Source organism: Phalangium opilio, unplaced genomic scaffold (genome assembly GCF_054372755.1).
Source record: "Phalangium opilio isolate 3A_F unplaced genomic scaffold, DU_Popi_V2 ptg000002l_1, whole genome shotgun sequence".
In the NCBI taxonomy this organism is placed as follows: domain Eukaryota; kingdom Metazoa; phylum Arthropoda; class Arachnida; order Opiliones; family Phalangiidae; genus Phalangium; species Phalangium opilio.
Genome location: NW_028324144.1, coordinates 14,017,188 through 14,089,276, shown reverse-complemented (window position 1 = coordinate 14,089,276; position 72,089 = coordinate 14,017,188). Strand labels below are relative to the sequence as shown.

At 37.7% G+C, this 72,089-nt stretch overlaps 1 protein-coding gene and 2 long non-coding RNA genes across 3 annotated transcripts; 1 reads left to right on the top strand and 2 right to left on the bottom strand.

Moving 5' to 3' along the window:
* Positions 1-4,559: 4,559 nt before the first annotated feature.
* On the bottom strand, positions 4,560-5,440 carry LOC149720103 (uncharacterized). The gene is made up of 3 exons (XR_016381410.1): positions 5,374-5,440; positions 5,027-5,297; positions 4,560-4,952 (listed from the first exon to the last, which is right to left on the bottom strand). It is a non-coding gene; the product is annotated as an uncharacterized LOC149720103 (long non-coding RNA).
* Positions 5,441-42,102: 36,662 nt separating this feature from the next.
* LOC149720102 (uncharacterized) lies at positions 42,103-42,850 on the top strand. The gene is made up of 3 exons (XR_016381408.1): positions 42,103-42,235; positions 42,295-42,595; positions 42,692-42,850. It is a non-coding gene; the product is annotated as an uncharacterized LOC149720102 (long non-coding RNA).
* Positions 42,851-49,643: 6,793 nt separating this feature from the next.
* On the bottom strand, positions 49,644-53,313 carry LOC149720101 (uncharacterized). Its single transcript, XM_089864235.1, has 6 exons — positions 52,589-53,313; positions 52,105-52,339; positions 51,808-52,014; positions 50,531-51,663; positions 50,152-50,455; positions 49,644-49,661 (listed from the first exon to the last, which is right to left on the bottom strand). Exons 1-6 carry the CDS (start codon positions 53,311-53,313, stop codon positions 49,644-49,646), a joined length of 2,622 nt encoding a protein of 873 aa, XP_089720361.1.
* Positions 53,314-72,089: the final 18,776 nt, after the last annotated feature.

Genomic DNA, 72,089 nt, shown 5'->3' with positions numbered 1-72,089 from the left:
GCGAAGAATTCGCTCCACCGTAATAGAGGAGACCCGCGAGGGTTCCACAGTGTGTGAATCAAAATATTCTAGTCTAAGCGAGGCGAAGCAGTCGCACTCGCAAAGTACGTGAGCGGATGTTTCTTCCTTCTCCCGACACGACCTGCAGAGAGGGTCGTCGGCAAAACCCATCAGATGGAGGTGCCTATTTAGCCGGCAGTGTCCGGTCAGAAGACCGGTGGCCAGCTTAATATCCTATCTGCTGAGCTAAATTAGGTCTCTAGCACGAGACCTGCAGGGGCCATTGACTAACTGTTTTGTCTGTTTCTGGCCTTCCATGTTATGCCTGAGCTGGTTCTGTATGACAGTCAGCCTGTCATGCAGACTCCGTTTGACATACCCGTAGGGGATGGGGACGGCCGGCTTTAAGAGCTTGGCCTCCGCGCCCCTTTTCGCAAATCTATCGGCTTGCTCATTGCCATAATATCCGCTATGCCCTGGCACCCAGTACAACAGAACCCTGTTGCAGGATGCCAGTCGCGCTAGCAGATCAAGGCAGCTGCGCACCAGTGGAGAGGTAATCTGACACAGGTTCAGCGCATTCAAGGCGGACTGACTGTCAGAGTAAATTCTCACAGTCCGTCCGGTATACCCTTTGTTAATGCAGTAATCTGCGCAATAACAGATCGCGGCAATTTCCGCCTGGAACACACAAGCAAAGGTGCCCAGGCAAGCAGAAAAACCGACCCTTGTGGTTTGGCAGTAATAGCCGGCGCCAGCGCCGGAATCAGTCTTGGAACCATCGGTGAACCAAATACTTTCACCCCCAGTGCCAAGAGGCAGCAGGTTAGTCCACTCGGCCCGACTGGGAAAGTGGATGCTGAATGGCTTAGTGAAGTCAAAACTGGTAACGGTTTTGTCAGCGCACATCGTTAACAACGGCTCAAGTGCGGCGTACTCCCGAAAGAGCTTCGTATGGCTGTAATCCCAAAGTCTTGGAATCCAGCAGCCATTAATGTGGAGCCTGTAGGCCCCATTCATCAATGAAGAGATGAAGAGGAAGCATGTCAAGGAGCACCTCCAGGGAAGCAGTTGGGGTCGGTCTCATGGCCCCCGTAACACCAATGCGGGCAAGCCTTTGAAGCTTGCGCAGGGCAGCCTGCACCGTCTTGAGCCCGACCCTTGTCCACCAGACAAGTGCCCCATAGGATAGTATGGGTCTGATGATCCCAGTATAGAGCCAGTAATCAGCCTTGGGGTTGAGGCCCCAAGTCTGGCCGACAGAGCTCCTGGTCCTCCAGAAAAGCATCTTGGCCATCTTGATGCACCGATCAAGATGCGGCTTCCATGTGAGTCTGTAATCAAAGGTCACCCCCAGGTATTTCACCTCGGAGGACTTTGTCAGGACCTGGCCAAAGAAGGAGATATCATTGAACAGATCCTTAGTATTCTTCCTCGTAAAAAAAACAAGGACAGTTTTATCAGTTTTTAGTTAAGTTATTCAAAGTTTATTTTCAAAGGACAAGACTTTTGGTTTATTTTGACTACTCAAGTTTTGCCCATCTTGCTTGCGCAGCGAAGAGCAGAGAAGTGATCAATGGTTCCTCTCTTTACACGCATTTCTTTAGAAACCCAGGCCATGACGTCAATAGATTTCATGGCGCCTTTCGGAAACATGGAAAGTTTTTTGGGGTGCATGATCTTTACCACACACGCCCCATGTTTCACGAGAGGTAACCTGGCTTTCTCTACAAAAAGTTTTAATCCCTTTTTTTGGGGGGTTTTATATTTTTCTTTCAAATTTAAAGTTTTACACCGAATAAATGAAATTTACAAGAATGTTTTAAAGTTTTTGAAATTTAAGTTATACAATTTTTTGTTTTTGCATTTAATTTAATTTACTTAGTTTTGAAATTGAGATTAAAAGAATTTTTATTAAATTAAAGCATGCACATTTTTAACAAGTAGCGTACCGATTCCTTTATCGCGCTCAGAGTGACCGAAAGAAGAAAGTTTGAATAAAACTGCTGCTGCTAAAGGCTGCAGACTAAAAATATTCAGACCAACATCTGTCTCATAAGTAACTGAAGAAGGTGCACGGCAGTACAGAACATTTTCTACGAAAAGACATGCAAGTCCAGTAGTGTAGGCTCTATTAATACTCTTTGTACTGAAGCGTGAAGTTCCAAGAAAAGAAAGTATTTCGGGTGTGGTGAAGGTCATGGGCAACTTGAAAAGGCATCTCTGCTAGTTTTCCAATAAAGTCTAACACTATGAAGCGCTTTCTAGTGCCAGGTATAGGAGAAATAATCCTCGCTATACACTCAGTGTCCGTTCAAGATGACATGAATCATGAATCATCCCTGTAAAAACTGGTCTTTTTATTAGGATCCTTATGGCAGTGCAGAATTGTATCTCAGCTATAAAGTACATTGAACGCTAAAAGATCGTACGGGATAAATCAAAGCAAGAGCATCACGACCGGCTTTTCACTGATTCGAAGAGAGTTTAGTTGCTTTATTAGGATATGTATATTTTCATAAGCATATCAAACCACCCGTAAGCGTGAATTCACAATAAGACCACGGGTAATCACCATTGTACAAGGGCGCCAGAGAGAAATTTGAGGTTCTACGCCACCTAGAGGGAAAACGAAGCAATTCTCTCCTTCCCGATTCCCCCTACCACCTTGTAACCCGGAAATCTAAGCAGTCGTCTGCTTCAGCAATAAATGGCAGCGGAAATCGGTTTTCTACGGGCTTTTAAGACTTAAGTTGTTTGTTTAAGATTAGGAACAGCAAATTATCTCGAATTTTTAAAGAAAATGGGAAAAACTCTTAGTGATAAGTGTACACAGTACAACTGGTTTCTTATGAATAGGATAAGTACAAAAGATAAAAGTGTAGGTTGCCGCATGCCTTTATTACGCGAACTTCAAAATCCACGTTTAGCTCCACTAGCAGACGACAATGTTTGTTATGATTACAAGTATTAATAGAGGTAGAGCTTATAATAGGTAAGAATAAGATATATATTAATCCTTGTATTTATTCCCAAGCTTCCGGTAGCATCCCTTGCGCGATTTGAATAAAGTTTCCCTTTTGTGCCACCAGGAAGACTTGTCTCCCGAGTTTTACCTAGGCAATGCCTGTGGCTAATTTCCCGCCGACTCACGCTTACGGGTGGTTTGATATGCTTATGCTTGAACCTTGCCGAGCAGCAGTCATGTTCTTCAATCTCTTTTTCGCGGCACTTTTCACATTCTGACCTTGCATTACGTCACCAAGAATCTTCTGTCCCGTACTAATGGCTCTAGTTGCCAAATACTTTGCACCTCTAATTAATAAGGGGCGTGCCCGTCTAAATAACCCTTTCAGGGCGCTTCCAATCCCGTGCCCTTTTTGGTGGGGGGGGGGGGGGTCCCAACGAATACTTTTGACAACCCACCATCCCCTACCTGATCTAAATAATACCTCCTATACTCGCAACGAGACTCTAATGTTTGGGGTTTTGGCATGGTCTAAAGTGTAGTTTACAGGTCGACGTTCCAAACTCGAATGACGAGGCTTGGCCTAAACTATTCCTTAATCTTATATCATCGTCTATAGTATCAAAGTAACGTTTAGCAACTTTAACGTAATGGGGAGAGTTAAATGATTTACTTATAGTCGAACCGTGAGGTTTTTCGCTGTCTACGCCTACTATACGAAGTAGCGGGGCTACCGTATCGCCTATAAATTCATTAGCTACTATATCGGAATAAATAAACAATTGGTCGGGAATATAATAATTTAAATTAGCGGGAGCAGAGCTTCTATACGATTGACTGGTTTTATCTGAAGGGCAAGAGAAAGACGTACTTTGGCCTTTTGGGGTTTTAAATCCAAATATCCTTTTCAAAGTGGGGGAAAGAGTCAAGATACCGTTAGTTTGAATAGTTAAAGAAATGTAATCAGAGAGAGGATCCGAATCAAATTTAAACTTTGAACCGTATTGAAAGCCGCTTAATCCGAAAGCTATCTGTTTAAGGAGGGCTTCTAATGATTTGTAATATCCCCCGGGAACTATACAGGCCTCGGCTTTAACCACAGGCTGTGATTTACCGTCCCTACCTTTTTTATTTTCATGCGGGACCACCTGCACGTGACCTTCCTCACTGGGTATGTTAGAAAAGGACATTGGGTACAAAACTTCTACAAGAGCAACCTCCCAGTCATCCCCGATCAGCTCTATAGCCTGGGGCAACTTGGTAGTGTACGAAGAGGTCTTGTTGTTGTCATAAATTTTCATGCTAGCGTTACTGGGGAGCGTTAGGTAAAAGGGATACTGCATCTTTAGCCGGAATCCAACAATTCATAGAAGTTGGGTACCCTAACCACTTCACAAAGAGCTCCTTTTGTCCTCTCTTATAGTCCGCTTAAGAATTACTTTCTCGATCTTGTACGTCTCCGGTCTAACTACCGACTGAAGTCCCATCCCGTAAAACACCCCCTTTATTGGTTCCCCGTTTAAACCTTTGTTATATCGTAGGTTAATTTAATACAAACTAAATTTAATTAATCAAAATAACATTACAAGAATTGTGCCATTACAAGCTCGAAGGAATCCCGAAGTTTAACTGCCTGTACATAGTATTGGGGGGAAATATTATCGTGTATTTTTATATTTTAAGGTGGCTCCGCCTGGCTAAGGAATGTGTGATATACAAGTATTTATATAGGAACTTGGGAATACTGGAATGGATAATAAATGCTGAGGATATACAAGAAGTTCAACACAGCGACATCACCGAACATCTTCCCCTCGCGGTCGCCAAAGGCAAAGGTCCAAGTCTCTGTGGCCGCCGTTGGATATTCTCTTCGCTCAAACTTCTAGAATCTAGAACACTTAGTTCACTACGCGGATGCCCCAGAGCCATCCATGGAAATGATTCCAGATAAACACAAAGAAGCCATTTCACCTGGTTTGGGTCACTTGAAGGGGGTACAAGTAAACCTCTACAGAAAACCGGAGATTCAACCGCGTTTCTTTAAAGCACGAACCTTACCATATAGCCTCAGAGACAAGGTCCAGACGGAACTAGACAGGCTAGAAGCTCTTGGCATTTAGTTCCTATACCATATTCCGACTTCGCCGCGCCCATCGTCCCTGTATTAAAACCAGGAGGAGCTGTGAGGCTCTGTGGTGATTATAAACTTACTGCCAACCGCGCCATTGACGCCGAAAAAAACCCACTTCCTCGGGCCAATGACATTTTCGCTGCTATGAGTGGTTGTACGATCTTCACTCGCCACGATCTCCGGGAGGCGTACAGCCAACTTGAATTAGATGAATCCTCTCAGGACTTAGTCACCATCAACACGTCAAAAGGTCTATATAAATACACATGCTTACCATATGGAGTTTCCTCCGCATCAGCCGTATTTCAACGCGCTATGGAGACACTCTTTCGCAACAGAGCTCGCACATATCCCTTCCAGGATGACCTGTTGCTCGGAAGCGTTAACACAAAGGAAAACTTAAGGGAAGTGGATGAGGTTCTGACGATCCTAGAAACAGCGGGTCTCAAACTTAATTTGGCAAAATGCGAATTTATGAAAACGTCAATCAGCTTTCTGGGCTACGTATTGGATGCCGAAGGCATTCACCCTCAAATGGACAAGCTTCGGGCCATCTCCGATGCCCCGGAACCCTCGAATGTTGAACAGTTGCGAGCCTTCTTAGGTCTCATAAATTATTACGCCAAATTTGTACCACAAAACGCGACACGTCTCGCTCCCCTCTATGATCTCCTTCATAAGGACCAGCCATGGCTATGGACGAACCAACACGTCAATGCTTTTAGATCCGCCAAAGCCATGCTCACCTCCAACAAATTACATATCCACTATGAGCCGCACTTCCACTCTATCTAGCCTGTGACGCTTCACCCGTAGGCATATGAGCGGTACTCTCCCACATCAAAGACGCAGGGGAAAAGCCAATCGCCTACGCATTTCGCACTCTCACAGATACAGAGAGAAAATATCCCCAGATAGAGAAGGAGGCCCTAGCCCTCATCTTCGGAGTAATAAAGTTCAGAGACTACCTCTTGGGCCGCCACTTCAACTTGGTGACAGATCATCAGCCTTTGGCCGCCATATTTTCTGAATCTAGGCCAGTCCCAGCAACCGCTGCAGCTCGACTGCAACGTTGGGCCCTCTTCCTAGCCTCGTACGATTACACCATCATCTACAAAAAAGGCAGCCACAATGGTAATGCCGATGCACTCAGAAGGCTTCCATTACCACTTCATGCTGGCGAACCACGCCTGCCCCAAGAATACGTCTATTTACTAGATCAAATGGATCACGGCCCCATCAAAGTCAAAACCATGGCCCAAGCAACTGCGCAGGATCCGATCCTGTCACAAGTCATCGCCTTCTGTAGGGCTGGTTGGCCTAAGATCATACCAGAGACGTGCAAAGCCTTTGCATCGTGCCAAATGGACCTATCAATTCTTAAGGGAATTTTACTCATTAGCATCAAAGTAGTCGTACCGCACGATTTGCGTCAAGCCATTTTACACGAGCTGCACAGTTCGCATCAGGGCATGTCCCACATGAAACAGCTCGCACGCACCAAGGTCTGGTGGCCTTCGCTGGACAAAGACATCGAACAAACAGTTCGCAACTGCGCCCCATGTCAAAGCACAGCCGCCGCACCTAAACGAAAGTACGTCCCGTGGCCGACTGTCACAATACCCTGGAAAAGAGTCCACGCCGACTTTGCAGGACCGCTAGACGGCAAATATTTGTTAATCGTGGTAGACTCAGGGTCCAAATGGATCGAAATCGAGATCACCAACACTACCTCATCGGCAGTCGTCATCAAATTCCTTAGCGAACTCATGGCTCGCTTCGGAATCATCAAAAACCTCGTAACGGACAATGCTTCATGGAAGTTGACTACGTTATCCGACCGGATCCTTAGAAACACGTTTGGCAAAGTTTCTATTCAACTATCGACGCACACCTTTACACAACGGCAAGTCACCAGCTGAAATCATGTTGGGACGCAAATTGTACACGGCACTCGATTTATTCTATCCGGGAAACGAAGCCAACATGCACGAAACGACTCACAGATGTATCGAAGAGTACACCGAGAGAGTGACAAACTATGGTAGAGGACCACCATGGATAAAGGGAACAATCATACGTAGAGTAGGCAATACAGTCTTCGAGATACAAACGTCCGACGGACACGTACAAAGACATTCCAATCAGATGCGAAGAGACGAATCAACACTCCCAACACAAAACCAGGACAACAGCACACCAATGTCGCCACCTTCGGACACTTCGCATCCGCCACAGGAACCTAATAGTCCACCATACTTACCGGCATCTCCCACCTATGCTGCAGAACCCAGAAGCAGCACGGCGCAACCACTAGTTACCATACCGCAACAGCCTCAAGCAACAAGCACCAAGCCAACGCCACCTACAACCGCATCACAATCGAACGCGACGCCACAAACATCTATGCCGATACAACCAAACGGAAGCACTCCAGTACTCACATCAACGCAACCTTCTACCACTACTGTCACGCGCGCCCCGACAAGGCACGCATCCGACGTCCACCGAACAGACTTGGTTTTGAAGATCGCGCGCACTGACGGAACCACATTCCAAAATGTCAAACATTTTTTTCTTTAAGAAGAGGGTATTGTTGTATATCCTCAGCATTTGTTATCCATTCCAGTATTCCCAAGTTCCTATATCCCATCTCCGTCGCCATTTGTTATATCGTAGGTTAATTGAGCAATCGAAGGTTTAATACAAACTAAATTTAATTAATCAAAAATAACATTACAAGAATTGTACCATTACAAGCTCGAAGGAATCCCGAAGTTTAACTGCCTGTAGCCTGTACATAGTATTGGGGGAAATATTATCGTGTATTTTTACATTGTAAGGTGGCTCCGTCTGGCTAAGGAATGTGCGATATACAAGTATTTATATAGGAACTTGGGAATACTGGAATGGATAACAAATGCTGAGGATATACAACAACCTTCTAGTTTGAATACCGGAGGGCGTCTGCCTATTTTTCCCACTATTTTAAAAACCTCTATTGTGAAAGTTCGCTCGTATCCTTTTTCAAAAATCCTCTTATTCCTACTTACTCGGACGTATCCTCGCACCTTTAATTTTTTCCCGTAAACTTTCTTTTCGCTAAAGTTCTTTCCGTATACATTTTTAAAAACCTGAAGGACATTGGTTCCAGTAACTTCCAAAGGAGTCATTTTTATTGCGGAATGCGCAGAGTTATTGTAAGCCTTAACCAGGTCATCTAGAACATCTATATATCTATTGGTATTCTTTTCTGTAAAATACCTGTACATGCGTGACTTTAAAGTTTGATTTAATCTTTCTACCATACACGCTTTTATATCGTCACTCTCAGTTGTAAAAAATATAACCCCTTTCTCCTTCAAGTATCCTTGTAAATAGGAATTTCTAAATTCGGTACCATTAACCGTCTGTAGTCTCCTAGGAACCCTTTCTCTAAAGACAGACTTAAAAGCCTCAACCGTTTCAACACCGCTTTTTGATTTTAAAGGTACGGCCCAAGCTCTTCTGTCAAATCCGCCTGATATTGATCTCCTATGTTAGTTACAACCACCTTGTTTCTTTTAAACTTTCTAAAAACTCTCTTATGTAAAGTGTACGCGTATTTTCCCTTTAACCAATCTAGTACTTCTTTCTTACTAATCCCCTTTAATTTCACTGCTAAATATAATTTTTCAGCACCCCCGAAACTGTCGGGGTGGGAATGTTTAAATTAGTTACCTTCTAAAATTTTGGATATTTTACGTACGCTGCCCATTTCGGAGACTCAGTTTTAAGTTTTTTAGCTGCTGCCTTGACACTAACTTTGGGAACTCTAGTTCTTTTGATTTTAATTTGTTTGGGTATTGTATACGAGGCTAGAGGGGAAAAACTAAAAAGTAGGTTTGAAAATGCGTAAAAACCTCTAGGTTTTGGGGCTTTGTTAGATGAAGGCTTGACAAATGCTAACGCAATATCTCCAATATTCGAGCCGGGTATTATTGCATAATAACTATAACTTCCCCACTATCTGTCCACCTAAGCTTTTCAGGGTTAGTTGAAATCTGATCAACGATACTATGTACATGCCCTATATATTTAAGGGGAATATCGTCTAACCAAGCCAAGTTAAAATAGTCGGATGTTGGTTGGGGGACCGTGGGTATAGGTTGCCTAGCGATATTATGTAAATTATTATATCTTTGTAGAGTCTGTTCGTATAAGCGCCATTTTGAAGCTTCGTCTAAATCTTTACGAGCTAAAATAACATTCATTTCATTGTCCAATTCCGAAACTACTTGTTGTTGGGGGTGTGGGAACGGGTCGCTTTTAAAGGTAGAGCTAGGGACAAGGACCATTTTCTGAGCGTACTGCATTTTTACTGACTACCTCCTGTTATGGCGCCGATAATAGAGGAAACGAGAGGGAAAAAGGAAGAAAAGAAACTACCACCCTCCTGAACTAATATATCACGTTTCGTTTTCCAAGGTATTCTCTTATTAGCAATTTTTCTAAGTTTTACGGAATGCCTAGCTAGTCTAGCATTTTGACTTTTTTATTTAATTTAACGTTACCGTGTAAAGTATTTTCAACACAATCTGAGTTTGCGTCAATTAACGGTTTCTTCAAAATGAAACTGAGATTTATAGCTACAACACTACTAAGGGCTTCGAAATTACGAGAAATTATTTCAATATATTCATTTGATATTATGAAGAATAGAAAATATTAAGATTTCGTAGGATTTCTTTACATATCAACACAATGCGAAATGCAAATGCAGTGCACTAGTGTAACAATGGATGGACACACACAGACAAACACACCCACCCACCCACACACACACACAGACATGTTTGTCGATTTTAGAACCTCTCCGTGACATACGTCACTCGGAGAGGTAAAAACGACCAATACATTATCAGATTCGGTCGTGAATAGTCGCATGCATATTAGCTCCTGTTTCCGCGCCTTGCTTAAGCCTAGGCTTTACGTGATTCTAGGTTTTAGGAAGTTTTTACTTAAATCTAATTTTAGACTAACAGTGTCGAATAATTAACGATCTTCTTTAATGACTAAAGAACTAATAAAACTAAATAACTATTAACGAAACTAATCTGTGGAAATTTGAAAGCTACAATGGACGAAAGTTCGCTACCCCAAAGGATTCCGAACACTGCAGGCTGCAAATATAATAGACAAGTTGGGAAAACCAAAATATTACCTTTCCGAGTCAAGAGGTCTACTACTACAAACTTATTTACCTAGATATTTATTTCTCTTTTTTGAAGTAAAATTTACGAAATATTGAAGCAGTATTCCAAGCATAGCGAATATACAGTAAAGCAGACGACATTTTAAATCCAATACACATGGAAATCAGTCAATGGGGTAAAGAACAGGAAATGAAGTCTACGCTTCAGCTGTTTACCGTATATTCTGATAGCTACATTCACAACTGGTTTGCAGTGTAAACACTATCGTCTCGTCCTACCTCAACGATATTCTTAGTTTGCCAACATGAATGTTAACGTTAAATATGGAAAAAGGGATCATTAAGGTTCTGTAAGATTTCTTAACACATCAACACAAGAATAACTGCTAACGCGACGCACTATTGTAACAATGGACGGACACACACAGACAAAAACATAGACTGCTATTTAACTCTTTCCGTATTAATTTTAAGTTGAGAAACAAGATTACCTTAAATATTAAAATAAATATAAATAATATTAAATATTTTCTTCGTTAGTTGTTCGCCTTATTGTGCGTTACATCGTTTTGATAAAGAACAATTAAACATTCTTGAGAGACTTGACTAATATTGGCGTTTGAAATGAAGCATACGCCGGTTGCTTCGCCCTACTCAAATAGGTAGTATATAAGGGTGTCGAACTACAGCTAAAGTAAGAACAACCGCAATTGCGAAAACCTTTGGTGGACAACCCCCCTTAGGGAGGCTAGACGTTTCTCGTAACCCTAGCTGATCGCCGCGAATGTCTTAAACCAAACGATGACGATGGAGTTAGAAGCCAATGAGACAGATTGGTGTCTATGTGGAATGGACGGAAGACCAGTAGATGGTGGTGTTTAGAAGACAGTATGTACAGACTGGTGTCCAAGTGGGATGGACAAAGACCAGAAGATGGTGGTGATTAGAAGCCAGTATGTACAGACTGGTGTCCAAGAGAAATGGACGAAGACCAGAAGATGGTGGTGATTAGAAGCCAGTATGTACAGACTGGTGTCCATGTGGGATGGACGAAGACCAAAAGATGGTGGTGATTAGAAGCCAGTAAGTACAGACTGGGGACCGTCCATAAACTACGTCACACTCTTATGGGGGGGAGGGGGTTTCTAAATTTGTGACGGTCCGTGACAAGGGGGAGGGAGGGGTTCTTCGATGCGTGACGTCACATTTAGCATTGATTTTGTTACGAAGTCAGTAAGAGGCCGATTGGCTCTCTTATGTTATAGAAGAAGAAAGACAACATTCCACAGACCACCGTTACAATAATTTACCAAAATTGTTATTCCATCATCGCTTAAATAGTAGAAAATTTAAGCAATTATCTACTATTTACACCTTTATATAGCCAATTTAAATAGCGCATTTAAAATAAACAGCGTAAACTCTCTTATGTCTCTGTTTATTCGCCCCTATTATTTGTGAGGATGAATCAAATCCCCCTGCCGATTGAAATGGTTTCGTTTCTTTGGCAAATTTTCTAAATCTCAAGCTCGATTAGTCTGTTTTCGGTGACAGTGTCGAAACCTAAAAAGTGTGCCCCTTTAACTAAACTTTATGGAACTTTTTTGAATCTTATATAAAGCACATCCAGATATTAAAATTCTAAAGGTCAATCAGAGGGAAGAGAACTTGAATTTTTAGCCGAGCAAAATATTTCTGAGAGGGCGGCATATCACTCAAAAAATTAGTCAAATTAAATTTGTAAATTAAGACAAATCATAGTGCGGAGGGGGGGGGGGTTAAAGAAATGTGACGTGGTTTTTAGGGGAGGGGTCTGAGAAAAGCGTGACGAAGCGTGATCTGGGGGGACGGGGGGGTCAAAAAATGCTTTTTTTCGCGTGACGTAGTTTATGGACGGTCCCCTGCTGTCCGTGTGGGATGGACAAAGTCCAGAAGATGGTGGTATGAGAACTCAAGTAGAGGAGCCATTTCCGTGACTGTGAAAGCAGTTCGGAAATGGCGAATACGTTTGCTCCGATTTGGAATCTGCGAACGCAGTCACGTGGGTGTAACAACAGACAGACAGACACACACGATCGTTACAGAACCTCTCCGTGACATACGTAACTCGGAGAGGTAAAAAGATGAAAAGATGAGTAAAATTACCATGGTGACATGTGATATCTGCCTTACGTACTATCATTTAACATGTGTCAACATTAAAATCACTGAAGCAAAACGATTTTTTTGCTGTAGGGAATGTAGAGACAGACTTACTAAGCCTTGTCAATGCAAGAGCAAAATTCCGATTAAACCTATAAAAAAACGTTATTATTGAACTTAGAAAACAAATAGCGAGCATAAAATTAACAGTTACTAAACATTACACGGATCTCACGGACGAAATAGAACAAGATGGCCCCGGCCAGATTACACTTTTGCGCGCCCTCTAGTGACTAGAATTAGTATTACTATATTCATTGACCCCGACAAATTTAAAATTTTCAGGTTTTTCCCATTGTTTTTAAAATAGCATTCCGATTATGAATAAAACCAATCTAGTAAGAATTTGGTTTACAATTTATATTTAGAAAATTACGCATGTTATACACAATCATCGTAGTATAATACCATCATTCCCTTCTGACAATACCTTCATTACTAATAATAGTTACAATACCTATACTGAAATATATTTCACTACAATATTTAAAATTCTACTGAAATATGTTATTCTACTAAATTATATCTAGTTTAACCAAAGTACGTAATTTAAATAAAATATATAATTTAAATAAAATATATAATTTAACTAAAATATATTAATGTAAACAATAATTATAGTGAACTATTTCACACTTAAATCTTAATATGTGTATTTAATAATAAATATTTCATCCGGATGAATATAAATATTAACATCAATATTAATATTTATGTTAATATTTTATTAATCCTGATTATATATTTATGTTTATATATATTTAATATTAAGATTTGAGTGTAAAATAGTGTTCACTATAATTATTGTTTGCATTATTATATACTTTAGTTAAATCATATATTTTGATTATAGAATAGAATAGAAGTTTAATGTGCATAAAAAGAATCACGGGGGATTCACGGGATTATACACAGGGAAGGGGTATATACATATTTTAGAAACTATTTACAGCAAGTTAAGGAACAAATTAAAAAACAAAAAAAAAAAATGTCAGGTAACAATAATAAATGGAATATTTACAAAATTTACAGAGTGACTGAATGAGGAACTATTACCAGTAAATTGAGAAAACATAAATATTAACAATTCAAAGTGAAATACACAAAATTAATAGAAAAACCATGAAAATTTTAAGAAAGAGAAGCTAATTACAGCAAGTTGAGATAACATTTAAAGATTAAACAATTCAAATTTAAGTTCACAAAATTTAATAGAAAAAAGATCAAAATGTTCAGTAAATTTGTTACACGTGCTTTGCATTCGAATTAATGGGTTTAAGCTAATTTTCGGTAAATAAAAGGTGGAGCGGTTTCGCGATGTCCGATAGACCCGAAATTTTAATTTTTCTAAAAGGGCTGGTAAGTAAACAAAGTTATGGAGGAGTTTATATACAAATTTGATTTCATAAAGATCTAAGAGACAGCGCAAAGTTGGAAGGGCTAGAATATCTAGTAAAAATAAATAGTCATAGCCGAGGGGGAAACCACTTGTGAAATCAGGTGTACAAAATTTTTGAAATCACGATTGAAGTCCATAAATTATTTTTGAAGTCTCTATAAATCGCAAAATTTGGTTGAAATCTCGGAAGTCTTAGGAAGTCAATAGAGAATCCCTTGAAGTCATGCGAAGTCCCTTGGAAATCGCTTGAAGTCATGCGAAGTCTCTTGGAAATCTCTCGAAGTCTCTCGGAAGTCTCTTGGAAATCTCTTGAAGTCATACGAAGTCCTCTTGAAGTCATACGAAGTCCCCTTGAAATCTTTCGAAGCTGATGAAGTCTCTTGGAAATCTCTTGAAGTCATACGAAGTCCCTTGGAAATCGCTTGAAGTCATACGAAGTCCCTTGGAAATCGCTTGAAGTCATGCGAAGTCTCTTGGAAATCTCTCGAAGTCTCTCGGAAGTCTCAAGGAAATCCGTTAAAAATGTCATGAAGTCTATTGAAATTCCGTTTCAAATCTATTCAAGCCTCATGAAGTTCCTTGCATATGAATTTTTTTCTCTCATTTAGTTTCTTAAAGATTGGGTCAATAGGTTTGGATTGGAGCAATATTCCACCTGATAGGCAAAATACATACACCAGTGATAAGCGAAATTTTAAGGTTCTTTTGCACTTTACTTCTAATGTTTACGGTCAAGCTACACAGCTTATGTTAGTCAAAGAATACGATAGTATTGTTTAAGGTTTGCGGGGTTTTTTTTGAAAAATCGTAGCTGGAAATTTCCTCTTCTACAACTATTATTTTCAAGAGTCTTGGTCCGTTTTGGAGTAACGCCTCCTCTACAGAGGTCACTCAATTTTCAGCCGTTTTTGGGGGTGCAATGCAACCAGACCCTCGTGCCAGACACTTTCCCCCAGTATTTTTTGCCTTTTTGGACTTATTGTCGGCGGCTAATCATAACGTTTTCAAAGAATATTCGTAAACGATATATTTTTATTTGTGACTAAGTTTTATGGGTAAATACATAAAGAAGGATTAGTTAATTGAAAAATATAACAAATCGTCACTATCGAGTGACTTATCTAGTCTGGAGAAATGGCGATCGCGCTCAGAATCATAAGATCATGGATAAAGAAAGCGCATGAGGAAATTTGTTTTCATGTTGTAGGATAGTTTGAAAACAAATTTCCTCTCGTGCATTCTTTATCCACGGCTTAACTATAAATCACGTGTCAAGTCACGTAAAAAATCACGGCGTGATGACGATTTCAAGTATAGCAAGACCAAGAAGTTATATCTAGTATCTCAGAGAGAAGGTATAAATTCGCCAGATTTCCAGCTTTATCTCCAGTCCAAACGTAGGTCCGGAGTCAATCCCCGTCTCTAAATTACAACCAGCATCTCATTGGTTCTTGAAAACGCACGTCAGCGCGACGACGCGAGTGACGAAAATTACAGTCATAATTTCCGACTGAGGAGAGGCGAAATAGCCCGGCGCCTCCTTTTACGTCCCCCCTTGTATTTTGAAAGGGGGACTGGGACTAAGGCGCGCGAATACAAAGGCATCTTATACCTTCTCTCTGAGATACTGATATAACTTCTTGGCAAGACCAAATACTTTATATAATCACCTATTGGCTTAATAAACTATTATTTAACTAAATCGGGAACCTTAATTTCGAAACGTGTAAGAAAATAATAAAAAGTCAGAGAATACGACATAAAAGCTGCCTATTTAAAAATTGCGCCATCTAGTTCTCTAAGCCATGAATCCGAGTATGAATCAGACGATAATCACCTGAAAAACACAGCCCACGCACTCACGAACGTGATCGAGTTAGCTATGCCATAAAAAAATCTTTCCGTAAATGGCGACCGATCACGTGATCATATTTTTCCCGGCGCAGAATTCTTGCGAGTGAGACATAAGCGGCGATCAAAAGGACCAAAACTATTCGGGCTTGTATCTGCGCCATATAATTCGGCATTGATATTTGCTTTCGGTTGCTCTGCACCGTAGTACTTAATTGCAAAGTACATAGATACTTTTCAATTATTGCAATTTAATGAAGTCTTGAGAAAAAATAGAAATCGGCTTTAGTCTATAAATTCTGTTGAAGTCACTAGAAGTCTTCACATATTATATTGAAGTCACTTGAAGTCTTTAAATTATGTTGAAGTCACTTGAAATCTTTACAAACTATATTGAAGTCTATAAATTATGTTGAAGTCATATTGAAGTCTATAAATTATATTGAAGTCACTTGAAGTCTTTATAAATTATATTGAAATCTCTTGAAGTCTTTATAAATTATATTGAAGTCTCTTGAAGTCTTTATAAATTATATTGAAGTCTCTTGAAGTCTTTATAAATTTTATTGAAGTCATTTGAAATCAAATACAGTTAGTGAAGTCTTTGAAGTCAAATGAAGTCTATGATAGTTCAATTGAAGTCATTTGAAATCTGAAATCAGGTGTACAAAATTTTCTTAGTGGTTTCCCCCTCGGTCATAGCGAGCTTTGGGTATGAAATACGTGTGGCAATATTCAACAAATTTTCTCTGAATACGTTCAATCTTATCAAAGAGGTAGGCACTAACGCCACCCCAAGCAACCCATCCAAATACGGCACGAGATCGTACAAGGCTAAGGTACAATAGTCGGAAATGTACAAGTGAGCCAAGTTTCCGGGTAAGTTTTAGGACTACACCTAGAGTGCGCCTACATCTATTGACACATCCGTGAACATGATCAGAGAAAAGGAGATTTGAATCAAAGACAACACCAAGATCTTTGGTCTTATCTTTGATAGGTATAACAGAATTATCAATAATGTAACTAGTGAGAATGGCTTTACTTATGCGTCGAGTGTAGGTAACATGAACTGATTTTAAAGGATTTATCGGTATATTATTAAGTTTACACCATTGGGCCACAGCGTCGAGATCCCTTTGCAAAAGCAATCTATCGTGGTCTGAATCGACTACTTTAAAAATTTTGTTATCATCTGCAAACTGAAGCAGGTTGGAGTGAATAACTTTGAATTGAAGATCATATAAATATATATTAAAAAGTAGAGGCCCCAGGGACGAACCCTGTGGGACTCCACAATTGACTGGATATGTTACCGAAGACAATGAACCATTGCACTTGATTACGTTTGTACGACTGTGCAAATAATTACAAATCCAATCCAGAAGAACACCGTTAATGCCAAGAATAAATAACTTATCTCGTAAGAATCTATGAGGAACTCTGTCAAACGCTTTGGCAAGGTCTAAGTAAATCACGTCGACTTGACCGCGAGTCTCAACCACAGGGGCGACGAGGTTCATGAAAGCAGCGTGATTTGTGTCCACGCATTTGCTAGGGACAAAACCATGCTGGCAATCATTTGGGAACATGGTAAACCAACGCTGGACGTGGGTATGCATCACCTTATCAAAAACCTTAGCTAGAGCACACAATAATGAGATCGGGCGGTAATTCTTGGAGTCACAAGCGGCACCAGATTTAAATACGGGTACCACAACAGCCTGCTTCCAAAGGGAAGGGAAAATGCCAGTTGAAAGTGATAAATTAAAAACATGTTCCAACAGAGGTATGAGGATATCCCCGCAACCCTTGATGACAAAAGGGGGAACACCATCGACCCCTGTTGAGAACTTAGCTGGAAGTTTAATGATTGCCTGGTGTATGTCGGCGAGTGATATGGTCTGATTAGAGTAAGGGTGTGTAACTAAGTGAGAGGTATCAAATGTGTAAGTGTCGGCAGGGTTCGTATTATCGACAGCAATTGCTGAAAAATGGGTCCTGAAAAGTTCCGCAAGCGTGTGAGGATCAGAGACCAATTCCTTACCCCGTTTTAAAGCAAGGGAATTGGTCCTATCCCGAAGGTTTCCCTTGACAAATCTCCAAAATTTCTTTGGATGCGAATGAGCATCCTGGCACGGCGACTTGAGCATAACGGCACGATCACGAGCGAGAAGTCGTCGAGCAGTAGCACGAAGTCTACGAAATTCAATACCATCAGTGATCGCACCAGTACGCTTCATTTTCCGAAAGAAGTAACGTTTTCTGCCAAGAGTCATTCTAAGATCTGAAGAATACCAATGGGGATATTGCGATTTGCCGTGCTTAGGTTTTTTAGGGATTGCCAGATTCATGGTGTCAACGAGACGATTGGTAATAGTATCGACACAGTAATCAACATTTGTGGAAGTAAGAACGTCTGTCCAATCATAATCGCGAAGGGTGGTATAAAGGAGATGGTAGTCCCCTTTAGCGTAAGCAAAGGCAGAGCCCCGAGGTGGAGACTCAGGGCCAAGGTCAACGGTAAGTGTAACAGAGAAAGGCGGGTGAAACTTATCAATCTCAACAAATGGGTCATCGAGAGGTTCAACTAGTAATCCATTAATATTAGTCAGGCACAGATCTAAGAGATTAACTGTGCTAGAAGGAATGTTAACTTGGGTCAAATTAAGAGTAAAGCATAAATCAATAATTGGTGCAGCTTTAGATCGAATGAGGGAAGAGCAGCCCTGACTGCTACAAAGCGTCCAATCGACGCCCGGTAAATTAAAGTCGCCAAAAAAGATAACATTAGTCTCGGAAGAGTCAATGTCCGTTAATAATCGGTTAGTGTACTGTTTATACTCTAGGTCGGATAGGCTGGGGGGAAAATATGTAGTACCAAGAAGTAACGAACGACGGGAAGCCAGTTGAATTTCGACAAAGACGCTTTCGGAAGTGGACTCAAGATCATGCCTCCGATGGCATACAATAGACCTCTTTACAGCAATCAGGGAACCTCCACCCCTAACATTACGATAGTGAGGGTCAAGACGATCAGCGCGGTAAACAGTGTAATGGGACGGAAAATAATCACAAGAAAAATGTAAACTGTTCAACCACGATTCCGTTATACAGATAATGTCCAAGTCCAGGGTAGCAATGTTATGTAAAAATGTCGCAGATTTAGTACGAAGTCCGCGAACATTTTGGTAAGCGATAGTTATTTCAGACATAGAGTTTAATCAGTAGGGTGTTCAGAAGTAGTACCAAGTTCAGAGCTATGTTTGTGAGTATCCCGGGGAACACCATTGAAATCAGTTAGTATACAATGTACTGGCCAGATAGAGGGATCCGAGAGTTTTTCAAACTCAGTGGCATCAGTACAAGTCACGTAAAACGAAGAATGGTCAGCGTCAGGGTTCTTGGGCTTAAGGCGAATGCAATGTGCTGTCAATATACCAACTTCGTCGGCCAGTGTCTCTACCAACTCGCGAGAGAGTAAATCTTTGTCAAGTCGACTGACAAATAATGCTTTAGGGGCGCGGCCACGGCCCCCCAACGGTCGAGCAACAGCTTTCACCTTGGTTGTTGTAGCAGATCCAGTCTGCACTGGCTTGGCGGGTTTTCTGGCTGGTGCAGGAGGTGCCAAACGGTCATTGTGGGGCAGATGGGCGGCCGAGACAACCGTGGTATTGCCTGGAAAACGACCAGGGGGGACAGCAAATGGGAGGAATGAAGATTGAGGATGGGAGGCAGCGTTGGCAAATGACAGCGGAGCACTCCTCTCCGATTTTTCACGCTCCAAGGTCGCGACTTTGGTTTCAAGTGCATCAATACGAGCCAAAAGAGTCGCATTAAAACTTTCAGCGGCATCCAGTTTAGCAAGGATACGATCCAAGACAGAGTTGGGGTCCCGAGTAAGGCTATCGGCCATCAAGAAATGATTCAATGCATCATGAATCGCATTTAACGGAACAGGCGTGGAGGGATCACACTCCGCGCCAACTAAGTGACTATCGGCACTAATACCGGTGTTGCCGACGGAACCGCGAGAGGCACGATTGGTTGCTTTACAAGCGGCGCAAGTCAAACTTTTCTCCTTGAGACATTTCTGATGAGCACGTTTGCCACAACCAGCAGAGCAGACAACAACCGATTGTTTTCCGAAAAAAACAGCCGAGCAAACAATGCAAGTATCCTTAGAACCAGCCATAATGGCTAAGCAACAAGGAGGTCAAAAATCTAAATTTTGTTAGTCAGGTCTCAAATACAGTTATAGGAATAAACCCAGTCATGAGTCCGGCGGAACAATCGACACGAGCAATAAGGCAAACCGCTGCCAGTAGAACCAAACTAAAGACTTTGAAAACGCGAAAAATAGTGTAAATAACAGAAAATTAACTTTAAATACCGTGAACGGAAGACTTTAGAAGGTGATCGGTGCAAAAAACCGGAAACGGAACGGTGAAAGAACCGAAAAGCGAAAGCAAAAACCGGAGCGCGAGCTAAGCGGCTAACTGAGACTGAGAAGAGGCGGGTCATATATATATATATATATATATATATATATATATATATATATATAATATAATAATATAATAATATAATAATATAATAATATAATAATAATTCAAATTCAAATACTTTTTATTAACTCTATAATGCAACATGCTTATAGCACTTTTAATAATAATATTAATGAAAAAAACTAGAAGTCCAAAGTTAAAAAGACAGACGAGTTTAAAAATAGTATAAGTCTCCTCTCAGGTTCTTCTCCCCGAAATAGTGGAACACTATGACGTCACTAAAGCGAGAGAAACTTTCTACGGAAATTTTCTAGGGCGAACGTTCCGAATGCTCTCCCGTTGGTTCTCTCCTATATCTCATGCTTAGAAAATGGGGGTTACAATCAATCGATATCTGAGGATGGGGCGCCATCTAGGTTGTGTTTGGAATAGGCGGGAATTACGAATATAGCAATACTCTCCCGTGAGATTAAAACCCAGTGACTGTATGAGTCTTAAGATAATGTGAGGCTTTAACAATAAAATTCGAAGATCATTGGCAACTTGTAATATTGCGCTATGCATTTGTAACAGTTTGGTTGAGCTTAATGAGGTAGATTGTAATTCAGATTTAACTTCGTTTAAGTCACTATTTTATACTGTCCTTTATGAGGTTATTGTTATTATGGTGAAAAGTTGGTTTAAACTCATTATTTATACTGTCCTTCATGAGGTTATTGTTATTATGGTGAAAACTTGGTTTTTGATACGTTGATATTAACGTAATCAATCCTTGAATACTCTATTGGTACTATCAACACCATCGTTAAAAATATTACTTAAATAATATAATTTTTTTAAATTTAATAATCAAATTAGCGACTTATAATTAGTTAACTTTAAACGAGTATGTTTCATTGATTAAAATTACATTTCTAAAAATTGTTAGGTTGATAGCACTTTCATGTTTCATGTAGAAATTTCATATTTCCGTGGATGGAGAGATGAACACGTTGATTCCGTTTGTCGTTGATTGAAATTAGATTCATTTTGATCATAAATTTCATTTTATATTTTGAGTTGTTGATGATGTCAGTTTGTAAGTCTCATTAATTTAATTCCCCCTTTCCCACAGAGAGGGTCTGAAAATTTAAATCACTTGGCAGAGACTGGAGATCTTCAACATTCAGTGACAGACACTGAATCTCAATGGGCATTTAAAAAACTGTATAAATTTAAATTGAAATTCCAAATTATAATTAAATACTTTTTGTTTGATACGTTGATAGTAACGTAATCAATCCTTGAATACTCTATTGGTACTATCAACACCATCATTAAAATTATTACTTAAATAATATAATGTTTTTTAATATAATAATCAAATTAGCGACTTATAATTAGTTAACTTTAAATGAGTATGTTTCATTGATTAAAATTACATTTCTAAAAATTGTTAGGTTGATAGCACTTTCATGTTTCATGTAGAAATTTCATATTTCCGTGGATGGAGAGATGAACACGTTGATTCCGTTTGTCGTTGATTGAAATTAGATTCATTTTGATCATAAATTTCATTTTATATTTTGAGTTGTTGATTTTACGAGATTGTTGATTTTATTTTTATAATTATCACTTACGTAACTGTTATTAGTCGATGAACCCAGCGAGAGTGGAAACTGCCAAAATGATTAGTTGATTCCGTTTGTCGTTGATTGAAATTAGTTTCAATTTGATCATATTTCACTTTATATCTTTGAGTTGTTGATTTTATTTTTATAATTATCACTTACGTAACTGTTATTAGTAGATGAATCATGAACCCAGCGAGAGCGGAAACTGCCAAAATGATTAGTTAATTTTGCAAAGAATCTACCTATTATTTTATGTCAGTTCCGTTAAGTGATCATTTAATTTTAAACTTGCCAAACAAATAGTGAGCAATGATACCTCCGTCCCAAACTAGTTATAGTTTTAAAACGCTGACTCAATACATTTAATTTTATTAGTAAATCAACCTCCCTAACTTTTAAGCAGACGATTCTTCAAAAACGATATCATTGGTGAAATTAGAAAACTCTCTCTGCTTATCGCGCCTTCAGTCGGGGAGAACTTTAATTTCTTTTTTGATTAATATGATAGTATTAATTGTAATGTTTATGTTCCCAAGTAGAAATCTAATCTTGCCTAGGATTAAAAAGATATATAATAATTATTAAATAGCAAAAAAAAATTGCAAGGAACACAGCGCTAAAGGCAGTCTGGCGCGCGTGCGAAGTCTGTCTGTCTCTTGGATCTCTCCTCCTCTAGCGCGATACAATATATATTCGACAGCATCCAGTGGCGGGCGTCGGGGAGGTGGGGGGGGGGTCCTCTCTCTCTCGTCTCGTGGCGGGCGTCGGGGCGGTGGGGGGGGGGTCCGTATCGTTGTACCTCTCTCTTCTCTTGACTATAATTTATCTGGCTCTATATTACAAGCAAGCGTGGCTTCGTGGTAAGGCGCGCGCTCGGGCGTCTTCACTGACGTCTCGTATGGATTGGGACATTGCGGGTTCGAGGCCCGGCGCCGACAGAAAAATAATTTCAATTGAAATTAAATACGTTACGCCACCTATGAGGTGTAACGTGAACTACGGATGAATTTCGAGTCGAAAATTCGCGGGAAATTTGAAATTCAAAAAGTTGAAATTCAAAAAGTTTATTTATGACGAAACTTATTATGCGGTTACACCAAATCCAGCCAGCCGTCCAGCCAACAGAGGTCGGAACAATACTTTCGCTGCTCTAAAGAGCGCAAAAGTAAAAACTACAAGTTGGAAAAACCAAAATATTACCTCTCCGAGTCAAGAGGTCTACTACTACAAACTTATTTACCTAGATATGAAATTATTTCTCTTTTTTTTTTTGAAGTAAAAATTTACGAATTTATGAAGCAGTATTCCAAGCATTGCGAATATACGGTAAAGCAGACGACATTTTACATCAAATAAGGACAAATCTTGGACACATGGAAATCAGTCAATGGGGAAAAGAACAGGAATTGAAGTGTATAAATTTTGGAGAGATATAACTTTTGTGTTTGTAAAGGCCCAATTGTCTACGCTTCAGCTGTTTACCCGATATACTCATAGCAACATTGACAACTGGTTTGCAGTGTAAACACTATCGTCTTGTCTCACCTCAAAAATGTTCTTAGTTTGCCAACATGCGTGTTAAGGTTAAATAACACCTAAGCTGATTTGTGGCTAGACGCACTGAAAGTCTTGCGCAGCATAAAAAGAATGAAAACTCCGTTGCTAATACCCGTTTACCATTAGCCCTTTCACTGGTCTAATTACCACCATGATCTTTTCTTCTATTATAATATCTACACCTGATTATTTAAACGAGTATTTAACTTTCGGCTCACTCTGAACCGTTAATGTCTCTTCAATATGGCAATTCGGGCTTAACTCCGCCCCCAGCGCCATTATGGTATGTTTTTTAACAGAAGGAAAGCTATATAAGCCCCTCCTCCCGGTATGTTTTTTGGCACTAATGGAAGGTAGCCTGACGTTGCTTGACGTAGTACTGCCAAGTCCCTATACAGACACGAAAATCAACACCCATAGTTTACTACACCTTGGGCCTCAATTATTTACTCTTTAGTTCACTAGGCTTATTACCATGAATTCATTTACTAACATGAATGTCTTTCCGGCTTACCATACATCGCCTCTTACTCGGCAGTAGGAGGAGCCTATTTAAAAAAAAGATGTGGCGAACGGGAAGTATAGCGCTCAGCTGTTATATTTAAAGCAGACGACGCGTTTTAACAGTAGGTATAGGCTTAGCAACGAAACTCGCGTTTTATAGGTTTATCGTGGTTTTAGGTGTTATATTTTGGTATTTTGTTTATTAATTTTGATGTTATCAAAGATTTGTTGTTGTCAAGGCTTGCTCCAAAGTTTAGCCAAGGCTTACGTGTTCGGTTACAGTTCTTACATTCAAGTCGTCAAATACGGTACAAGTACTCGATATAATGCTTTTTACGAGTTCAAGTTCAGGATTACATTTTGTTGCCATTTTAAAATACTATCATGTTATGAGTTAAATGTTAACAACAAAATTACGAGAGTAAAACGACAACCCGATACAGGTAGATTAACCAGTATCCCAAAGAACTGTCTGCTTAATAATAAACGGTAAGATACGCCCGAAAGAACAAGAATTTCCGGTATGGTTCCTATTGGATGTAAAATTTACGTCACACGAGTGGCGCGAAAATTTGGCTCCTCCTATCGCTTTTTGAGAGTGAACTACAGGGGAATGCTTAACATGGACATTCATGTTAGTAAATGAATTCATGGTATTGGTGACGTTGCTGACGGGGAGGGCCAAAAATACGTAATTCCTGTTTACCTCTGTCGCCATGACTACGACCCCTCTTGCGTTTTACCATAGCCCACTCGATCACGCGCGTCACGACGCAAGCTGCTCGCGCTATAGCTATAGAGCGCGGATCGAGTGGGCTATGGTTGTACAGATAAGCGTCTTCACAGGGGTTCAAAATGGAGCCGTCTAAATGCGAGGGTCCGGTAATTATTCGGAAATTGTTTTTAATAGCAATTAAGAAGGTAGTTAGTGAATTTGGTGCCGGTGTTTTGGATTTGGAGTACATCTGTAAAGGTGAAAAGTGTTCGCTAATTCTTTCTTAAGCCAATCATTTCTACTATCCTCATGATTTTGTAAACGAATTTGATGAAGTTAACCAAGGCTTAGTGAATGGTTAGGAGTTTTGTGAGCTTAGTGTTTGGTTAAAACCTGTTCGTGCTGTAATGTCTATGAAGACTTTTACTCAATTCTAACTCACTTTTAATTTTCTTGGGTCTTCCCCGTTTTTTTTCAGTTGCAAGCCCTATGTCTTGTGTAACTTCCATTTTTAAACAGTGTTATTTCAAAAATTAAAATCCGAACCCATTCCAACTTGGCAGACGAAGGGGCAGACGACGTTTAATTGACCCGGATATACATACAACGCCATAACGAAAATAAGACCCGCCTCTTCTTTCATACCCCTCCGTCACGGGTAAGGGGGTCGTGGACTAGGACGCGCACCCGAATAACCCTGTTACCCATTCCGTCTTAAAAAAGACTATCTATCCCTGATATAACATAGGCCCGATACAGGTTATTGGTTATATATCATATATATATAACATATATATATATATATATATATAACTAATATATATATATATAACATATATATATATAACATATATAACATATATATATATATAACATATATAACATATATATATATATAACATATATATATATAACATATATATATAACATATATATATATAACATATATAACATATAACGCCACTATTTGGTTAAATTAGGTTAGTAATATTCTATAAATCACTTGGCAATGTTACGCCTTTTCCAAAATATTGATGTTTATCTTCATTGACTTCTCAAATAATATGCCTTTTCCAAAAAAATTACTGTTTGGTTAGGACGTCTCTTCCTCTTTGGAGCGGTTATACACTTCAATTATATTAAAACGGCTTAAAGTATTTTCATGATGAATATAACATAAAACGCCACTCTTTGTTTAAATTAGGTTAGTAATATTTTATAAATCACTTGACAATGTTACGCCTTTTCCAAAATATTGATGTTTATCTTCCTTGACTTCTCAAATAATATGCCCATGGAACGAGGGGGAAACCACTTAGAAAATTTTTGTACACCTGATTTCAGATTTCAAATGACTTCAATTGAACTATCAAAGACTTCATTCGACTTCAAAGACTTCACTAACTGTATTTGATTTCAGATGACTTCAATAAAATTTATAAAGATTTCAAGGGACTTCAATATAATTTATAAAGACTTCAAGTGACTTCAATACAATTTATAAAGACTTCAAGTGACTTCAATACAATTTATGAAGACTTCAAGTGACTTCAATATAATTTAGAGACTTCAAGTGACTTCATTACATTTTATAGACTTCAAGTGACTTCATTACATTTTATAGACTTCAAGTGACTTCAATAGAATTTGTAAAGACTTCTAGTGACTTCAACATAATTTAAAGACTTCTAGTGACGTCAACATAATTTAAAGACTTCAAGTGACTTCAATAGAATTTATAGACTAAAGCCGATTTCTATTTTTTTCTCAAGACTTCATTAAATTGTAATAATTAAAATATATATATATGTACTTCGCTATTAAGTACTAAGGTGCAGAGCAACCGAAAGCAATTATCTATGCAGAATTATATCAAGAATTAATTTACTATAAGAATGCCTAAGTCACTAGATTTTACGCTTCTACTCTTACGCCGGTGTTAGTGGACAAGTAAGCCCCACCCCTTTCATGTCCCTCATTGCTCTGCGCTTTCCTATTGGATCCCGCGGGGATAGGTCATACAGACGCGATTGACGTATTCCGAATAGAGAAAGAAAACGTCTAGCAAAGTAAGCAGAAAATGGAGGCTGTCAGCGGTGCTGAAACGGTTAGGGAATGGTTTTTAATTGCCATTAACAAGTTAGTTAAAGGTTTTGAACCTAACTTAATGGATTTTGAATACTTGTCTCTACGTGAAAATCGTTCGTTCTATAATTGTTTCTAAATCGAATCAAGTGTACTATACTTATGATTTCGTGAGTTCCAAAAACCAAACCAAGGCTTAACGAGAAGGTGAAAGAGATAGATGGTGGAAAACATAGAGTAAGATAAAATATTAAGTCCCGCCTTCTTTTCCAGCCTCCCCCCACCCATGAGGGGGGATTGTCGACTATCAAGCGCGCACCGGACGCCTTTTTAGGCCTTCTTATAGTAAATTCCTTCTTGATTATATGGCGCAGATACAAGCCCGGATAGTATACAGATCCATTTGATCGTCGCTTATGTCTCAAGAATTCTGCGACGTTTCACGCGGGAAAATATGATCACGGATCGGCCGCTATTTACGGAAAGAAGTTTTTGTCGTGGCATAGCTAACTCAATCACGCCAGTGAGCGCTTGGCCAGTAGTTTTTGCAAGGGGTCGGTCATTCATGAAATCCCGTACGCTACCCGCGAAATCCAACTTAAAAAATCTCATAAAAAATCCGAAATCAATAAAGAAATAACAAAACAGTAAAGAAATCACAAAATCAGTAGAGAAATCACAAAATCAGTAAAGATACCACAAAATCAACAAAGAAATCACAAAATCAGTAACGAAATCGCGAAATCCATTACAAAATTCACGAAATCCAAACTCAAAAGAAATCACAAAATCCAACGAAATCAATTGAAATATCCCAAAATCTGCCGAAATCATGGAAAAAATCCGAGGAAATCACGGGAAAAATTGCAAAATCCGTTGGATTTTATCGAATTTTGAAATCAAACAAAATCCGACGAAATCAATTGAATTCCGACGAAATCAAACGAAATCCGAAGAAATCAAATTGGATTTCGAAATCGCGTACACTTTTTCCAAAACGTCCGACCCCTCAGGTTTTTGAAACTGATTATCGTCTGATTCATACTCGAATTCATAGTTCAGAGAACTAGAAGACACAATTTTTAAATTGGCTGCTTGTATGCTGTATTTCGAAGGTTCCCAATTTAGTTAAATAGTAGTTTAAATTAAGCCAATTAAACTTCGCCACAAACAAAAATATATCGTTTTTACGAATATTCTTTGAAAACGGAATGATTAGCAGCCGACAATAAGTCCAAAAAGGAAAAAATTCTGGGGAAGAGTGTCTGGCACAAGAGTGTGGTAGCATTGCACCTCCGAAGACGGCCGAAAATTGAGGGATCAAGACCAGCCCCCCCCCCCTGTTTGACTGGAAAATTTATAGGACATTGTCCACTGTAGTGTGCAGAAATAGTATCACATCTCCATAGTCAAGCTATCAAAACTTCCAAAATTTATTGTCCTGTGCTTATTTCCGGCCCTGATCAAGACTATTGAAAATAAAGTTTGAAGAAAAGGAAATTTCCACTTATGAAAGACGGAATTTCAATAGACTTCAAGGGATTTTTCTACCACTTCATTTGACTTCAAGAGATTTCCAACGGACTTCGTATGACTTCTAAGAGACTTCAAGAGATTTCCGAGAGACTTCAAGAGATTTCCAAGAGACTTCAAGAGATTTCCAAGAGACTTCAAGAGATTTCCAAGAGACTTCAAGAGATTTCAAAGGGACTTCGTATGACTTCTCTTCACTTCAGAGAGACTTCAAGAGATTTCAAAGGGATTTCGTATGACTTCAAGAGACTTCCGAGAGACTTCGACTGACTTCAAGCGATTTTCAAGGGACTTCGCATGACTTCAAGCGATTTCCAAGGGACTTCGCATGACTTCAAGGGATTCTCTAGGGACTTCCTAAGACTTCCGAGATTTCAACTAAACTTTGCGATTTATAGAGACTTCAAAAACAATTTATGGACTTCAATTGTGATTTCAAAAATTTTGTACACCTGATTTCACAAGTGGTTTCCCCCTCGCACTTTTCACCTTTACAGATGTACTCCAAATCCAAAACACCGGCACCAAATTCACTAACTACCTTCTCAATTGCTATTAAAAACAATTCCCGAATAATTACCGGACCCTGGCATTTAGACGGCTCTTTTGAACCCCTGTGAAGACGCTTATCTGTACAACCATAGCCCACTCGATCCGCGCTCTATAGCTATAGCGCGAGCAGCTTGCGTCGTGACGCGCGTGATCGAGTGGGCTATGGTACAACGCAAGAGGGGTCGTAGTCATGGCGACAGAGGTAAACAGGAATTACGTATTTTTGGCCCTCCCCGTCAGCAACGTCACCAATACGTAGTTTTTGTGAGCCAAAAAGATAATTTAATTTTTTGGTTACGTGTTGAAGGAAGGGACTATATACTCGTCTATGAGTCGGACTGAAGTAAAGGCCATACATTGTTTATTCCGTCTTAAAAAAGTCTATCTATCCCTGCATAGAGATATTGTCTAATCTAGTCAAAACGCAATGAATTTAGTGAAAATCTAGAATATTCGGGCCCCCTTTGACCGAACGAGCAACAAATTCAAAGTAGTATGAAAAATACCGGGTGTTGAAGGATCGTTTTGCATATTCCGCTACGATGTTGTAATATGTGCAGGGAGCCCAGTGGTCCTATAATTCCTATAAAATCCTATATTTTTGAACCTGTCCTATATTATCCTATAATTTCACGAAACGTCCTATAATATCCTATATTTTTGACTTAGTCGAAGTTTTTGTATAGTTTAGTATCAAATTTATCAAAATTTACCTCTTTTATCAAGATAGCATTTGACTACACACCAAAATGTCTGAGCTCGCTTCGCTCGCTCAGGATTTTTTATATATTAAATTTTAGTTAAGTTGCTCTTTTCAAAGTAAAATCCCATTTCGTTTTTGTTCTTGAGATTTTTAAACATAGTTTAAGCAAGAAGCGATATCTAGTTTATTAGGGAGAAGGTTTAAGATGTCTAAATATTCGCGCGCCATAGTCCCAGTCCCCCTTTCAAAATACAAGGGGGATGTAAAAGGAGGCCGGGCTATTTCACCTCTCCTCAGTCGGAAAATACGTAATTTTCGTCATTCGCGTTATCAAGAACCAATGAGATGCTGTTTGTAATTTAGAGGCGGCGGGGATTAACTCTGGACCTACGTTTGGACTGGAGATAAAGCTGTAAATGTGGCGAACTTACACCTTCTCCCTAACAAACTAGATATCACTTCTTGGTTTAAGCCAAAATGGTATTATATATGAGTATTTTTATTCCTATATTATCCTATAAAAACACACTTTTTCTCCTATAAAATCCTATAATTCCTTGAAAAAAATCCTGTTTTTCCTATAAGGAATTTAAATTTTTGGCTGGGCTCCCTGTATGTGATCATTCGCTCCAAGCTCCACGATTCCTGACAAGAAATATTAAAAGTTTACTTGCCATTAAAAAACGCCACCAATTGTCGATAAGCTCACCGTAATTGTCGTCAGGTTATTGGAGTTTCTTGGACGTACCTATAATAGAAAAAAGTTATTTATGAAATCGATGTAAGCATTGCGATTTGAAAATGCGATTTGTACCTGTATTTAAAATATCGGTTATTTCCAAGAAATGTGATTTGGTTCATTGTCATTTTGGGTTAATTCCTCTTCAATCCAAGCCCGTATTGAATTTGAAACCTTCGAAGACTGTAACGAGTTGATGACAGATTTGCGATTGTCTATTCTGCCTTGCATCCGAAATATGAGTGGGTTTAATCGTAGTACAAATTAAAAACTCAAACAGAAATGAAGTAATAGCTTTTTGAAATGAATAGGCCTATTTATTCGCTGTTCTATTTAGTACGAGGCTATACCTAAATGTTGGTTTAAGTTAGCCTCTACAAAAAACGTAGGTGCTTTTAATGTCGGCAATCGATGCTCACTACGCTTTCTGCTAACCACTTCTATTATTTCAAAAAGGGTTATGTGGCAACCTAAAGAAAATCATTAAGTTAGTTTCATATAAAAGTTAAGCGGAGTCCTACCACGAAAGACTAATCATAGTATTTTTGTAATGAAAATAATGAAAAAACACCTCAGGGTTAGAAGAGTTGAGCACGCGAATGTTAAACATGGAAAGCACAGGTTTTCTAAGTGAATTTTTAACTTTTCTAAGACTGAATTGCAAACTCATATTAAGTGAGTTTTTAACTTTTCTAAGACTGAATTGCAAACTCATATTAAGTAAACCATTAAAAAGCACTAAGTTAGTTTAGGCAATTACTCTCGTAGGTGTACGCGGTTTGAAATAATATAGTTCAGGTTTTGCTTACTGATATAATGCTTTTATTATGATTTACTTTTAGAACTTTGAGAAGCAAATTCGATATAATAAACCAGGGCTTTCTTAGATCGTGTGATTATATTTAAGGTTTTATAAAAGGTTCACGAAGTTGCCCATTTAAGTGCGAGAGTCAGGGGATGTAAAAGATTTTGCGAACTGTATTGTTTGTGGGTATATGAAGGTCTTAATTTCTAAATCACTGTTTTAAATGCAGGCAAGTATAAGTGGGATTAAATAATGAATTCCTCTAAGCTCAGTGCATAATTGGTGCTAATTTCATTGAAATACATGTTTAAGTACTCTTCTTTAATATAAACCCGAACCCCATAGTTCCAAATAAACAATGAATTCTAGTACGGACCTTTCAGTTAAGTGCCCTAAAGTCTCGTGAAATATTTTGAAATTAATACACAATTGAAATCAGCTAAGAATTTTAAAGAGAAATAGGATCCAGAAATGATATTTTCAGCAAAATAACGCAGAGAATACACGGGCCGAATTTTTCAGGCCCGATCCGAGCCCGGCCCGGAATTCAGCATTTAAAAAAGTCCGCAACCCGGCCCGGGTCCGAGTATATAGTTGGTTTTCCGGCCCGGCATCAACCAAGCCCGGCATATTGCAAGAATTGAACAGGCCCGGCCCAGTACGCGTAGTGCAGTTGTCATTTTTATATTTTTTACATAACATCAATGAATTGAATTCGTGTATTATTCATTTCTTTTGATAATTGTTCGTCACAACGCCACATTTGTTTTTAGAAGCTTATACTCATTTAAATTATCTTTCATTTGAATTTTGGATTAAGGAGAATCAAGTTTGGCCCGGCCCGAATTTTGAAAAATAAACAAATAGCCCTAAATTTTAATTGAAAAAAAATATATATTATTTAACGACCTTGGCCGTTCCTTTCTTATTTATTTATAAAGCAAACGTGATATATAGTGGGATCAACCCCTTTCTCCGGTCCCTTTAGAGATCCAGCGTTCATGGGCTGAAGAAGTCACGCCCCCTCTCGCACGAAGAAGGACTTCTAACAGTGTTAGGAAAGGGGGAAAACTAACCCCCCATCCATGGAGTTAAAAGGAGTTGTTACCCCAGCAGAGAATTACGCTATACCAGCTATTGTAATTGGTTACTTCCGAGGCTTTTTAATGGACTTCTGCTGATAAGTATAGGGCCCCACTGTTTACCACGGTAGAGGTATAATTAAGAGCTTGGGAACTAAAAATTAGCATATTTCAATGGTTTGAACTGGTCGCCGCGTGTTCATTCCCCCATTTTAACCCCGAGCGCGGCGCTAGTTTCGTACCTGAAAGGCTCAATGTATATTCCAGGAAAATAGTTACGTGAGACTTTCCCTTTGGTTTTTATACTGAGTCTATCCCTTCCGTTTTTTATTTGAGACTATCCCTTTAATTTTTTATCCTGAGACTGTACTTTTAAAGAATTAAGAGATCTTTTTCCCTCGGTAACTACAAACATTATTTTTTCTGTTCATATGCCTTACGTGTGACTAATCAGTAATAGGAATTATTTATTCAACAACACGAACTGGCGATATTACGTTTTATTCAATGCCTTCAAATATATATTAGTTTAGTTTTTAAATCATTTACATCGTTTATAATGTAGTTGTAAAGAAATGGTTCATCAATAGGTAGATTTGTACCAAAATCTTTTCGAAACTTTTCAATGGCATTATCGTAGTTAATTACTTTTAAAGCTTTCACTAGGTTTTTTTCTGACCCTTTCGTTCCAGTCAGTTTCTTCGCACTCGCAAATAATATCGTGGGCCATTTTGTTTTGGCAAGAGCTATTCTCGCAGCATTTGGTCATCTCCAATAAGATTTCTGTCACGTTTTTTAGAATCGCTTCTCTCATATTTCAACGGCACTGGTGTTTTTCGTGTAGCTCTAAGTCTACGAGGGCTTTAATATTCTTCAAATATTCCCAACTAGATTAGTTAAAGGAAATGTCCCAGCTTGTAGCGTACAAAATGTTGAATTTTCGTCGACTTCGTCTCGTGTATTTTCTAATGTCAAATATATGGCCTTTGCGGTTTACGAAGCATTCTAGCTTTAAATTGATAGTAGTTGGATGTAGTCAGACGGAAAACCTCGGCGAGTTTCCTTTGAAGAATTGGCGTCGATTTCGTTTGAAAACTCCCAAATATTAGACCGAACGTGTTTCTTTAATGATTCTTGTATTCAAGTGTCAGTACGTCTAAAATATACCTTTGGGGTCGTGACATTGCCAACCGAAACTTCTACTTTCTCCGAAATATTGTGAACTTGGTTCATTTTAAAGCGGTGAAGAAATGACGATTTTGACGTAGAGCTCGGCATTTTCGATCAATTATCCACAAATTGGTGGATAACCGATTATTTATAAACAAATTTGTGGATTATAATACGATTTAACATGTAAGTTCTGTGGATAATTTTCGGGTATGGATAAAGATAAAATAAAGTGGATAATTGATCGAAAATGCCGAGCTCTATTTTGACGTTGAGTTCCTACATTATTTAGTTTTTCCTCAAAGTTTAGGTGATCTAATAAAAAGTAATACGAATGACGTCATATCAAATTCAACCAATGAATGCTGTTATATTAAAACTGTTCCAAAAATGACGTCATTTTACCTAGTTTTATTTTAGATGATGCAAAACGTTTTTATTGTTGTTTTAGGACTATTTGTTACACACTTCTAGTGATAAAGCTACTTCATTTTCTGAGGGTCGACGCGTAAGCATTTTCTAATGGCAAAGAATGAAAGCGATATTTACAAAGTCACGTCCTTTTCTAATTGAATATTACAAGACAGCTATACAATATAAATCGAAACATACGTTTGTATAAAGAAGTGCTAAGCTTATTGGTTCACTTAACCATCCGATGTAGTAGGTTCAAAAACTAACCAATTACAAATTGTGTACTAAAACGTGTATAGCGCGTGATTTCATTGTTAGAAGTACTTATTGGAATCGGAAGTTTCTTAGAAATCAGTTAAAGCCGGTCATTTATAGGTCTTACAAGCTAGCTAAATTCTCAATAGAAAAATTGTCAAAATTAAATAAAGACTTTTTGATTTCTACTTGGTTTAAAGTTTGTGATGAAAACGATTTTAAGTATGAGTGCAAAATATAATTTTTGTGGATATAATGGTATCAAGCGTGTAATTTTCGCGTAAAAACGCGGTTGTTTTTGTCATCGTCAACACAAGGAATGCATATATTCTCATAGAAAGGTAACATTATTTTCTATATTTAAAATAGCTTTTTGGGGTGCATAGTTTTTGAAAAGTGCATATACATTTAAATAAATTTCAAGGAAAATTTTCTAAAATTGAACATTCGTTATAAGTTATAAACGTGACAGGGTGTTAGCCACTAAAATAAGATCAATATACATGAAATAAATTGTTAATGAACGAAAAACAAGCGAGTTCGTCCTCCTTTTCAGTTTAATTAGCAATGCATATAGAGCTTCTTCTAATTAGGTGTCTCAAATAATAGATAATCCAACCTTTTTCTTATGAAACAAGTCATGCCTTACTATTAACTAGAAATGGTAGCTGTAAAACCCTTTCGCTAGGAATGCAAGATGTATAACCCTTCACTCTAGAAATGAATACAATGGATCTGACTGAGAATTCAAGTTTATTATATTACAATTTACAATACTTATTATTTATGTTCGTATTTGTACCGTTCAGATTTACAAGAATATTATTAGAAATATACAAAACACCGTGTTCTACCTAAGTTAATTTTCCGGTCCGATTCAAAAAAATTAATAGAAATATTTAATGTAAAAAAGATACAATAGCTACTTTAGAATGAGTTATCTTCTCTTGTCTCTAAATGTAAAAGATCTACGATTGCTTTTAGAAAGCCAGCCGGTATTACGCGTACAAAATTCCTCACTAAACATATTAATTGAAGGTTTTTTATGCAATTGCTTTTGAAACATTTCTGAACGTCCCAAATTACTTCTTTTTTATGCCGAATATATTTGGTATTGGGCTCGTCCATATTACTACAAAAAACGATACAGTCTCTACAGACTCTTCTTTGGCTTTTCCTTTCATCTTTTTTCCATGTTTTTGAGATGTAGTCATATTCCATGTGATGGTATCCATCCAATAAGAAAAAACTCTGTTCCTCTGCGTAGCTTGAAATTGAGCAAAAGTTAAGCGATTGTCTACTTCGATTCTATTTCAGATTCTATGTTCCAAAGCCAAATTGGGATTTCTTCGGGATACAAATCCTCTTCGCCTAGGTTCTCTCGTTCACCAATTTCCGCTTTCCAAAATACACGTTCATCAGATTCTATGTTCCAAAGCCAATTTGGGATTTCTTCGGGATACAAATCTTCTTCGCCTAGGTTCTCTCGCTCACCAATTGCCGCTTTCCAAATTACACGTTCATCAGATTCTATGTTCCAAAGCCAATTTGGGATTTCTTCGGGATACAAATCTTCTTCGCCTAGGTTCTCTCGCTCACCAATTGCCGCTTTCCAAAATACACGTTCACATATTCCCCAAAGATGGCGTGGAACTCATTTCTTAATGTCATTGAAGGGTTTGCCAAAATAAAGCTCTCGCGGCAATGGATTTCATAGACATGGATGAACGAAATTCCCTATTGATTGAAAATAAATTAGGAGTTGTTTAAATGGTAATAACTGAATTTTGTATGTACCATAATATTTTTAATATCCCCTTAAATACCAACGGCTAATTAGATAAAAAAATATTTGCCAAAAGTAACATTAGATAGATTGAAAAGTTACCTACCGATACCCGGAATCGAACCAGGATCCGTCGAACTCCATATTTATCAGACAGAACGCTATCAATCGACCTTATGTTACCTGTGGTCTATGCGTGTAAAACTATAGGAGATCTATTTTTCCAATAACTACTTTCTATACAATGTATGACGGAGGGGATTTTAGATTTTTTGGCAAAGGTAGTTTAAGTATAGTAAAGCATATATAAGACTCATTAGATTTCGTTGAGTCATAATTCCATGAAAAATACTTTTTATGCTAAAACTTTGAATTAACTAAAACGTCATTGTTTCCAAGGCTTGAATTCTAAGAAATTTTAATTTTATTTAAAGGCATAATTGTTAAGTTTTATTTCTCTATTCCTCAAAGTATTTCGCGCTAATATTCCCCTGATTACACGTGCAAAAGTAGTAGACATGATAAACTACATAAATCGCCTTTTACACTCCCTTTAAGAAGCCTGAAACAATATAAATACCGCCCCACAAACTATAAAATATCCTCATTGCTTTCGCTTAATCTCTATGCTAAAATTATTAACTTCTTCAAAATGGTAAGTAATATATATATATATATATATATATATATATATATATATATATATATATATATATATATATATATATATATATATATATATATATATATATATATATATATATATATATTTTACTTACCATTTTGAAGAAATTAAGAATTTATATATATATATATATATATATATATATACAGTATATATATAGGCCTATATAAATAATTTTGGTATTTTTTCTTACTACCGCATTTTTTTACGTTATTTAGGCTCAAAGCTCTTGCAGTAATCCATGGGAAACTCTTCACCTTCAATTTAGTCAATCGGAAGAAATGGGAGTTAAGCTTCTTAGAGAAACCTCAGACGAGTTAATTAAAGCTTTAAAGTTAGCATCTCTAAATTAATTACCGCAAAATGCCTGCTTGCTTGGTATGGTGGAGATCGAAAAAATAAAAGAAAAGAGATGTCTGATAATGAAATACAGGGGCCAATCGCGCGATAAACAACTGTATTTGAAGGCCATTGATATACCGGAAGTCGTGGAACTAATATCGTGCATTTTGAAGAAGGTTACATTGAAGCAGTAAAATGTCTGAAGATGAACCAATTGACCTTTCTATTTTTAGACCGGAAAACCTTTATGAATTACTAAAAATAAATGTAGCTTGGTCTAGGAAATTTAATTGTTCGTCTTATGATTACAAAATTGTCTTTAAAAACCTCGATAAATTAAGCGTAACGGAACTATTTGAAAAATTGAAACTCATATTTAAATCAATAATTGCGACTATAAACTCGGGTAGAGACTACAACAGAGTAAGGTTTTGTGTTAGAAGTGATCAGCTGGAAAATTCCATAAATTTAAGATTTATGGCGTTGAGTGAACTGACACCTGATAGGTTTTTTGCTGCTATAAGCCAAGTTAGTCAATCAAATCGTATATTAATTTTAGAATTGATGCAATTTTTTTGAAAACTGATATTCCAATACCCGGTACAAAATCGTTCAGATTTCAGAAATAGATCGATGTTATCACTAGAACATTACATGAAAAACGGAAGGACTTTTTTTACCAATTTTAAACGATTGCAGGTCGCAGCATAGTGTTTAAAACAACAAAAACAAGACAGATCTGGTTTCGACTATAACCGATACCGTAGAATACAAGCATCTGACAGACGACTACAAAGGGAAGAAGCCCTAAAACTTTACTATGAAGCAAACTTACCCGTAGGACCCGTTAGTATTGAACACATTTCAGCTTTTCAAAATATCTTAGAACCCGAGTACCAAATTCTTGTGTTTAGCGCTGAAAAGAATTTTAAGAAAATTTATGAAGGTGAAATTTACGCGGGAAATTTTTTTCTTCTACTTGTAGGTACACATATGCATGTTATTAAACGTTTAGCAGCCAGTAACATTTAGTAACGCATAGGGCCTCAAGAATGCAAGATGTAAAACCCTTTCGCTAGGAATGCAAGATGTTATACCTTTTCTCTAGAAATGAATACAATGTATCTGACTGAGAATTCAAGTTTATTATATTACAATTTGCAATACTTATTATTTATTTTCGTACTTGTACCATTCAGATTTACAATAGGATTATTAAAAATGTACAAAACACCGTGTCCTACCTAAGTTAATTTTCCGGTCCGATTCAAAAAATTAATAGAAATATTTAATGTAAAAAAGATGCAATAGCTACGTTAGAATGAGTTACCTCTTCTCTGTCTCTAAATGTAAAAGATCTACGATTGCTTTTAGTATGCCACCCGGTATTACCCGTACAGAATTCCTCACTATACTTATTATGCAAAGGTTTTTTTATGCAATTACTACAGAAACATTTCTGAACGTCCCCAAATTACTTCCATCATGTCGTGTAGATGCACTACTGCACGAGTTTTTACCGCAATATTAGTACTAAAGCTCTCGCGGCAATGGATTTCAAAGACATGGATGAACGAGATTACCTATTGATTGTAAATAAATAGGTAAAGGTAATAACTGAATGCAGGCATCTGACAGACCACTACAGAGGGAAGAGGCCCTAAAACTCTACTAAGAAGCTAACTTATCCGTAGGATCCGTAAGGATTGAACAGATTTCAGCTTTTCAAAATATCTTAGAACACGAGTACCAAATTATAGTGTTTAAGAAAATTTATGAAGGTGAAATTTACGCGGAAAATTTTTTCTTCTTCTTGTATGTACACATATGCATGTTATTAAAAATTTAGCAGCGCATTTAATAACGCATTTAGGGCCACAAATCATAAATGATATAATGCACCTACAAAATGCCCAGATTGTAACAGGTATTTTAAAGGTCCCGAATGCTCACAAATACATAGAACCAATAATTTCTGGGAAAGTGAAAAGATACAAAATTGCCAGCGAGGAGATAAAAATATCACAAATGTAGCAAAGTATGCCCAAAATGTCAACTTGAACAACCACCTAGGCTATGTTATGTCCAATCCCTTACTAAAAAGTATAAGGAAACAACTTATTGCTATTTCGATACCGAGTGTATATCCCTAGACTTCTAGTTTCTGCTATGTAAATAGAGAAAAATGTCAACGATTATAAAATTTTATAGGAGAGACTGCGCAGATAAATTTATGCAAGTACATGAAAGATTTGTGTTTAATAGAGACAACAAAGGACGTAAAGTAACCAAGCCTAGATTTGAAAATGTCACTATTGTTGCTCATGACATGAGAGCTTATGACGGGTTTTTCATTTTACAATGGTTAATTCATAATTTTGGTAAAATAGAAATTATCTTCGATAGAGTAGGCCTAAAACTGCTAGCAATGTTTGTTAAGAACCAAAATTTGAAATTTATATGCAGTTTTTTCTTTCTGGCTATATCATTAAGGGCTTTTTCGGAGACATTTCAGTTGGGTTCAACCTGCAAGCAGTTTTTCCCATATATCTTCTTAAACAAAAACAATTTTTATTATTGTGGAAAAATTCCCAATCAATCTTATTTTCAGCCAGAGTTTATGAAAGAAGATGATAACGTTTGTTATGCCATGTTAGAGTTACAAGAATATTGTGTGGCTGAAGTAAGGTGGAAAAAATGTTACTCGAAATATACCAAATTGGAATTGAGCAATAAAATATTCAATTATTGAATTTCTTGTGTCATTTTATTTACATTTATTAACCATGGCGTGTCGAATAAAATTTGTAGCGCCCTTTCAGATGCTATGCGCGGGCTCTAGCATGTGTGGTAAATCATCGTGGTTTTTTTAACTTATTAAGGTATAGAAAATGCATGATTAGTCCAAAACCAGATCGGATTGTTTATTGCTATTCAATCTACCAAAATAAATTTGATAATTTGAAAAGGGAAATCCCCGAAATAGAATTTATAGAAGAGTTACCTCCGAATAACGAAGAATTTTGGAATAGAAATCAAACCTGGTGTTGGACGATGTAGCTTCAGAATGTGGTAACAGCAAAGAAATAGCTGATATGTTTATTAAGGGGAGTCACCACTATAATACCAGCATAATTTTAAATGCGCAGAGTTTAGATTGATTAGCCTAAATTGCGTCTATATTTTAATATTTAAATGCCCAGGGATTCGTCGCCAATAAAATTTTTAAGTAGGCAAGTTTCTCCGACGCCATTGCTACTGAAAAGCCGCACTCGTACATTTTGATTGAGTGTCATCAAGCCACAGATGAATGTCTACTCGTTAGAACAAACGTCCTTTCTCCGGATGGAAATATGTAAGTATTTATCGACGAATATTCGCGTACTCGTCCTCGTTTGACTAAGTTACTCGAATCGAATTCCAAGACTAGGCCAACTACGAAACATACTTCATTTTAAGGGATCGTTTCAAATAATTGTTCATTATATTGAAAACTGACACGATGTTCTCAGTCTTCCAGGCTTCCTGACAAGAAAAAATAATTATATTGTTCATTTCCTATCGAGAAAAATAATTCGATCTGAGACTTACATCGAGAATGATGATAAATAGGTCATTGTATAATGTTTAGGGATTTTATATTCGAATATTTTTTAGGAACTCTGTTTGTAGCCTTTGTCAATCCTGAATTTTCACCGAAATTACCCAACATTATTTCGGAATTAATTTCGTTTTCATTCTTGTGTAAAAATTAATAGTTCGCAAATTGAGGGTCAATTAAACAATAAGATTAATCGTTACAACCCTATAGTAAATTTTATGGTTTCCAAACCAAGTGGAAGTTGTTGGCGATATATTGATTATGCAAAATAATGTTGACTGTAATAATTTAGTGGAAATGTTTTAGAAGGTGGGAGAGCTTAATTGAAGAACCGACTGAAAAAATTCTTCTAAAGGACGTTAGATGATGATTCCGGTAGCTATCAGTTATGTAGATAAGGATTAATTTGAAGCCAAGAGGTTTAAACTTAAACTTAACGTTTTAATAAGAATCAAAATAAATTTTAAATGAGTTTACAGTTTTCAGAGTCTCTTAAAATTTGGAGTCGCTATTAAGTTATTTTGAAGTTTCACGAGAGAGCTCCTACTTTAAACTGAACCAAATATTTTTGCCTCTTCGCTATTTCCATGAAGGAGGGGTTTTAATATTTTTCCCCGTGCAATTTTGTAAAGGAGGGCTGATTGTTATTATTGTTAAGGAGTCAACCATAAGGGAAAGGTAGAGACCACGTGGCTACGTAAAACCATGGAAGAACTACGCGAGATGGAACAGCCCCTAGTGTTGAAAAACCTGTCGTCCAAAAACTTGAATACCCCCTTTAGATTCCTCCTCCCTTCCTAAAGGGGGGTTTTCAAAGGCGCGTGTTGAGGGTATTTTTTAGCGAGAAGCGGACCGCGCGAATTTTTTCTCGCCAAGAAATTTTCTTTTTCTCGCTATCGCTTGCGCTAGCGATACTTTTTTGCCAACCGTTTTCATGTGCGCGATAAACGTGAGCGGCGCCATCTAATTTGGGAGTCAAAGGTTGTAGCAAAGCAAACTTGCAATGGCGGTGATAAAGAGTCGACGTCGTCGCTTGATAATTCGTAAAAAGATTTTAACAATGTAGTTATATTATATGCAAAATTATGGGACCGGAAAAAGGATGTACCGAAAGAAACGCTGGTGGGTCCACCCTATATGGCGTGACAGAAAGAATGAAGGAGATTATGGAACTCTAGTAAGTGATTTTTGTTAAGCCTTTGCTTTACTGTACAGACAGACTAGAGTAGAACTGTAGGCTTAATAGATTCTCGAAGTGTTGAAATGACAGGTCCATATTTATTTAGATGCAAAAAATGAGAAAGTACGACCACGACAAGTTTTCTAATTTCACTAGAATGAGCCCTGAAAAATTTGACAAATTGCTAGATTTAGTGAAGGATAAACTGAAGAAGTATCCTGTTTCTCGAGAACCCATTAAACCTGGATTACGACTCGCCTTAACATTGAGATAAGATCACGTTATAGACCATTGATACCAGGAACAAGGAATAATTTTTATTATATCGTACAGATTTTTGGCAACAGGAAATAGTTTAGCTTCAATATCCTACCAGTTTCGAGTTGGGAAAACTACCACTCATAAAATTATTCAAGAAACAAGTGCGGTATTATGGGAGGTTTTACAACCATTATTTCTAAAGGTATACGTTTTCTCCAAATCTAGCAATGGTTTCTCATGTGTATTTTATTTTCAGAAACCTTCGTGTTCGGACTTTGTAGAGATTGAGAAAGGTTTCTGTAACAAATGAAATTTCCCAAATTGTACAGGAGCAGTTGACGGAAAACATGTGATGATCCAGCAACCCTCTAATTCTGGGACCTTATATCACAACTACAAGGTGGGTATTGTGAGTGATGTAACAACATACTTTTAAAAGCAAATCGTTACTAATTTCAGGGCTTCAACTCCATCGTGTTAATGGCTACCGTCGATGCGAATTACCGTTTTATAGTTGTCGATGTTGGGGGATTTGGTTTGCATTCAGATGGGGGACTCTTAAAAAGTTCCTCCTTTGGACAAGCAGTCCAAAATGAAACAGCTGAATTTCCAGCCCCTAAAAAGCTCCCAAAAACCTCTTTAACTGTGCCCCATGTCCTCTTGGGAGATTCCAGCTTCTTAAAAATTTTATGAGACCTTTTGCAGCCGATGATCTTGAGAACTCTCACCGAATATTCAATTATCGTTTAAGCAGAGCAAGGTGACATTTCATAATTCTCCTGATGGCAAGACTATTTTGCGCTTGGCATTCTCATTTGAAAACAGGTTTCAATGACATTTTTTTCCCGTTTGCCAGAAGATGCAGTGAAAACGCATTTGGGCTGCTGGCGAGTGTTTAGAAAACCAATAATGTTTAAACCAGAAACTGCTGATAAAATAGTGAAAGCGTGCGTGGTACTCCATAATTATTTAATGGAAGAAGAAAAACACATGGAAGATGAAGAAAAATACTATTGCCCAGCTGACTTTGCTGACTCAGTTAGTAAGGACGGTACTCTCAAGGAAGGAAAATGGATTAAAAATTTGGAGGAAAACCCAGCTTTTGGACTTCGCAATTTAGAACCAACAGCGTCTAAAAATTTTAAATATGAAGCTAATCATATTTGAAAAACTTTTGCGAATTACTTTTCTACTCCGGTGGGACAAGTAAATTGGCAGTGGGAGATGAAAGGAGTGAGAAAAAAATCTTTCTTTTGAAGCTCATTTAAGAAAATCTTTATTTCAAAACAATATATTATGTATAAATATTATTTAAAATGTAGTAATATAAAATGAAAATAATTTATAATATTAAAAATAAGTATGGGTCTCCACGCTGATGGGGTTCCCTTTAGCAAACGAGTTGATGAGTTTCATTACTTCTATTTGGCAATCATTTACCAAGTTTGTTGGAACTTTTTTTTCATCATAGTGGCCACAAAATCTCCAAACACTGCACTATCATCTTCTGATGTTTTCAGTTCTCTTTATTCAGCAATTAGTAATTGCGTTGAGAAACAAAAAAGGACATATTTTTTAAATTAAAACACCACATTTTTTATTGCTACAGCCTAGAGAGGTAAAAATACCGTATCCGAAAAAGACAGTAATTTACCGGTAAAAATACGGTATTTGAAAATCGGTAATTTACCGCGGTTTTTGGTAAATGACCAGTAAATTACAGTCTCACATCTCTACTTCAACCAGTGCAACCAATGATTCTGACCTATTTAATTCGGCCATCTTGTTCAAGAAAATTTCATGAGGGTTTCGTTTTTTGAGAGATTGGGGTGCTCTCAAACTCTCGCTCTCATCAGAGTTCGATCTTTTTCGTGATTTAGGCAACCCCTTCTCTTTATTTTGTCTGGATGGACCTTGTTCCTTGTCATCGCTATAGCCTTCAAAATCGCTCACAGTGAATTCTTTTCCTCCTGTCTCTATCACCTTGTTCATTCAAAGAATTTAGTGTAAAGTCATGAGCTACTGCTATCTTGGAGAGCTCTCCTACGTCACTCGCTTCATTTCAGGTAGAGGCTCCGCTATCTTCGTCGCCGTTTCATCTCGCGTAGTTCTTCCATGGTAAAACCCATGGTTAGAAATAGCTTAGAGATTTTGGTTGATTTATGGCAAAATGAAGGTAAAATTCAAAATTTCTTTAAAAGTTCTATTTTGTATCAAAATTATTTAAAGGGATTCGTAAGGTACCAAAGTGTTACTTAAACGTTAGAAAGTTAGAAAATTATCATTTTTAGAGTAAAGAAAACAAAATAAATCAAAATTATAAAATTTTAACCAAAACCCAATTTAAATTTCAACATTGACAGGCTTTATTTAATTCGTTTAACTCTTTGGTACATTTTAATCTTTGCACTTAAATCGATTAATTAAATTACTGAAATCTTCACTCGTATATATTTGTCAGTTTTTATTGATGCGAGCCTGAATCTTAATGTTAATGTTTTTTATCATTATGATAGCGTAAGTACATTTTTACCACTTACAAGCTAGGTTAGATTTAAAATGTTGTTACTCGTGTTTTACATATCAAAACACAAACCATTTTTATATTTCTCACAAAAGTCAGTTGTGTCGTGACGTATAATAAATTATCAGCTGTTAAGCAAAGTGGTTCAAGAATATTTCGGTTATTACAGCGACTACAGTTCCTGACAACAGAGTGAAAAGAAAGTAGAAAGGAACGCTGACGCTACTCAAGTCCAAATCAGTCGTGCTTTTCAACGGTTTCTTCCACTTGACTTGTTCCATTATGTAATACTTCTCAAAATCCAGATACTTGAAAACTTGAGTTTCAAAAATCGGTACCAGACTCTCATAAAAGTATTCGTCAAGCACTTTAATAAATTTTCTGTAAAAAGTTAGTGCCGACCTCAGTTGGAGGTTTTCGTTCATTTGCGGTGAGCTTCTCAACCAAGAGGTGTTGAAAATGTAGTGCAAGTAGTCGAATGTAATTTCGTGCTGCGAAAAGTAAAGACCTCCGTTTTCTACCAAGAACCTTTTACTCTCGGGATCATTTTTCTGGACCTCTCCCATTATCCATGTCTACCTAATGTCCTCCGCGATTAGAGCTTTTTCCCCCAAAAGAATCGGAAGATATCCATCAAGTGTGAACAAATCCGAAACACTACCGAAAATATTCTCCTGATCTTGCTAGTTTAGCCATTTCTTAACTACAGGGTCCTGGGTTGCCTATAGAATCATAACAAAGACGTCAGAGGGATGGAGGATTTGTCACAGCATAAACTGTTTACCAAATATTTCATATAGGCTTTTAACATCATAGGTGGAATTCCCGATTTCATCAAGTCCGAGAGGGTATCGATGCTAATGTACCTTTCTGTCGTGAACTCCGTCCGCAAGAAACAGCCCAAGAAAAACAGAATGAAAGCCACTCCGATCAGCCACGACGCAGCGAGCAGACGACAAGTAATGTGGGGCAAAATGGAGGGAATCGCTATACGGAACAGAATTATGTCTGATTAAAGCGGGGTCATTTTTGTTATGGGAAACCAATCTCTCCTAATTGGATTACCCATATGATACTGGCTCGCGCTACGATCTGGTCCATTATATGGGGCATTCTTTTCAGTTAGTAGCGAACACTTAATTGCTTACGTTCGGCGCACAAGAGCGACGAGTTCTCCCAAAAACTTTCCAGGGTTTCTTGGGACATTTTCTTGACAACTTCGTTGGTGGGCAGCGATTTGTATTTGTTGGTTACGATGGAGTGAATGACGAGCAAAAGTGACAGAAGAACCAAGGTAAAGACTATTAAAATCGCCACCTAAGTTCATCAAGATTGTAATTCAGTGAATTGGATATTGAGTTGATTGCAATTGTAAAGTTTACTGGCGTGTCCATATTTAAAAAGGACAGAGACGTTGACGTGACTTTCTTCGGGGCGGCGGACACGATAATCGTCCTGGCCGTTGCGAAGACCGGAGCTGGGCTGAAATACCCCTGTTTGCCATCGAAAGATGAGCGTACCCAGGGAATCATGATAACATTTGCATCCTAAAGCAAGAATAAATGTTTATTTAAATATTTTTGCATCTGTAGACGTTTGGTCTAATTTTTCTTTCACTTACGTTGAAAAAATCAGACTTAGTGGATAATTTTGAAATTTCACTAGAGCGCACTTTATGTCCTTCGTAAATGAACCTAAAACCATCAGTTTATTATAAAAAAACGTCTTGGTTTGGACCAAGGCCGAAAAAACAAACGATATGTCTGAGGTTTATCAATTGACTGAAGTTTCAGATATTGCAATTTCTTTTTAAATTATTTTTATTCCTTTAATCCTTAATCAATATTTGATTCAATCAACTGATTTTTACTGTTAATCGATCTATTCCCTCTAAATTAATTTAAAAAATTACATATCTACGCTTTTTCAAGAATAATTCCATTTTCCGAAAACATTTTATCATGAAATTAATTATTTTAAAGAGAGTACGTGTTGGGTGATGAATATTGAATATAAGTGTCTAAAAAGAGCAAGCGATATTTGATAGAACTCGAAAGGAAAATGTAAATATATAATAGTGGATGCATATATTGGGGACACGAATTTATACATTTAACTTCGAATATCGAAATGTTACATTTTTTTTGTCGCGACTATGAAGGACAGGTTGCACTGTAGTTTCCCTCTCCGAAGTTCAAAGCTTCTTGACCATAACTCAATCTAGATTTGGAACGTCATCACGCCTAACTACATTGTTGGCGCTACTTGTACACCGGTTACGTATTACGCGTTATCATTTTATCAGGCGTAGGACCATTTCGGAAAACACAGGGGCGAGGCGACCATTGGGGTATTCTTCCTTGCACCAAGGGCCATCGCCAGAAGGTGCCAAAATTCACTACAGGCGGGAGGCTAGTCAACTCGCAATGCCTATAGCGGTGCTTCTAGGCGAGAGGGAGAAGACCCCAATGGCGGCATCGCCCCCTGTGTTTTAGTTTCTCCTTATGTAATTTCTGTATAATCGGTCCTTGGCACAAGTGGTAAGGAATGATGTGTTCAAGCATTTTATTTCCGCTGAGAAGTATTTCTTTTTATGTAATCTTTACCCTTTCCTTTGGCTATATTTATACCGATATCATATTTTTCCAGTGCATAAAAGCCTTGATAAAAGGAGAGCTACCTATTAAAAGAAACCACACAGGACCAAGGTTGTTGCTTTGTCTTAAGTAGACGACATTAGTTTATAAATTAAATTCTTTATCATAATTTCTTGAACATCAGTCTTCTCAGCAACTTACAACAGATTTAAAATTTTTTGGTGCAAACTTGAAAAATTGTCAAGCCAGAAAGAATTAAAACTGTGTCCGTCAAGGTGCTTAGAAGTTAGTGAGCATCGCCACGAAATCCCTTCAAAATAATTAATTTCATGATAAAATGTTTTCGGAAAATGGAATTATTCTTGAAAAAGCGTAGATATGTAATTTTTTAAATTAATTTAGAGGGAATAGATCGATTAACAGTAAAAATCAGTTGATTGAATCAAATATTGATTAAGGATTAAAGGAATAAAAATAATTTAAAAAGAAATTGCAATATCTGAAACTTCAGTCAATTGATAAACCTCAGACATATCGTTTGTTTTTTCGGCCTTGGTCCAAACCAAGACGTTTTTTTATAATATCTGTCCCTTCAGTCTTATTGTAATTAAAATTTGAATAATTTCATGTTTTTTTGTACTGACGTACGTTTGGGGTTGATCTATTTCTAATAGCTTAAAGAAGTACTTAAGTATCGTTAATTATATGAACTCATATCCAATAACATAGTTTTCGATAAGTATATAATGTTGTACTTTATATATGAAGTTAGTGTAAAAATGACAGTATTTGAAATTTAGAATAAAATTTTTTATTTGTTGTGTACACTCTATACATATATCAATGAGAATTTTTGAGAAAGGCATCATGAGTAGAAGAGCTTGAAGACGATGTCTATGATACTTTTAACGGTGCTAAATCAGCCTCAAGAGAGAGGGAAAGGAGATTGAAGCGGTCAGAGGGAAAGAGCCTAAAGAGGATTGTCTAGGCGCTTGCTTGGAAGATTATGGCCATAGTATCTTTTTAACGGAAGTAAGTATGGCCTTAGATAAGTGTGATCCACGTTGCATCGCTGGCAAAGCAAAAATACCCCCCCCCCAATTCACCCGTATACTAGAGGATATTTCAGTAAGAGAAAATCGATTGGATCAGGGATGGCGAGAGATCACAAGTGATATGGCTTAATTATGAGCTAGATCCCTTTGTTTTGTTTGGCAGCATTATATAATTTAATGTTCCTAGATTTAATTGGCGCTGGTGATTTTGCGAACTATGTTAATGATAAATTGAAATTAAAACGGAAAAGTTACATTTTGGAATCGGAATATTCCTAAGCGTTCTTCGTTTGTGGGGAATATTTAGCAATAGCAATAGACGGCAGGGAATTAGTTTCTTGGGGGTTTGTATATAACTTCTAAATAACTATAACTATTTCCTATATCTTGGATGAATTTCAAAATTGCTGGAATTTAACTCGCAATAGTGAAGTTATAACACTTGATTTTGATTAGTTTTGTTGAACTCAGAAACCATGAAATTATAATAAAGTTCCTACTTAATATTTGAATGGAGCATTTGCTAGATAATTTATATTTTCCTTTATATCTCCGTCATTTTTCAACAATTGCTTTCTAGTTTTTTCCCTACAATTTCTTCCTAGTTTTTTCCCTACAATTTCTTCCTAGTTTTTTCCCTACAATTTCTTCCTAGTTTTTTCCCTACAATTTCTTCCTAGTTTTTTCCCTACAATTTCTTCCTAGTTTTTTCCCTACAATTTCTTCCTAGTTTTTTCCCCACAATTTCTCCCAAGTTTTTCCCCTGCAATTTCATTATATTCTCGGTAACATTCGACACCAATATCTGCGTATATTTCAAGGGCAAATTTCCTATGTTTCCTTAATTTACCACTTTTTATTGATCACTCTGAACAACGCCAGTTTTGCTGGGTTCTCTTTAAAAAAGAGAGACTTTCTCTAGAAGGATGATTGAGACGTCAGTCAAGTTACTGACGAATCTGTCTCGCTTGGTGATTGTTGTGTCACTAACCTCGTACCAGCTGTTATCTTTTCGAATAAAGTTTAGATAGTGACCTTGGTTTAAAGAAGAACCTTTATGAATGATCACGCCCCTAGTTTTGTAAACGCTGTGGTTTAAAACCACTTTCTGATTTTCGAATCCGGATATTTTGGTTAAAATCTTAATTGGGTGACCATTTACTACAGTATCTCTTGGAAACCACAGAAATACGTACTTACCGGCTGAAATCAATACATCACGTTCATCAATTTCTCTGCGTTTACAAGTCCCGCATGCCATCATTGTTGGTCTCATCCTTTCGACTAGTAGTTTCCAATCAATTTTAGCGAGGTTTGGCAAAGGAAGAGTGAAGATGCAGCTTTGGATAATGTTTCCAGAACTTTTTTCCACGTGACAGCTGGGGCATTTGGTAACGTTTTGCGACTTTGTCCATAATAGTTCCCGCAGAGCGTTAGAGTCAGAAGTTTCCATTTCTTCGCAAAGTCTTGGCAAGAGAACCCATAAGAATTCACTAGCATCTTGCTGTTCGTTGTGGGTAAAAGGCATGCCAACAGCCGTTCGCAAAATGAAACCATCGTCGCAGGAGCTCGTATTGGAATTTTCAACATGCTCAATAGTGTTACGGAGGCAAGTCAAAATAGGCTTATCGCTCAATGATCCTTTGTGCCCTTTAATAATGTTCCTTAATTCCGGAATCAGTAACAGCAATTGCAAAACGCTATTTGCGTAGCACGTTACTCCATCTCCATTTTCAAATCCTTTCAAGGGAAAAATGTCTACACTCTGAAGACCTAGTCTAATCTTTTTATTTGGTCTTTCTTTTGCCGTTTCATCAGATCGTTCTCCTTCACCTTCTAAAATACTCTTCGACGTTGGCCTTTTTGTACCTCTCTTTCCTTCCGACCCGACTATTTCAATAAGTGGAAGATCAGGTCTGTGTTTTTGACGCAGCCTGTTATACTCCGCAATGGCTCGTCCATCTGCCGTAATTTTATTTGGGTCTAATTGCAAGAGATGGAGACCGGCCAAGGAAGTCACTCGCGATAAAGCGACGTATGCCATGCCAGTTCCAAATAAATTTGATCCCAAATCCATAATTGCGCATTTTAAACTCATTCCCTGGCTTTTGTGTATAGTAATGGCGTATGCCAAGATTACCGGAAATTGCGTTCGTTTGACGTATAAATTGGTCATTAGCAAGAACTTGACGCTCATTTTCTCGACTAAAAAGTCGGGCTTATTGTTCTCGTCGCTTGGTTCCCGATCTACTCTGATACGGATACCAGTGATGTTCCCACTGTCGTTCTTTTGGAATCCCGTTATAATGGCCATGGTGCCGTTAATAACACCTTCTTCGAAATTGATGTTTCTCCTAACCATTACTCGAGCTCCAACGCAGAGATACAGCTTGCTCTCTAGACCTCCAGTTTTTGACGGCTCATTGTCTAACATTTTCAGTCTCCTGACAATGTTTTTGGTAATTTTTTTGTCGTAATCAACGAGTTTGTCTTCGCATTCAACGCATTCAACTTTCTGCCGGCTTTCTTCGAGCATTTTTATGTTGAATTTATCGCACATGGCCAATTTCGGCATCAAACAGATTGGATGAAATCCTTCTTTAACCAGCTTAACGTAAAGATTCATAGCCACCTCAATTTTGTTCCCTCCCGGAACTAGTCTACTTTCTAAGGTTGAAACGTCATCTTTTGTAACAGTTCCGACTCTAATTCGGTTAAGTATTTCGCCATAAACTCGGTCGTCGGCTTGTCGTACGTTTTGCGTTAGTTCATCGTATTGGAAATACTTCCAAAGATCGGTGCCTCCAATGCTATTAAATCTTAGTCTCGCTTCCTGGGAAGTGACTTTTAAAAACGCGGGATTACCCTGTACAGGCGGCAATTGGAAGAAATCTCCAAAAACAAGAACGGAAACGACACCGCCGAAAGGCTTGTTCATTTCCCAAAATTCATTTAGCCTCAAATGAACGTAAGTTAGTAGTACCGAAGACACCATAGAAATCTCATCGACAATCAAGAGTTTCAAATTTCCCAGAGTTTGTTTCATAATGGAAATGTTTTCGGAATTGAGGGAATGGTATTCCGCGGTACGCCCATGTTCTACTGGCAACATAAGTAATCTGTGCAACGTAACGCCGTTGATATTTAGGGCTGCCAAGCCCGTGGGAGCGGCTATCGCGACGCTACCGGCATTTTTAAAGTGACGTCTAACGGCGTTGGCGATAGTAGCAATAAGAAAGGACTTTCCAGTGCCGCCCGGACCAGATACAAAGTGGCAGAAATTCTCAATTTTCCCTCCCTCTTGAGTGAAGTGATCCATGACTTTGTCATAAACCCTTTTTTGATCATTGTTGAGTAACGCAACTTGGTCTAGTGCCGTGGCCTCGAAATCAATTTCCATAGCGGCTTCGACATCATGCATCGCATTTTCTGTTTCAACGACGATTTCTTTCCCTTGAAGGGCATTTTCATCGTCATAGCTTTCTGCATCCGAAATCGCGGCAATCTCTTTAGCTTTTTCGGAGGCTTTGCGCTTCTTTAGAACTTCTTTGGATACCGAGAATTTCTCGTGGTATTCTCTCATGGGTTTTAGCGTTGATAATGAGCTTTTGAAAGCTTCAGCGAAGGTTGCAAATTCGCCCAATAATTCAGTCTCGTTTCGCCAAGGTTTGAACAGAATTAGAAGAGCGTGGCAGTACTTTTCTGGTTCCTCTATTGGGTCGTGAACGTAATGTTCTATTATGTAGGGCTTAATCCTCTTTCTCATCAAACCGAGATTATTTTTCAACTCGATTACATTTTCAGATTTTTTCGCTGCCTCCGAGTACTTGACGTAATCGTAAAACCGGCCGAACTCGCGCAAGCTTAAATCTTCCAAGCTATGGGGTCTGTTGGGATACTTATCGTCCACAAACCCTTTTTGGCAAATGTCTTCGCTTTCAGGATCAATTTCCCTCAAGCGCGCAAGATCCGTGTAACATTTCAAAATTTTGGATCGGTTTTCCTTCACGTTAGTGTTAATAAATTTGGTGCTGTCAGACTTTTGAAACAATTTCTGACCCAACATCATGTCCAAGGCTTCGTAAATACCGACCGATTTATTTGTGAAAGATTTCAGTCCATAAGCGAACAGTCTTTTAGACAAACTTTCGTGTGCCAACTCTGCGAAACACTGATCCATTTCAGCCCGATCTCCCTTTGTCACGTACGACGTCACGTATATCGCCACTTGTTCCGAGGAATCAGCGACAAACTGCAAATCCATATTGGCTTTCAACGCCAAAAGTAATGCCGGATTGTAGTCATTGATAAAAACTTCGCCCTCATTTCTGGGCAAATCATACAGCCGTTTTTGGCTTCGTTTCATTTTACGATGACGCGTAACTGATTCAACAGAGTTCAATGTCGCAACGTTTGTTACGGTTCGAGGAAAACCGTAACGACACACTTTGAGCTCCTTATTTCCTCTCTTAACCTTTCGGTAGCAACTGCTGCAACATTTATGTGTTTGAAATTTTTTTACTAGCCGGTAAAGTTCTGGGCTTTCAGCAGCTTTTGGGATTGAACAAGTGACATACTTTTGGACGTACTCCAAAATAGCTATTGCCGAACAGGAACCAATTACGGGAGCTTCCTCAGCCCACAACAAGCAATGATAATGGGCTAAGCCGCGAGATTGGTACTCGACGCGTACAAAATGATGCGCTATCGGTCCGAGAACCGGATTTTCTTTACATAGCACAAAGTTGTTTAGGAGCGATTTCACTTTGTTGTGAAAATGTAAACTGACGCTAAGAGGATCTAAATTTAATAGTTCAGCCACCGACATAGATTCGATCCCTGGCACGTCAGCATTCACTCGCCGTAGGTGGTCGTGAAGTTCAATGTCATCGTATTCGGCCGGATTGAAAGTTAAAAGCCAAGTAGGGGGGCCATACTCCCTAATCATGGCCAAAACACATTTGAGAACTTTGTACCAATAATCCTTGGTACCTCGAATGTGGCCCATGAAAGACGCTAAATTACTCTCGAGCTCCGAATCTCGAGAATCAACTTGATTCACGAAATTATTGACCGATACGTTCATGGGTTTTTTCACGCGCAGAACGTAATTCAAACTACTGTTAATGGACTTCATTTCGGCCTCTTGATATAAATGGAACATGAACGCATAATCTCGTCTAAACATTGGATTCGCGTTCAAAAGACGAGAAAGTCGGTATTCAGTTTCCGTCATTTTCCCAAACGGTCTTTCGTCGTGCTTGCCATAGCGAGCCATTGGGAACAAGTGCACGAATGACATGTATTCTAGATTTTTGTCCCAATTACTGATAGGCTCGGCTTCGACACGCTTCATTTGGTAAGAACCCAACACATCTTTTGACGGCTGAACATTCACTGGGTGAATTGTATAGTGATCGTACAGCTCATTCACTTCATCTTTTGAGAGTTTTCGCAACAGTGCCTCCGGCTGAGTTAAAATTTTATAACGGTCGTCTGGCGAAAGATTAGATTCGATCACACCATCATTGATAAGATCGATATCGATTTGGTGCGGTTCCGCTTGCGGATTTTTTGCAACTGTAGTGAAGCCGATTGTATTGACCTCGTCGAGGTTGTTTAACAGCGCCAGCGGATCCGTTTTCGCCAATAATTCATCGGGAGTTAATGAATTTTCGTGTTCAATAGTTCCGTTAATCTCTTCGGTGCCATAAATATAATCCTCATTGATCTGAGTAATATCAATGTCTTTGTACAGGGGATTAATTGTTTTCAGTTTAGCGACGGCCTTTTTCAAAGCATCAAGGCGAACAATTTTTTGCCAAATCTTTTTGTCACTAGTGGGCAAACCATTAACCAAGACGTGCAATTCGTGATCTTTAGGCAGTGCTGCCGGTATCATATCCAAATTTTTTTGGACTGGAATTGGCAAATATATGATTCTACCTTTCAAAGCTTTCACCGCGCCAAACTGCATGTTGGAATTAGTTTTAGTACCTAACCGGACCACAGTGTGAAATGCTTTCACAAGCTGAATTAAGGCCTTTTCAAACATGTTCAAACTCGTGACTTCGGTCGGAGGGACGTCAACCCCCAAGCCGTTGAGGAAACATCTAATTGGAACCTTTCCCTTTTGCAACTCTTTAGAACAATAAGGGCATAAAAGCATGTCCATTTCTCTAAAGTCAGGATTTTTCAACAGTAAACCAGCTCTTAAAATGAGAAAGGCGTGGTTGTCAAAAACTGAAGTGCATGCTAGTTTTTCAACGGTCCTTAAATCCGAGTTTTTCAATAATCTAGCGCAACAATCGCAAGATGTGTCGTGAAATTCATTCGTATCACGCTCAGCTCTAGCAAATTGTTTAGCGTAGAAGGCCAAGATTTCACTCTCATCGAGACAAGGCCTTATATCGTTCTCACCGCCTTTTGTCGCCTCGTTTTCGCTATTTGCCATTTTTAATCCACGTGCCTCCACAACTTTACTAATTTTGGGTAAAACATTTTGAAGAGATTCGTAATCGCCATGCTCAATCTCATCGGTCAATGTTGATAAAGCGTTAAGCAACGCTCTAACGGAGTAGATTTTACCCAAAATAGTTCTAATACCCGAGTAATGCGGAGCCAGTTCTCTGAAGGCCCTCAAGTAGCTTTGGCATTCCTCGCTTTCAGAGCAATAGTAGAAATGACCAAGATACGGTAAGACTTTAACTTCAAAATCTGAATCGTCCGATGGCAATTTGACAATGGATTTCTGACAAAACTTATTTTTGAAGGAGCAAACGTCAAAATCAGAACCAAAAAGTTCATTTAAGACGCTATCAGTGGCCTTTGTCGCCTGGTTAATGAAAGCTATGACTTTAAAAATAGCCCGCTCTCTAACATTGCAAATGTCGCTGCATTCCCAATACGAAGCTTTTTCTTTGGTTTCAATAAACCCAGATTCGTTAATTACGATATTCGCTTTGGGATTTTTTTCCTCTGACACGTTTTCTACTGCATTGAATAGATTCGTGACAACCCCTAAATCATTAACTTGCAACAAGCGTTCAATGCTTCCATTCAGTCTTTTCTGGCTAATAAAGTTTCCTTTTTCATCAACCCATAATTCATTAACTTTTTCGTCGCGACCAGAGCTTTCTCGTAGCACCTTTATTACAAGACCATTTTCGTCGAACTGCAAAATTTTTCCATAGCGCGTTTCGTGCTCGTCGTTTTTTAAAATTCTGCCATCATTCCCCAAAGTAAAATATGTTGTCTCGTGATAAAAAGCTTCTTCGAGACTATTGTGAAGCCTTTTTCCCCCAATGACTTTGATAAAATTGTCACTATCTACCAATCCAATTTCTTGCACCTTCTCGGCAAAACTTTTGAAATCTTCAATAAGTAAAGAGCGCCTTGCCTGGAAGGCCGAATATATTTGCCTTTTTAAGTGGAATGTTTTTCCAGATAGCAACTGGAATTGGAGTTTTTGGGATGTAAATTTGGAACTTTGCTTTTTACAAGAATTAGCAGAAGTTTTTGTCGTCATCAACCGTTCCGTAAGTCGCGTGATCAGAAACCGCTTGAAACTTTCGGAAATCATCTTTTTATTTTTTGTTTTAAAAATTCCTTTGTTGAAGGAGATTTTTTTAACATAATAGTTGGCAGGGTTCGCACCACCTTTTCTTTGTCGCGAAGTGCCACCTATTTTAGGGGCCTGCAAAACCTTTTTAATTTTTGTTGAACTTGGCAATAAAGACTTGCGATTACGTCCATCACTCGATTTTTTACTCTGAGAGAGCTGTTTTTTTTTTATATAGTACCTTTTACACCTAACTCGGTTTGATACAGAGTTTTCCAAAATCTTATTCACCCTAGCCTGAGCTTGGTCTTTCAACGCAATTCGCTTTAAATATTTTAAGCGATTTTTTTGTTTCTTAGCACGTTGCCAAACCATTTTAGTTCTCTTTCAGAGACAGAAAGGCTTCTTTTAAAACAAGAAAGGACTCCCTCTCTGTTGAACCACGAAAAAAGGTCTCTCCGTTGAACCACGAAAAAAAGTTTCTCTGTTGGACCACGAAAAAAGGTCTGTTGAACCACGAAAAAAGGTTTCTCTGTTGGACCACGAAAAAAGGTCTGTTGTACCACGAAAAAAGGTCTCTTTGTTGAACCACGAAAAAAGGTCTCTCTGTTGGACCACGAAAAAAGGGCCCTCACACATTAACACAAACACAAATACAAACAATGAAGGAAGAAAAATTTTCTTACCTTTAAAAAGACACTAAGGAATTGCAATGTACAGCTTAGTCCGCTTTTAGAAAAGCGTCAAACCCAAGCCAACTGAAACAATGCTCAGCAAAACTTCACAGCTGAAAATAAGAAAACCCAAAACTCATAAAAATATAATTAGGCTTACCTATAACCTTTCACGAGTGAAGTGAATGTCTTTGTCTGAATTAGAAGCACGCGTGCCGTGATCGGACGAACTTCACATCTAGTTCAGTTCAGCTCAAATGTAGACCAAAACATTGAGACCAGCGTGGGAAATAAGGCGGTGGCACAGGGCAAATGACCAGTTTAAAAATTGCCTGGACCAGTTTAAAAATTGAATCGGAGGGGGGTCAGTGGTCCACAGGACCACTAAGAAAATTCAAGGGTTTACACAGTCCAGACATTAGCTAATATATTTTAATTATCCACTTCTTCAATTTAGCAGACGACGCGCCCTGGTCAGTGGTCATGGACCAGTTTATTTATTCCAGGCCAGAGGGGTCACTGGCCCAATGTCCAGTTTAAAACAATTCCTTATTTCCCACCCTGATTGAGACAAAAATTTATTTGTAGCAGTCGCACTCGCTGGGGCCTACTTAGCCATAGCCGACTCGATCACGCAACCACCTGTGCACGTTTTCCCCTCCAGTAGTCCAGGCCCATCATCCTCCTTACTTGATGGAAAATTTCAGCTGGTGAAGTTGCTACCGATCTTCTCCAAGCTTGTGTTTATACTCTATGGCAGGTTGATCCTTTAAATCTCCCACCGTGGGAGATTTAAAACGGCATTATTTTATTAACCATCTTCGGTCAATATTCTGCTCCGTATAGTATGTTTCATGTGACGCTCTCATTGTACAAACAAACAGTTGATAGCATATTCGAACTTAAACTCTGTATTATCGGTTTATTCGCACTGAAGTTCTTTCAAGATCCATAGTTTGAAGTAAATAATTTTATTACTACCCGTTTTGAGTAAAGGATAGTTAGTGGCGGTAACCACCTTAAATAGATAGGCTCTTATGCCTCTCTGTGGTTGGCAGTAAGTTTGACAACGATCATTTTTACATTTGCGCAGAATTTTCAACGTAAACCGTTTACGTTTTTGCTATATTCACGTTGGCGTTTGCTTATCCTCCTAAATTGTTTTGAATATTGTCAGTATTCCATTTAATTATTAAAATTCTAGCCAAAGTGGGTGACAAGATCATTTGTTAACATATAGGGACTTGGCAGTACTACGTCATGCAACGTCAGGCTACCTTCCACTAGTGCTAAAAAACATACCAGGAGGAGGGGCTTATGTAGCTTTCATTCTGTTAAAAAAGCATACCATAATGGCGCTGGGGGCGGAGTTAAGCCCGAATTGCCAAGTCCCTATTTTCCAGAACATGTTAAGTTAACGCTGCACTTTTGCAACGTTAACAGCAATAGGGTTGATAATTGATTATTTACTCAAATTCAATTCAGAAGACTTCATCATACATTAACATATTTTCCTTCATCAACTGTACATTCAAGTAATTATTTTTATATTTACTGGACATTTCATTTTAAAATGCTTGTTCCACTAGATTTAGATCAATACTAATAATATGATAATCATTGGTAAGTGACTCTTTTTACTGCGTCTAAACTTGTGTTCAATTGATTTCAGCTATGACAAGGTGTAAATTGGAAGTAATTTTAATTGTAAGAATAGAACTAAACTTAAATATTGAATAGCTGTAGGATTTGGATCATATGGTTTTATTTTTAGAATTTCATACAGCCAAATAAGATGGAAATTTACGATGTGAATATACGTCAAACATAGTACATGAAACACACAATAGGGTGCAATGTCAGAGCACCCTCCTGGCTTATCGTCCTGATAGAAAAAAAACCTTAAATTTAACCCATTCAGTATTTTCTAAACAAATATTCTTGAAATAACTGCATATATATAAAAATTATCACATAAATGAAACTATGACGTAAATTGCTATTGATTAATGACGTGAATAAAAAGTGAACTATGGCATAAGGTTTAACCACCCTCAGATACAGGTAGTTATTATATGAAGGCATTTATTTGTTAAAGTTACATAAAAAAGACATTATTTATTTTTATTGCACTTTTTCCCAAATGTTTCAAAGATGCATCTTGGAGGGAAATTTTATAAAAGGCCCCCCGTGACTTCACAACCCTAACCCTCATGACTTAAATAAATTACTCCTTTGTTTTCCAATAGTTGTTTTATTGGGGAAAAGAACTTTATAATAATTAAAAATTAAAATTAAATATTTTTTAATGAAAAGAAAAAAAACAATTAGAAAAAATTATAATAATGAAAAAAAAAATCAAATAATGTAAAATAAAACTTTTGTTCAACAAAATTATGAAAATGAAAAAAAATTATCATTTATAAAAAATTATTCTTTGTTGATTTTGACCCTGTAGTAAAATTAATATATTATTAAAAATTTGCTTAGTCTAAAGCAAAATTATCAAACAATTATGCACACGTTAAAATTAAAAGACTAACTGTTTAAAGGTTGTTAAAGGGAGAATGAACTGATCATGAAACCATTTTTTTGTTAAATTTATATTTGTTAAATAACATCAAAATCATTGATAAAATTTGCACCAAATTCTACTGTCAATTGGCCATATGTCTAATCAGCGCCACTAGCGGATGCTCTGAAAAGTACTCCCATAGAGTCTAGGTATATTTAAGCGGGTTTGCAGAATTTCCGTCAGATGGCGCGGCGTTCGAGCCACCTGGCGATGATTCTGCAAACCCTCTTAAATATACCTAGTCTCTATGGGAGTAGTTCTCAGACCATCCGCTAGTAGCGCTGATTAGACATATGGCCAATTTATTTTATATTATTTTTCAGTTTCAAAAGTCGATTTTCTAATGGTGTAAATAAATTCCATAATAATTATTTACAGATAAGTGCCCCGCAAAATTAGAATATCTCTTATTGTTGAGGAAAAATACTGTACTTTTATAAAAACCTATTTTAGGCAAACTGTACTTTTATAAAAACCTATTTTAGGCAATTAAAAATGCACGCTGTTGCTAAGCTAAGGCAAACTAAAAGCACCCCCTTTAAAAAAAACACAGTCAGCCTTTCTCGAAAATTTGAATTATGCTTAGAGAGCAAACTTTTGAAACTTTGAAAAATTATAAACAATTAATTGGTATAAGTTTATCGATGATTTAGAAGTTATTTTTGGTTGTCTGACCATTTTTTTCACCCTTTTCAAGATATAAAATCATTGTTTTGTCTACTAACGGAAAGCTTTCGTCTTTTAAAATCAGATACAGCAGAAAAAGTATTGGTAAAATGAGCACGAAATTTATTTTTGGTAAAATTTCCATGTAGACCATTCCCTTAAATACTTGCCGAGAAACCAACTCACAGGGGACGGGCCGCCATATTAGGAGAGTTCCCTAGCGCCAAGAGGCAACGCTAGATGGTGCTCGCGTTCGCTACGCGTGGGACTGTAGACGACTCACACTACCATTTGCGGTGCTAGGCTAATATGGCGGCCCTTCCACTGTGCTGTTTACTTTTCTTATTGCATTATTGGAATGGTCTATTGGTCACCTATCTCCGACGTTATATTTTTGTAGTCAACATTAATTTTAATGAATTTTTTAATTTAATATAATAATTTTAAATGCCCTCAGGTAATACTAGTCATAAAAGTTTGTTAGAATCCCTCTGTAGAACTTACGAGTCCAGCTCCTCCTCCAACTGCCGGATGAACTTTTCATCCACAACTGCGGACCCCGCCGCCCCCACCGACTCATCCGCCCCCTCCGACTCATCCGCCCCCTCCGACTCATCCGCCCACTCCGACTCATCCGCCCCCTCGACCTCCATCCCCACCTGGGACTCCACCGCTCCCACCTGGGACTCCGGAGGCCCCACCTGGGACTCCACCGCTCCCACCTGGGACTCCGGAGGCCCCACCCGGGACTCCACCGCTCCCACCTGGGACTCCGGAGGCCCCACCTGGGACTCCACCACCACCTCCGCCCCGGTGGCCACGGGAATCTGGGAGCCCGTTGGCATGGAGTTTTCAGCCGCCCCATCCGCCGCAACTTGCGGGCCCGCCGGCCCCACCCCTCTTTGTCTTCGTGGGCCTGTTTATTAATAAATAAAATTAAAGAGTACGTATAGCATTTGAAAATTTACATCGTTTAGCAATGAATGAAGTACTATACCATGTCGACCCCAGCAATTGCGTGCTAGATGGCCGTAGCGTTGGCAGTGGTTGCATCGGCGTTTCTTGCCGATGCCGCCGCTACGGCCACGATTTTCGCCGCGCCCGACGCCCGACGGTCGCATCTCGACGGCCTCGCGGCCCCTACCGCCCTCACGGCCCCTTCCGGCCTCGCGGCCCCTTCCGGCCTCACGGCCCCTTCCGGCCTCACGGCCCCTTCCAGCCCCGCGGCCCCTTCCGGGCCCCCGCCCTCTTCTGGGCCCAAGACCCCTTCCTCGCCCCGTTTCCAGGCCATTAAAATTCACATTTACGGTGGAATGTGCACCGGTGACTGTGAAATATCGTTCCATTTTAAACTAAATTTGGAAATAAATAAAGGCTTTTGAAATGAGATTTCGTGGCAACTCTGGTGTGGAAGGAACAAATTTTTTTTTGCGATAAATTATATGTAATAATTTTAGAGTGAAACACAACAACAGTATTTGAAAGCAAGTACCATTTATTATTCAGACGAGGATTAGAAACCCGGTATAACAAACCAAAATTTTCTTTCATAAATTATATGGTTAGTGCCATATAACACTAAACCTTTTACATGGAAAATACTTACTACGGTTTATGAAACAATATTTGGTTTATTATGCGTGGTTTCTAATCCTCGTTCGTAGAGGACATTATACAAAACCTGGTATAAAAAATTAAACTATGTTTGACAAACTTTGGTAAGTTCCAAATCACGTTTAATCTTTTTCGTGTGAAACACCGTCCACGGTTTCATTATAGCACATTTTTTTTATTACACCCGCTTCAGACGGTGTAAAAACGTGGTATAATAAAAACGTGGTATAATAAACCGAAGTTTGTTTCATAAACTGTGGTTAGTGCCAAATTACTATGAATCTTTTTCGTCCGAAACTTTAACCACAGTTAAAGAAAGAAACTGCGGTTAATTAATTCAAGATTAAACTAAGTTTTTACACGCCGTCAGAATATAGGTTTATTAAACGAGGTTTATACACCTCGTGTGAAAAGGGTATTTATACCCTCTTCAGATGAGATGTAAAAACCTCGATTAATTAACCAAATATGACATGTAAAAACCTCGATTAATTAACCAAAGTTGTTTCATTAACTGTGATTAAAGTTAGACAGGAAAAGGATCCAATGTAATTTGTCAGTACACCTCGTCTGAAGAGGGTATTAGGCGAGTTTAAAAACCTGGTATAATTAACCAAATTTGGGTTTATGAACTATGGGTACTGCCAAACGACTTAAAACCTTTTCCATGTGAAAAACTAAATACAGTTTATAAAAAAACTAAGGTTTATTAAAGCATAGCGCGGCTCCAGTGGATCCCCTACAAGTTGGCTTTCCTCAGGAACTACAGTTTTGTCTTGCATGTATAATTCGCGCCCACTAGCCTTCGCCAAGCCAAACCCGGAGTTTAGGAGGAAAGTCCCCTTGTAGGGAATCCATTGGAGCCGCTATGCTTTAAGCAAGGTTTTTATGTCCTCTTCAGACAAGGTTTAAAAAAAAGTATAATAAACCAAATTTGTTTTCATAAACTGTGGTTAAATTACATTGAAATTTTTTTCCTGTGAAAGAAAAACCACAGTTTATGAAAATATCTTTGATTTGTTACACAAGGTTTTAACACTTCATGCCACGAGGGCTTGACGCGGCATGATTCATGTTCTCTTAAGAAAGTTCAGATAGCTGCAACGGACAAAGTAAGCAACGCGCACTAGCCAAGGCTTAACATCTATCTATATGGTCAAGAAAACGTTTTCAAGGATTTGAAAGTAGATATATAAACTATGTATCGCGTGCAGAGTGTGAAATAAGATATTCTCTGCATAAAATTATATAATTTGTTACTAAATTTTAAATTGGAAATAATAAGGAAATAAAATTAGAAGCTCCGCATTAAAACCACTTACTTGTTTTTTCGCGTCCAAAATAGGAATGACTGCGTTCAGCAAGCATCAGCAATGCACCGGTTTACTACGGCATTATTATTCTCTCTAACCTGCCATTTAACCAGTTTTTTTGATAGGTCTAGCTGAACGTTTTCCAAAAAAAAACCGCGAGAAAGCGTTAGATGCTGCAGGGATTGTTTATTCGCTAATAAAAGTAGAGTTTAATGTTTGAAGCAACATATAAGGGAAAAAATTGGGAACCGATATATTTTTATTGCTTTTCTTGAATTAGAATTTAGAAGAAACCACATAATGGTTTTAAAACTGGCGGTTTAACAAGTTTGTCCGGTTTCAAGCGACTTCTCACGGTAAAAATTGATAAACATATATCTTTCACAGAACAAATAAAACTAAGCCAGATTTCTGCTGGATAATGGATAGTGTAATTATTTGAAGTAAATTTTTCCTTCTGATTTAATGAAGTGAAATGCAAGTGAAATTTAAATTTTTTAGAAGGGAAATTATATTTTGATATAGTAAGCAATAAGTAAACAAAGCTAAGTAAAACCTATCACCAAAGGTAAAAGTTTCCTAGATTATACAAAATCCCCCTACTGCCCTGTCATAATCCCCCATCATAGTGAAAATAAGAAGGTAAGAATACAATATCAAAATAATCTAAAAAAACTAGAGGCTTCCTAATCAGCAGAGCGAATGATAGTCTAATTAGATCCTTGACTTTCATTCATTGCAGGGTAACAAATAGGTTGAGTTGTGAGTGAAAATAACGTAGAAAGTTGCTAATATGTAACCATTTTTGATTTGGAATTGTTAATTGGTGTTGCCGCTGACATTCGCTATTGCCTTTCAGTTTGACAGTACGTTTGATCCTAGCGGAACATTCATTACCACAAACTTAAATTTTGCGCCTTTTGAATATTGGGAAAAATGCTTTCTAGTGATAATTTAATTAATTGTTGGTATGAAGTAGGAAAATGGAGTCTTTCATCTTTATTTACTTCCGAAACAATATTAAAACCTTTTTCAAAAAATATTGATGTTTACGTTTATTTAGTTCCGATATAATATTACACCATTTAAAGTTAATTTTACCCTAAGTATACTTCGTAAAGTTTAATTTAACGGTTTATCTAGTGTTGATTTACTTTAATACGAGCTGCAATAAAATATTAAATTGAATTGTATCCTGGCATGAGATTTGAAAATGTTTTAGCGGGTGTTTAAATTTCATGACGATTTTTCCGTCATTGTTGTCACAGGCCACCAAAAAACTATTATTTTGGATTAATTTGACGTTAATTATAGTTATTAAGCTCTCTTACTAGAGTTAATTTAGTTTACTACATAAGTTGAACAAGAAATTCTCCTTAGCAGAGCTTTTGACCCAAGCGGAACATTCATTACCGCAACCTTTTTTTGCGCCTTTCGAATATTGGGAAAAATGCTTTCTAGTGATAATTTAAATAATTGTAAGTATTAAATAGGAAAACGGAGTCTTTAATTTTTATTTACTACCCAAACAATATTAATTTAAAACCTTTTTCAAAAAATATTGATGTTTATATTCATTAAGTTCCGATATAATATTACACCTTTTACAAAGTTAATTTTACCCTAACTATACTTCGTAAAGTTTAATTTAACGGTTTATCTAGTGTTGATTTACTTTATAATACGAGTTGCAATAAAATATTAAATTTAATTGTATTCTGGTATGAGATATGGATTAAATTTTGTATTCTGGTATGAGATTTGGAAATGTTTTGGCGGGTGTTTAAATTTCATAACAATTTTTCCGTCATTGTTGTCACAGGTCACCAAAAAACTATTATTTTGGATTAATTTCACGTTGATTATATTTATTAAGCTCTCTTACTAGAGTTAATTTAGACGCAAAGCTTAATAGATCGTTTGATCCTACCGGAACATTCATTAACACAAACTTTTATATTTTGCGCTTTTGAATATTGGGAAAAATGCTTTCTAGTGATAATTTAAATAATTGTAAGTATTAAATAGGAAAACGGAGTCTGTGTGAAAGATAAGTGTAGTTTCAACTTTAATCTTAAATTTAAACCAATACCAATATATTGGTTTAGCCAAATATCGGTAGCGATGGGCCAATACCAGTTTAAAGCAATTCCAATAATATATCAGTTTAGTCAAGTATAGGTATCGGCGCATCTCTATTTTTTAGGAAGGCTTTACTTTTTATCACTCGCACACATAGCAACACTATCCTGAATACCATTATAAAACAGTTATTGCAACAGCTGCGGAGCTTCTGAAATTTTGAAATACTTTTAATATAAATTAGAGATAAGTTCTTCAATAGCAGTTCTTTTTCTAAAACATACCTTCGCTTCGCTATCCTAAAGATCAACAATCATCACTATTTTTAACATTAACCTTAACTGTGGACCTTAAACCTTCAGTTCAAGAAATAAGAGCCTACCAAGGCCAAACTAGACACTGGTGACTGGAGGCTCTGGAGCTGGGGCCCTGGGGGTGAGAAAAACTACCTACGAATTCTAAGCCTTGGTCTTCCAAAAACCAATATCAAGTAATATAATGAAATTAATTACCTTTAGTTTTATAAGTGGATTGCTTTTTTCAACAAAATTTCGACCTAATAGCAAATTGTTTCTTAGCAAGGGTGTTACAGAAAATTTATAAAATGAAATAAACATTTTAAGGCGCTAAAATTGTACTAAACAAGCGTCGACTGCTCAAAAACAGTTTCAACCATGGAGCCTGTATCTTCATAAAATACAGGCTCCATGGTTCAACTTACACAGACTGAAGCAAACTGAAAATGTCAACTTAACTTGTTATCAGGCATAATCCTAGGCCCTCGCTTGTTCTCAATCTATTTGAAAATTGAAGAAATGGGTATTAGCGCGCTAACAGGTTAACCTGACGTTTAACTCAAGAGCCGTACTTCCGTAATTAAGTAAAATTAACATACTTAGACTTAATTGCTTCTGATTAGACTAGCCGATCGCACACCCTGAATACTTAATTGTTAAATTAAGAGTATTCCGAAAAGTAACTTCGCTCTAGTTTTCTAGTAAGAGGTGGTTAAATATCACGAAAAACCCCATGTTAATCTCCATAGGAAAATTGGTAAAAGCATGTGAATTTTGCTTTAACGTTACAAAAGAGTATCAAGTCATATCTACAAGGGCCTACCGGCCCTGTAGAATAAATGTTAGCAATATTTTAATGGTTGTTGTTCGATTAGTGGTTTTTGACTAATATTGAATTAGAAGATTTCTATACCAAACCCGGTTTGATTAAACGATCTATAATTTGAAGAATAAACAAAAATTCCACCTTTAAAAATTTCGAATAATCGCCAGAAACAATTATTACCAAAAGCGGATTATGCTTCACACATGCTACGTAAGCCCTACTTTTCCATAGCTTTGGCCATGGATTTCATGACATTCCCCAAGTAAAACTAAGCAGACGAAAAAAAGCTTTTAACCAATCATAAGCCCGCTTTAATGCCAGACCAATCGGCGACGGCTATTACCAGAAGTTAATGACTTCTTATCCTGGGAAGTATTGGACACTAAGCCTTTATATAGTATCCATCTCTGCCAGTCAAAATTGCCTATGGCAATCGTAAAATAGGGTCGAAAGTTTCCTCCCCACTTGGAAAACTATCTAATCTACTGAAAAAAATCCCATGCCGAGAGGCTGTGGCACTCAAACTGTGGGGCGTGTTTCGATCGATGAAAAGCTGTCTGTCTTGAACTCTATGAAAATCCATTAGAATCCGTGGGCCTAGGACCCCACACTAGTTTGACCGGAATTTCTAGCAAACTATTAACAGCTGTTCTTGTCACCGTTTCTGATTCGTTACCTCAAACCACAGGACACACCTTAAAGTTTCGTTACTTGTCCGCTGCTGGCGCGCAAATCAGCCTGCCAGCTCAAAATGAGGGAAGCTCCGTAGGTCGCGCGGTGATCGGACCTAATAAGAAGTTGGCTAACAGAGATGGTTCCGGATATGGTTAGAGTCCAATACTTCCCAGGATAAGAAGTAATAAACTTCTGCTGTCACTATTTTCTTGCATGGGACCTCGACTCGACCTCGCCGTCGACATAACCGGAAAGCTCGGAAGGCAAATTTGCGGTATCGTTCGGAAGTCTTTATAATATAATCAACGTTATAAAGCTCAAATTCGGAACATTTTCGAGTCATTTATTAAGTCTTCAACTAAATGTTATAAGCTTTTTTTAATTTAAACAGAAAACTAGCTCTGCGAATAATAGTAGACTCGAAAACTACAATTAGCCTTGGCTAGGTATCAGCGGTATCCCGATTCTCGAGCCGCCGGCGGCTAAGCTCGCCGTAGCCGCGGGAATAGAAAACATTCCTTGTAAAAATCAGATACAAGGCGTCTTAAATAGTCCAAGCAAAAGCTACCCAGATTGATAAGATCTTTGTTCCTTACTCCCAAATAATCTTTGGTATTGTGAATAGTTTTATCTAAAGAATATTTTAGACACTCTACTCAGACTTTGTAGTAGTTCCCTAATTTATGTACCGGGTAAATTGGTTCTTAAGGCGGAAGGATCGCAAGGGTCCGAAAGAGCCGCGTTACCGAATTTTGTTCCTCCGCGTAAGGGGAGGTTCTTTCCTAGGAGCCTAGAGAATATCGTGTAGATCCCCCAGGCACCTGTTACGTACTTCATGTGTAAAGCCTAATCGGCTTCTGTTATTACGCGTTTGACCGAATTACTCGAATCTAATTAAATAAATATGAACTATACTTCATGTTGAGGGATCGTTTTAAATAATCCTCGATGGGTTTGTATATTGTCACGCTGCTCTTCATCCCCCAAGTATCCTGACAGAAATATTTAAATTTAAAGTGTAAGTGACATAATTTTCGTCATCCACAAACTTAAAATGCAAAAAAAAATCCTTGAAAAATCTAGTTTATTGTGATATGATTACTTTTTTATTTGGTTTCGCAGCAATTAATAAAATTGCAATCAAAGTATTGTGTTTGGAAAAGCCCTAGTTAAAATTTTGTTTCGTTTGATGACGTAGTAAGGAGACATTTTCTCTCTAGATGTCGCTCACGTGACTGTTAGTGTCTTCGCGCCGCGTTAAGCCTATTTTATTCAGATTCGCGCCGCGTTAGTAGACTCGGGAGTCTCGGACGCTTGCGCTTGGCTTTTCCGCGAGATGCCGTGAGTGACGTATCAAGGAGAAAAACCCCCCAAAAACTTCTCCGCAAATTTGCTTCCCCCCCCCCAAATTTCAAGTCTTCGAAGTGTTTTTTCTGTTTTTTCCCTCATATTTAAATATATATCAAGCATATTTTTGGAATCAGAAGAGTTTAAACTCTCAAAAAAGTAAGGTTTTCTTTATTTTTGAGATAATTTTTAAACCACGTCGCTATTCCTTTAATTGAAGAAAAAAATCCATCCGAGACTTGCCAGCGAATGTTGATAAACTCACCTTAATTGTCGTCACGTTTACGGGTGTCTCTTGGGTGTACCCATGATTTATGTTCAAATCATGGATAACAATTAAGATTTGAAAATAGAAATTGTAACTGTATTTAAAATATCGATTATTTCCCTGAAATTCCATTTCGTTCTGGGGCATTTTGGGCTCCACTTAAACCGTAGCTTGTACAATCCGAAAGCCGATGAAAAAATGTACATTAATCCTTCAAAACGTCAAGTGTCTCAACTTTCACGCTATATTAAAGTAATATAATATTAAGAAAATTAAGTACCCTCCTTTGAGTGTCGTTTTGGTTTCGTGTATTTCGCATCTGGTGCGGTACAGAGTTCGGGTAATGAGTCAATAATAACATTTTAACTACTCTTGTTGTTACGCTAATGTTTCAGTTGCAGGGTAACTGAAATGAAAATGATGAATAATTTATTTTTATTTTATTAACAACATGTTTTAATAAGTACAATCTAAACTAGTACTTTTGTAATAAATAAAACCCAGAATAGAATAGTTGGAAATGGAAACTTTTTCAATGATCTAGAATAAGTTTTATGTAGGAATTTTACCCTTTCTAAGATGGTATTCTCCTATAACCAGTTTCGTAAACAAAGATATTAAAGGACATGACGGTGTTTTGGCATTTTAACAATTATACTTAGACCTAATTATTTGCGGAAAACGCTTTGTAGTCTCTACCTTTTTATTGACAACTCCTTTTAACAAGGAGGAAAGTGGTGTTAATAACGTCGATGCAATGTTGCACTATCTACTTAGAAAACAGTATGTTTTGGCGGGAGATTGTATTTGCCTTTGGTAACCCGTATTGTTTGTTCTCCCAAAGATTCGTTGTTCCTTTTTTTTTTGTCAATCTTCAATGTTCACCAACGTTCCTCGTCCATTAATTCAGAGTTAGTTAAACATTAAGCTTAATCGTTACAACCCTATAGTCAGTTTTGTGGTTTCCAATCCAAGGGGAAGATAAGAAACTTTGAATTTCGATGAACCTCAAAAGCTGATAGATTTTAAATTGTTCCCAAGTAACAGTGATAGCGGAAATACTGAAATGGTCGATCCATCTTGCTTTACTAACAAGTCTATAAAATCTGACAACATAATAACAAGTAAAAGCCTTATTATGTTGTATGGCTTTTAATAAAGTTTCGAGTTATGTGACCGTTCCACAAATTACGTAACGAAAACCTCGAATAGTCAGGGAATTTGAAAAAGGATGTAAATAGTCAAGGAAAAGTCAGGAAATTTGAAATTTATCGTAAAAGTTAGGGAATTTCCGTTGCATATCGACTTGAGAAAATGTGTAGTCACTGCCACCTAAGCGCACAAGCTCAAAAACGGGACACACATTAAAACAATCCCGGATTCTAAGCTGACGGCCAGTTAAAAGTTGGCCATATGTAGTCTATTTTACCATTTATTTATTTAAAAACTGTTATAAAATTAGCATAATGGAAAGCTGATAATAAATTTTTTAAGGCTGCATTCTGACTTTTCTGTTAGTGCAAGTTTGAAAATTGGTCAGGGAAATAGGCTTTAGATGGTCAGGGAAATAGGCTTTAGATGGTCAGGGAATTTTGAAATTAAAAACCTGTGGCAACCCTGTACTGTGCTATTTGCTATTGTTGCACTCTATCAATGATGCTCTTGGTTTGATAGTTCCCGATAAATTGCACGTGAATATAGAGAGAGCAGGGGCGGACTGGCAAGCTGCCACTGTTTTAAAAAGGGCCCCCAAGCCGATCCCTAAAATGAGAGGGGAGTATGTCGTTATAATGCACAGGGCCGTCGAGAGAGGGGCAGTTCGGTCCTTTTTCCCTGGTCCGTACCTCTCGGGGGCCCGGCCGGGCCTCGACCTTGGTTAATTCTAGTGGATAATGGTTGTAAAAATAAAAAAATAAAACTTAAAAATAAATTTATCTTCAACTAGAGCTTAAACAGTAAAATTCAAAAAGTGATGAAGAGTAGTAGTTATTAAACTTTAGCCTTCTCTTAATGTGCTCTCAGTCCCTTGTTTTCCCCTTTTCTCACTAAGCATGAAAGTAAAATATAAACTGAGGTTTAAGTTTTGTTTCTCTCGCGATAGGCCATGGAAAAGCTTCAACATCTTCTGGGCCGTCGAGAGAGGGGGGCAATTCGGTCCATTTTCCCGGGGCCCGTACCTCTCGGAGGGTGTAACTCGCATCAGCAATTCTCGGAAAAGCAGTTCTCGAAATAGAAACCGCGATTCCAAAAAAACAGCGGAGTTAATCAAAACTGCTCTTCAAGAAATAGCACCTGCTGTTTTAGAAATAGCGGCTGCTATTTTTTGAAATAGCAGTGTTTGTCTTGAGTTTTGAGCATTTCTTAACAATACAGTTTTGTTCGTTGGTTTTTATGTTAGTTTATTCAGTGATGATTATTCAGTAATGTGACCTAATTTTTTAAAAAAGGCATATTATTATTTGGGAAGTCAATGAAGATAAACACAATATTTTGGAGAAGGCGTAACATTGGTAATGTGACATATTTTTTTTGGAAAAGGCATATTATTAATTGGAAAGTCAATGAAGATAAACAACAATATTTTGGGAAAGGAGTAACATTGTTACACTATTTTCAAAATATAACTAACCTAACTCAAACCAAACGAAAAAAAAAACCTTAAAATCCCAACCCAACCCAACATGACCTGACCTAATACTATTGAGTTCAAATAATCAAGTTTAACCAAACCAAATTATCCGTATCTAAACTAGTTTTATTTGAGTTCATATAACCTAGCCTACACCATAATAAATAACTATAGTTTTTCGCATCCCCGTTTTTCTGCTCTTTTGAGAACTGCTGTAACGGTACGCCACGTTTACGAGAACAACTGTATCGGTAACTGCTGTAACGGGTAAGCTGTCATTTCGGGAAAACTGCTATTTAGGGAACCGCTAGTTTGGAATTCGCTCATACGGGAACCGCTCATGTGAGGGCTTCCCCTCTCGGGGGCCCGGCCGGGCCTCGACCTTGGTTAATTCTAGTGGGTAATGGTTGTGAAAATATGAATACAAATATAAATATAAAAGTTAAAAATATATTTATCTTCAACTAGAGCTTAAACAGTAACAAGTTGGGAAAGCCAAAATATTACCTCTCCGAGTGGAGATGACTATCACTACCCCTTAAACAACCTAAATATATGCATCTATCGCTTTTTTTAATTCTTTGCAAGTGCAGGAATTGAATTTTAAAATAGTCTATTGTTCAAGCCTTTTCAATATCTCTCAATTGCTGTGGAAACTCTACTCTCTCGCTATACCTCAACCGCATTCTTAGTCTACCAGTATGATTTGTAACATTTGTCCATATCAAAGCTGAATCATACCTCGCCACACAAAAAGCAAATGTGCCCAAATCATGGAAGCCACAACCCAATCACACATAAGCTAGGCTCCCACTTAACCAAAATAATTATTAAACAGTTAAATACTCACAAAGGTTGGCAAAATCAATCTCCTTCAGTAATACGTAAGGCTTAATTATATTATTTGCCGAACAAAATTAATCGAGCAAATCTAACACTTAACTTCTTCCTTCGAAATTCTATCAAAGAATGATTAAACTGTTTAAAAAAAGGTTTTTTTCGCAAATAGGGCGCTATCATATCAACCGCAATTCCGTCATATTTAAAAAATATACATGGCCAACACTTTTTTAGACACAATAGTGGAAGTTTTAGTCTCATTTAAAACATGTAAAACAATTATCTCATCTACAAATAGCTTACACATTTCTTTTTTTAACAATATCTAGCCGTTTGGATTTTTCTAAAGCAATCTTACCACCAAAATATTTTTTGATATAGAATAAATGTTCTATGTTCTTCATTTTTGAAAATATATTTTTTAGCGTTTGTAATGATTACTCTCTACACCTACACTAATCTAACAAGGAGTATAAATCCACTAGTGGAAGCGGTGTTTTTATTGAAAATATATTTTTTAAGCGTTAAATCTAACTGGGAGTAATATGAAAGGAGTAGAAGCTTATCTGTCTTAGGAAATATGAAATTTTATCTTAACAGTTCGTTAAATCATAAGTTTATAACGAAAAAACGCGGAAGGGGAAAATGAGCAGACAACAACGATTTTTGGGGGTAGAAGTTTAAGAGCGCCATCTGTCGTCCGTGCCAAAGT

What these genes read in the sequence shown, in the direction of transcription:
- LOC149720101 (XM_089864235.1), bottom strand. Translation starts at nt 53,313, where the DNA reads ATGTCATTCGTGCACTTGTTCCCAATGGCTCGCTATGGCAAGCACGAC. An exon ending in ATTTTGGAGTACGTCCAAAA is followed by an intron (nt 52,340 to 52,588) that starts GTATGTCACTTG and finishes TGATTTGCCCAG; the next exon opens with AAATGAGGGCGAAGTTTTTA. An exon ending in CAGCGAAAAAATCTGAAAAT is followed by an intron (nt 51,664 to 51,807) that starts GTAATCGAGTTG and finishes TGGCGAAACGAG; the next exon opens with ACTGAATTATTGGGCGAATT.